General features: G+C 39.1%; 1 long non-coding RNA gene across 2 annotated transcripts; it reads right to left on the reverse strand.

Annotated features, from left to right (window-relative positions):
• Positions 1-25,167: 25,167 nt before the first annotated feature.
• LOC128118218 (uncharacterized) lies at positions 25,168-57,460 on the reverse strand. 2 transcript variants are annotated; one of them, XR_008221049.1, is made up of 5 exons: positions 48,680-57,460; positions 48,439-48,499; positions 38,777-39,196; positions 29,048-29,117; positions 25,168-28,500 (listed from the first exon to the last, which is right to left on the reverse strand). It is a non-coding gene; the product is annotated as an uncharacterized LOC128118218 (long non-coding RNA). The 2 variants fall into 2 exon arrangements; XR_008221050.1 differs by having other exon boundaries at positions 38,777-39,199.
• Positions 57,461-60,948: the final 3,488 nt, after the last annotated feature.

The raw sequence follows: 60,948 nt of genomic DNA on the forward strand, positions 1-60,948 counted from the left end.
CACAAAGACCAATTGTCCTGTTAATTTTCCATGCTTTTTGACTACTAAGAGATCATACAGAAAGCCAAAAATCAGCTTGAATGTTTCACTGCCTGAGGGAGTGCATCAGTCTGTCAAAACTGGAAGGCTCATTGTGCCCCAGGAGCCATGGACTTTAACCTGAAAAATATATGACACATCTCTCAAGGAAGGTAGGCCAGGCTAACTCCATGGTTTCCTGAAGAGCTTCTTGCCCAATAAAATCTTATGACCTTGACCTCCACTGTCTGCCATTACTTTCAGCATTCCCATTTTCCAGGAACTACAAGAACAGCCAAATATCTCTGTGTCTAGCTGTCTATGGCTTTTGACATCTTAAGATGTAACATGAGGGCTGGAGAGATGGCTCAGAGGTTAAGAGCACTGACTGCTCTTCCAGAGGTCCTGAGTTCAACTCCCAGCAACCACATGGTGGCTCACAACCATCTGTAATGAGATCTGGTGCCCTCTTCTGGTCATACGTATACAAAATAAATAAATAAATCTTTAAAAAAAAGGATGTAGCATGAATCTTAAACGTTCTTATTATTAAAATCAAACTTGAGGCTAGGTATTGGGGTGAACACTGGAAGATCAGAGAAGCAGAACAAGCCACAGCCACCTCACCTTGCCAATTCCTCAGCTGATCCTGTTTCCTCAGACTGGAAGCCTCTGAGTCCTTATCCAGAATCAATGTCGGCTGAACTGCTGTGCTCTAAAGCCTAAAAGCTTAACCAGCCAAATGCTTCTAGTTTCTGGTCCTCACATCTTTTATACCTTTCTGCTTTCTGCCATCACTCCCTGGGATTAAAGGCTCACTTTCTGGGATTAAAAGCATGAGTCACCATGCCTGGCTGTTTCCAATGTGGCCTTGAACTCAGAGATCCAGAGGGATTTCTGCCTCTGGAATCCTAGGATTAAAGGCGTGTGCTACCACAGCCTATCCTCTACATTTAATAATGTGGCTGTTCTCTTCTCTGACCCCAGATAAGTTTATTAGCATGCACAATATTTTGGGGAACACAACACCATCACATTAAAACCTGATATCTTCAACATTTTTCCAAAAATCAACATTTCCAGATCCTTTGCAGCAACAAAATCACTTTTGAGGTACCATTTTTGTTACAACTTTCTTCTCTGTTGCTGTGACTTAATTATCTAACCAAAAGTAACTCAGGCAACAAACAGATTCATTTGGTTGATACCCCTAGGTCACAGTCCTTCCTTGTGGGAGCTTAGGATAGAAACTAAATCTAATAACTGAAGGCAAAACATGTGGAAACATTGTTTCCTGGCTTTGTCTCTTGCTTTATCACTGCCTTATGCTCAGCTAGCTCTCTTATCCAGCCCAGGCCCACTTCCTCAGAGATACTGCCAACTCAGTGGAAGAGCCTTCCCACAACAAACAAAATCAGCACAAAGCCGGGCGGTGGTGGCGCACGCCTTTAATCCCAGCACTCGGGAGGCAGAGCCAGGCGGATCTCTGTGAGTTCGAGGCCAGCCTGGGCTACCAAGTGAGTTCCAGGAAAGGCGCAAAGCTTCACAGAGAAACCCTGTCTCGAAAAACCAAAAAAAAAAAAAAAAAAAAAAAAAAAAAAAAAAAATCAGCACAATCTCTCTTTGACACAGTAACTAGATATTTTGTCTAGGCATACCCTCAATTGATGTTCCCTCAGATGACTATAGGCTATGTCATGTTGACAGCTGAAGCTAATTAGGAAAAACAAACAATAATATACAAGAAGGTTTTAAAGATCCAAAGCCAATGTATTAATCCTATCAATCACTTAAGCAGCAAAAACACAAACATGAAGATAGCAACAACTGGAAAACACAGATGTGCCAGAAAATGGGAAGAGGCAAGCGTCTAACATCAAGAAGAGAAAACTAAAATTATCTCTCCACAGAAATTTCCCAAACCAACAAAAACACAAGGAGCTCATAACAAGGAATTTTCTGAATACAAAATTGGTGAAGGTTCATCATTTTCCAGAAAATGAGCAATATAATTATATAATTGATAAAATTAACAACATAGTTGATACCACTAACAAAACAAGACACAAAGACAGACCTATAAATATATATATTGTGGTCCCTTAAACAAGAATAACAAAATTCTAATCAAAATCAAACACCAAGAAATCACTGACCAAAACTCATCCTGCACACTCCGGTTCTCTCCTTTTCCAATAACAGAAAATGGGTTGGGAGAGGAGGACTCTTCCACCAAAATTGAAGAGATTCACTTGAAGCTTTCTGATGTTTTAACTTTGTAGAAAATAGTTTTGACTACTAAAAGGATCTCATTCTCTTATGATAAAGAAAAAGATGTCTGTTAGGATCACTTAGACACCACTTTGTTTCCTATGTTTGATAATTCCCTGTAAGTCTGCATAAGAGTGAGGAAATAAAAACTTTTTAAAACAAAATTCAAGAAAACAGATTTTTAAGGAACACCTAAAGCAACTTGTTTTACTCTAATTGTTTTGTAAATCAAAAGCACTTTTGAAAACAAGTTTGCTGCCACTTTTTAAAATAAATTTGTGCAAGAGAATGTCTTCCACATGTGTACAGGTGACATATAAAAGAGGGTGTCAGAGCCCCTGGATCTGGAATAGCAGAGAGTTATGAGCCTCCCAACTGTAGGTATCTTAACTCAGGCCATCACCAAAAAGAATATGTGCTAAGCCACATGCCAAGACCCATAATACCTTTTATCTAATAAAACAAAAGTCTTTCACAGATTAACAAAAACAATAACAAAATCTAAATAAAGAAAAGAAATGATCCTTGGGAACATGAAGCATCAAAATTAAGATGTTCTGTATGATAAACTTGCACCATAAAATGAATACCATCCAATAACAGTGCTCAACAATTTATAACAGGAAAGCTGATTACAAAGCTACATTCACAGTAGAAACATTCAGAATTCTCAATGGGATTATAAAAAAAAGGTACACAGATTGACATGACTTCTATACTTATCATAAAGATACAACAATCAAGAATGTGTAAAATATCTGTGAAAGAATAAAGGGGAAAGAGAGAAAAAGCCAGAAATGAAGGCAGGAAAATAGTCAACTTTTAATCAAAAGACCAAAGGAAACTTCACCAGGAAAAGTGTGATCTTGACCAATGTCACCCAGCTACCTATGATTCTATGTGAATAGAAATTAAATAAACACAGACTTCACAACTTTCACAAAATTAACTTTAAGTGACCCTTAAACTGTTGTTTCTGACCCTCCAGCTACTGATATTTCTTTCAAAGACAGAAGCCCCATGATCTAGAGCTCTCTTTGCAAATGGAAGTAATCTCTTACTATGGCTCTGCAGCCCCTTATGCCTCTTTGTGGTTTCAGGTAAACCCAGCCCCACTGATGCCCAATCCCAAAACAGAGAAGAATAATTTAAAATCTGCTTTCTGCCACATGGATTATGGCACAAGATGTGAATTCTGCCCTATCTACCTGCCCAACACCATGCACACCTGAGAAATCTTTGCAGATCACTCCTTTTGACACCTGGAACTAAACTTCACCAAATCACACCACTGTGGCTGGTAGTAGCAGAAATTTAAAAACATTCTAATCATGTATTGCTGACAGGTGATCCACATCACCATCTTTCTACCAGTTTCTAAACTATTTGTAACATTTATAAAATAAACCTGAAATTGGAATGCAATATTCAGAACTTCTAGAAACCAGACCTTCAGTTTTTCAATCTGTCTTCCCACTGCACACCAAAAGCAGTGCCTGTGTGTACACACTGGACAGTAACACTACAAGCATCATATCCTCTCATGTTAGGGCTGCAGAGTCTCCCCTTCCCCAGGAAATCCATACACAGGGAGGCTCAAAGGACAAGGGCCACTGTCCAGGTCAACACATGGACCAACAGAACCACAGTCTGCCTCATGGTCCATCCAAATCTCAGCAGAAATGACAGCTCAGCAGACCTGCTCTGAACACCTTACACACACCATGGTATGGCTTGTGGTCTTTTTTACAACTCCCTACAGTAGAAGCAGAGGAGAATTCTGGAAAGAACCCACAAGCTACCTGCCACTATTTCTCCTGATTGCTAAGCCTCCCCAGAATTCCTCATTGGCTAGGGCCATCCAGCTGGACCTCAGAATATTAGCAGCTCCCCTACTGGGTGACCAGAGATCAAATGACTTAGACAGCACAGTCCTTCAAGCTCTGCCCTTCCAACCCAGCAGAAAGTGCCCTAGTCTGGAACATTTATTTGTATTTTAGTAGCATTCTTCCACTCTCTTAAGAGCACATCCTATTCCTCATTCAAAGCACAGGTTCCTTTGTATGTACATTTCATTACACACTCAATGTCCAGTACAAACAACCCATTGCCTCATAGCTGAGAAATCCTGCAGACAAACACACTGAAAGCTTTGCTTGATCAGGCAAGTCCTTAACTGTAACGGCAATGCCCGCATTACTGATACATGTTCATCATGTCCGAGCGAGGGGCTAAGGGACAAGAGACAACGAGTCAGTCGCCACAGCCAAATGCGGAATGCCAGCTGAATGCCATTTATTGAAAGAGGGAGGAAACCTTAAATACAGGCTTAGAGCACAATGGTGGATCCCCTGAGGGCAGAAGTTCGCTACATTTTTGCATCTAAGCTGTTTACACCAAAAGCAGGATACAGGAACAAAGAACCTCCGATTGATCAGTTAGGTGAGAAGGAAACCGGCAGGGAATCTGAATGGGGAGGACATCTGGTCAAGGTCGGCAAGCAAGGTGGCAGCCACTCACAGTGGGGGACCAGGGCCCACAGGTTCCCCCTTTTTTACTAAAAAATGAGCTTCTGACTTAGGTTGCGTGGGATGTCAGCAGGTCACCTTACCTGTCATAGAGACACCTGCCCAGGCCACACAAGTGCTCTGTCTTAGGTTGATGACCACCCCCCAAGCATTACCGGACTCTGCATTACCGGCTCAACCACGTGAGCTGTAGAGTAACTGCTGCCAAAGATCTCAAAGTGGCACTGGGCTTGTGTAGCATGAATGTTAAAGAGTCTTATTAATAAAATCAAACCCAGGGCCAGTTGTTGGAGTGAAATGCTGGATGGTCAGAGAGACAGAACAAGCCACAGCTATCTCACCTTGCCAATTCCTCAGCTGGTCCTGTTTCCTCAGACTGGAGGCCTCTGAGTCCTCATCCAGAATGAATCTCGACTGAACTGTGTTGCTCCAAAGCCTGAAAGCTTAACCAGCCAAAATGCTTAACCAGGCAAATGCTTCTAGTTTCTGGTCCTCAGGCCTTATAAACCTTTCTGCTTTCTACCACCACTCCCTGGGATTAAAGGCTGCTTTTTGGGATTAAAGGTGTGAGTCACCATGCCTGGCTATTTCCAATGCGGCCTTGAACTCACAGAGATCCAGAGGGATTTCTGTCTCTGGAATGCTAGGATTAAAGGCATGTGCTAACATTTTCTCTGACCCCAGATAAGTTTATTAAGGTACACAATATTTTGGGGAACACAATACCACCACTGGCTTGCAATCTGTGCGACACAGAAAAGACAAACAGAAGTCCTAACCCACCCATAGCCAGGAGGCTAAAGGCAACTGAGCCATTCCCTTCTTAAACGAGCTTTACTGCAAATTGGAGTCCTTGTAAGGTGGTATCCCATAAGCAAGTGGAACTTCAGTTTAAATAATTTTTACAACTTTCAAAGCCAATTTAAATGTATAAATGTAGAATTAAATTTATCATGCCCAATAAAATAAAAGATTAACTGTGGTAGCTACTTTTGCTGCCAGGGTCTCCATTGTGCTAGCTGTAGAACCCAATTATGAAATAGCCATCCCAGAAATAGTAGCAGCAGTGGCCACCACCACTATAACAGCCACAACGGCAACAGCAATGTCAGTCTCTTTTGGAGCGTGTGAGAATCATCTGTGTCTAACTGTCACGGTCCACTGGCATGGACGCAGCTCCAGGAACACGAACCACCAAGGCCCATTATTTTTGATCCCAGCACTACTTAGGCTGGCAGGTCTGCAAGAGAACAACTAAGAACCATAAAGAAAACAAAAACAGAAACAAAAACAGCAAACAAGGAACAGAACTAATGGTCTCATTAATGGTTACATTCAGGCTCACAAATTTTAAGGTATCTTCAAGAAGGCTAGATGAATTTCAGGAAGTCAATAAATGTTGCACAGAGCCATTCCTGAAAAGTAGGTACTACACCAGCTTGAAGAGGGTTGCAAAATGTGAAAAGGCTTAGCTGGCATGTTACTGTTAACAAATGAAGGTCATTGACCTTCAGAGTTATCCTTAATCTCCAAGGTGTGACACATTCTCAACATTTTTGAAAAAGGGTTATCATACATTACCTTCTGAAGAATCCAACCACATGGCTACAGCTCCTAGGCTTACAATAATGTTTGCCAAGGCTGGCCGTATTGGGCTCTCAATCCCCATTGGCATCAGAAGGGGAGAGCTTTTTACGAAGGCCCAGTAATAGGTCTCTGCCATGTTGGGATTCAGCAGCAGCCACAGGGCACACACAGCGTTCAGGAATCCAAAGAGGAACTTCATTGTCCTGCGGAAAGACACAAACAGATCCCGGGGACCACACCAACACCGGATCGGGTCCCCTCCAAGTGCCAGTAGAAAGATCCTTCCATCACACCAGAGGATGATTTGCAACAGGAGCCCTCCAGTGCTTATCTGCAGCAGATACTCCAGCAGAATCCACCGATAAAAAAATTTAAAATATATAAAACAAGGGAAAGAATAGAAAATGGAGAGGAGAGATGAGCCCCTAGCTCCTCCCTTTTTACTTTAGAAATATGTTTTTAAGGTATGATGGCAGCATTCTACTATAGCCTGTCCTTGAGGGTTATAGGGAATACTGGTCTTATTAACAATAGAAAAGTCTTGGCAGAATTTTGAAAATCCTGTACTGCTGTAGGCAGGACCATTATCAGTTTTTATGCATTTTGGCACTCCCATGTAAGCAAAAGCATGAAGACAATGATTCTTTACATTCTTAACCTTTTCCCCTGAATGGGCAGAAGCAAAAATTAGAGAAGACTATGTATCAATAGACACATGGACATATTATAATTTTCCAAAGGAAGGCATGTGTGTGACGTCCATCTGCCACACATGATTAGGTAAAAGTCTTCGGGGATTAACTCCCAAATGAGGAACAGATAAAAATTCAACACAAATAGAACATGATTTAACTATCTGGATGGCTTGTTCCCGGGTTATGCCTGTATGATGACGAAGAGATCCAGCATTAAGATGATAACGTTGATGCAACTGAGTAGCCTTATCAAAGGCAGAACAAACTAATGTGACAGCCATATGAGTAATGGCATCAGCCCTCTGATTACCTTCACTTAGAGGTTCAGGCAATTGAGTGTGAGCTCTAATATGGCCCACATAAAGGTTATGTGAGCGGGACCGTATAAGTCCTTGCACTTGCAATAAATATTCATGAATGGGAGAAATGGATGGTATGTAGGATGTGGTCTCCAAAGGCATAATGGCATGTGCCACATATTGACTATCAGTATAAATATTTACATTCTCATCAGAAAACATCTGTAAAGGAAGCAACAGCGTCTGTACCTCTGCCATCTGGGCAGAAGTGCCCTGGACTTTTATTTTCTTTACTATGTTACCAGAAACCACCACAGCAAAACCACGTGAAGTGCCATCAGTAAATACCACACAGGCCTGAGGAATAGGAGTCATCTGTACTATCTTGGGAAATATAACAGGATGCAATTTAAAAAATTGGCACACATCATTGGAGGGGTAGTGAGTATCAAACCAACTCTGCATGGAGCATGTCAATATGGTCCAATCATTATCATTAGCTTGCAACCATGCTATTTGAGACTGGGTGTATGGGGTCACCACAATATCTGACTCCTTACCAAAAGTTTGAACACTGATCTTGATTCCCTTAAATATAATCTGAGCAACAGCCTGTGGATAAGGAGTAATGGTTTTTGCTGGAGAAGCTGGGGAATGTACCCATAGAATAGGACCTGTTTGCCAAAACACTCCAGTAGGTGAATGAGTAAAACAAAATATCAAATACAATAAAGGAGAAGAAAGATCTATATACCGCATGTGAGCCTGTTCCAGGGCCTTTTGCATTCGTTGTAGGGCTATACGTTCTTCAGCTGTTAATTTATGGGGAGATAAAGGGTTAGGGTTGCCCTTTAAGACATCATACAAAGGGTGAAGCTGACCTGTTGGAATTTTTAAAGTGGACCAAAGCCACTGAATATCCCCCAGAAAGGTTTGGAAATCATTAAGTGTGAGTAGCTGATCCATACGCAGAGTAATCTTTTGTGGATGTATGCCCGTGTGTAACAATTCATGACCTAAATAATGATAGGGAAAAGATGCCTGTACCTTTTCTGGGGATATTTGTAAATTAGCCAGGCTAAGAACCTCTTGTAATTTAGAAAAGGCATCAAAAACAAGTATTTTATCTTTAGCAGCCATTAATATATCATCCATGTAGTGCATTATATAAACATCTGGAAAAGCTTTTTGAACTGGAGCTAGGGCCAAAGACACATAAATGACATATAGTAGGGCTATTGGCCATTCCTTGAGGCATTACCACCCACTGATATCTCTGATAAGGTTCTCTAAGATTTTCTGAGGAACACTAAAAGCAAAGGGAGGACTGTCCTCGGAATGCAAAGGAATGGTGAAGAAACAATCCCTCAAGTCAACCACAATTAAATGCCAATGTTTAGGAATTGCCACAGGGGCAGGCAAGGCAGGTTGTGTTGCTCCCATGAGAAGCATGGTTTTATTTACAGCTCTAAGATCCTGTAATAGCCTCCATTTTCCTGACTTTTTTTTTTAATAACAAATATAGGTGAGTTCCAAGCCGGGCGGTGGTGGCGCACACCTTTAATCCCAGCACTCGGGAGGCAGAGCCAGGCGGATCTCTGTGAGTTCGAGGCCAGCCTGGTCTCCAAAGCGAGTTCCAGGAAAGGCGCAAAGCTACACAGAGAAACCCTGTCTCGAAAAACCAAAAAAAAAAAAAAAAAAAAAAAAATATAGGTGAGTTCCAAGGTGAAGTGGAAGGAATGATATATCCAGCATCTAACTGTTCCTTAACTAATGTGTTCGCAGCCTCCAATTTTTATTAAGGGGCCACTGTTCCACCCATACAGGGTCATCACTTTTCCAAGTGATTTTTATTGGTTGTGTAATCAAAGGCTGCTGCATAGTGACCCCTATGGAAAAGACCCTAGTCCTCTAGTATCCCCAGGACCTCTGGTGACACAGTTTTTGTCTGCCACAGGGAGTGGGTCTCCTTGAAACATTTTCCCTAAGCCTCTGCCTGGGCAGTAGCCGTGACTTTTCAGCATCTGATGTACAGGCTGTGTAGTAAGAACTGCTCCCATACCATCTAACACATCCCGTCCCCACAAGTTCACTGGAATGTCAGGTAGCACAAAGCGTTTAAAAGTTCCTGCATGACCTTCCTCATCCTTCCAATTTAAAAGTAGCCTGCTCTGTAATGGCGTCTGAGCTGTGCCGATACCTTGTAGGTTAGAGGTGGAAATTTTAAGGGGCCAATTGGGATCTCAGGATTCTTGTGAAATTATAGATATATCCAGCACCAGAATCCAATAATCTTCCAATCTCAATCCCATATAATTTTGTTTTTAATTTAGGCTGCTTATTATTGATAACTGTTTGTCAAAACACCTTTTTTCCTGTACTTTTAAAGCCTCTAGTTCTACATATAGGCACCATTTTGCATTTAAAATATGAAAGCAATAATAATTGAGCAATTCTATCACCAGCTTCTGTTTCTATGGTCCTTTTTACATATGCCAATTATAAAAGTATTAAATACAATCTCTATAGGATTTGAAGAGGTAACTTTAGGTAATACTCTGGAGTATTTTTATAAAATCTTAAAAAGAGGATCCTTTTTTATAAATTTCAAGTGACACATTAATGCAAATAGCCAATTATTAACAATGTGGACCAAACAATTAACCTGTATTTTATTTACTGGAAAAATAATTTTGTAACCTCTTTATCAGTAAGAGATTATTATTTATGGGTTTATCTTAGCAACATTATTTAATAAGCTAACAACCCAATCCATTTCAGATGTTATATTTCTATAGAATTAAACCAAGAATTTCTAGAAAACAACTTAAATTGCAGAGCCAAATTTTCAGTAATGATCAACAGACAAGAGCACACCTAATATATAGTTCAAAATTATGAATCCTGTTCCTTTAGTTTATCTACCATGAGAATCAAATATTCATCCAAACATTTATTAAGACAATCAAAAGAACAAAACATCCTTTATTCACACAGCATTGACTTAGCATTCTATGTCCTGACCGGAACCATTTTTCACCAGAAGTTGGGCCTGTTTAAACTTTTAGGGTTATTCCCTCTCCCGGACTCAGCTCCCTTGGTCCGTTCCATTGGCCTTGCAGCTCCGCCTCCTGCCTGTGCGTACCTGCCCACCCGCTGCTCGGGGCTATCTCTTTGACCACAGCCATGCTGGACACGCGTCCCACACACATGCATTCCTGTTTAAACTTTTAGCACTAGGGCCTCTGTTCACTTGGAGCGAGCTGAGGCTGTGGCTTAGCTTTGGCTCTGCCCAGTGCTCAGGCTCTAGTGCTGGTGCCTGGGCTCTAATGCTGGTGCCCGCCCGGCCACGCTCCATTGCAGCTCCGCCTCCCACCGGCGCGTACCTGTCTGCCCGCCGCTCCTGGCTATCTTATGCATGCCTTTGTCCGCCGCTGTCACCACTGGGGCGCGCCCCGCACACACAAACTCACGTTTAAACTTCCTACTCCCATGAAGGGACTACCTAATGAGTTATTCCCACCATGAGGGAAAAACAGAAAAACATTTCCCATGAAGGGATCCTAAATATTGAATTATTCCCACTCCGAGGGAAAAATAAAAAACGTTTGAAGCAAAATAAGCAAACAGACAGCAAAACTTCTAACCTCTGGGCTCACTTGCTCTTCAGCCAGCAGCAATGAGGCCTACCTGCCGATTCTTTGTAATTCAGATGCTGCACTGCAGAAAGAGCTCAGAGTTTCAGCTATCCTGAAAATTCTACAATTGGAAAAAGTCTTTTCTTCCTCCATTACCACAGGGAAGAGGCTTCTCTCTTTTGTTCATCCTTTCTCTACAGGGCCCCAATCTTTAGGCCTAGTTTCAAAATTTTTCCCCTTTTTACCGGGAAAATCCTTTTTTCTTGATTAAAATTTTTTTCTCCCTTTTCTAACGGGAAATTTCCTTTCCTTCCCTCTTCTCTTTTGGGAAGATTTCCTTTTTTATTTAAAATCTTTAGCTGTCTTGCCCTTTCTTAACTTCGGTGGTGCCCTATTTGCACCCATGACAATTCACTCATACCTTTTCTTTTTTCTTTAAAATGCTGGCCAGCCTTCTAAGAGTGTCCGTCAGCTCGTTCCTTCTTTCTTGGATCTTGGTAGTGTCTTGGTAGAATCTCAGTAGGACCTCCATTTGTAACGGCAACACCCACATTACTGATACACATTCACCTGGTCCGAGCGAGGGGCTGCTGATTAAAAAATAAGGGACAAGAGACAGCGAGTCATTTGCCACAGCTGAATGCGGAATGCCAGCTGAATGCCATTTATTGAAAGAGGGAGGAAACCTTAAATACAGGCTTACAGCACAATGGCAGATCCCCTGAGGGCAGAAGTTTGCTACATTTTTGCATCTAAGCTGTTTACACCAAAAGCAGGATACAGGAACAAAGAACCTCCGATTGATCAGTTAGGTGAGAAGGAAACCGGCAGGGAATCTGAATGGGGAGGACATCTGGTCAAGGTCGGCAAGCAAGGCGGCAGCCACTCACAGTGGGGAACCAGGGCCCACACTTAACACAACAGTCTTTTACTTATCAAATAGTTGTCACCTGGTTTCATATTGCCCATCTGACAGAACTATGCTTTTCTCAAGAAATCTGGAACTTTATGGCACAGCAGGCCTTCAGGTTGGTTGTGACTCTGAATGCCGCCTTTAGCAGCCTGTTCTTTGATATGGGGGTGGGTCTAGTGGCTAGTTGTAAATCAGGGGTGGCTTCTTTGTAATGGTTTGAAGCCAAATGTTTGGACAATCCTGGTGAACAAATGTGTATCCTAGCATTCTAATCTCTAACAGGGCTGGTTAGCATATACTTACCTTTTGGGTGTTTTAGACGTAGTCTTCCCTCAGCTGAATTCTACTTTGTGAGACTTACAATCTCCTAAGCATTGGTAAATTTTTTAAATCACCAATTCTACTCTTCTACATGGTGGTATATTAGTGGAATGCTACACAACACTTGAGATGCCCTTTACAACCTCCACAAAATTAACTATAAATGGATCTTACACATAAAGATTAAATGCAAAGTGCTGAACATCTAGAAGATACTGGAGAAACTAGGCCTCTCCAAGTTTCACAACCTGATTTCCATGGATGCACCAAAAGCATGTTTAAGTTGACTACAAAAACGTTTCTACACAGAGCTCCCTGCTCCCAATGCTCTGAGCAGATTCAGCCCACACAGGAAAATTACTCAGAGGCCTGCCCCTGGGTCCAGGGAGTTGCAAAGACCACATGAGACCTCACAGGACAGGGAATCTGGCTGCAAGTTCCCACCCAGATCTGGGGAGGACCCACCACATTGGCTGCTGCACCTTACCATCTGCTCCTACCCATCTGGGGACAGCAGTCCCTCACTTACAATGTTGTGGTTTCCCAGCTCATCCAAGCTCCTTGCAGCAGCAATGGCAGAACGGCACACAAAACCACTGGTACCAGCTCCTCTTCAAAGCCAAGCCTGAATTCGGGCGCCCAGAAGAGCCCTGCACCACTTCTGACTGGCAGGTCGCCTAGAGGACCTGATTGGCTAGTGAGGCCTGAGTGACAAGAGCACCTCCTATAGGGTTACAGTGTGCTTAAAGACACAGCACAATGGTTCTTGACCCTGCCTTCCACCACAGAGACATTTTCTAGATCAGCAGAGATATGCATTTCAATAGCACTTGTCCCTGCCTCCAACAGCAGACCCTGCTATCTTCCTGCACTCCATAGACACTTCCCCTTTTTCCTCCAGGATACAATGTGGCTAGTTAGCTTGCACAGCCCACTATACTATACTATGATACCCTGTCGCATAGGTGGAAGGGTACCCAGAATACTAACAATTAAAACGAGATTTAAGGACACAAAAGGAGATCTTTGTTCTGTGGTTTCATACTGAGATCAGATGAACTGGAGGGACTTCAGACAACCAGGAATGAAAAGCAGGAACCAGATCTCAAACAAGATAATAGGTCTTTCTCCAATCAGAAGGCTAGATGATGGCTCCATTGCTTTAGGAGTTTTATTCATGAAATTCAGAGCAAATTCTTGGCAAATGAATAATAACAAAAAGAGTAGGCTTCACAGAAAGTTGAATACTTAGAGAATAATGAAGCTAGGAAAATGTCTTTATGAGCACTACTGTTAGCCAGCACATCTTCCTCGGTGGACAGGTGGAGAAAAATAAATAAATAAAAAATAAAATAGCTGCATTATTTAAGGTTCTCTACATGAATAGGACTGGTAGAATAAATCTCTCCATGTATGTAGAAAGTGGATTTATTAGAATGTCTCACAAACTGTGGTGCAGGTAATCCAACAATGGCTGCCTACCAATGGAATGTGAAGAATCCAATAGTTGTTCATTCCATGAGACTGGATGTCTCAGCTGGTCTTCAGGATACACCAGAATTCCAAAGAAGTGGGTTCTAATGCTAGCAAAGGAATGAACTTGATAATCAGAGTTAGGACAAGCAGGCAAAAATAGAGAACTTCCTTCTTCAATATCCTTTATATATGTCAGCTACTACCAGAAGGTACAATCCAGATTAAAGGTGGATCTTATTCTTTGCTTGATTGTTTGTTTGTTTATTTTGGTGTTTTGGAGACAGGATTTATCTGTGTAGCCCTGGAACTCATTTTGCAGACCAGATTGGCCTCAAACTCAGAAATTATGACTGCCTCTGCTTCCTAAAAACTGGGATTAGGGGCTGGAGAGATGGCTCAGTGGTTAAGAGCACCGACTGCTTTCCCAGAGGTCCTGAGTTCAATTCCCAGCAACCACATGGTGGCTCACAACCATCTGTAATGAGATCTGGCACCCTCTTCTGTATACATGATAAATAAATAAATCTTTAAAAAAAAAAAAAAAAAAAAAAAACTGGGATTAACGGTGTGCACTGCCACCAAGCAACTAAAGTTGGATCATACCATCTAAAATGATCCAGATTAAAGATGGGTCTTTAACTTCAAAACCTTTAAGAAAGATCATTCACAGGTGTATCTAACTCTTTGGGTTTTAGTTAAGTCCAGATGTAGTCAGTTTGATTACCAAGAATAGCCATCACAACAGCCAAGATGGAAGAAATGAAAAAGATTTCTTACCTGCAGGAGGCAAGGAGAGCATGAGAATTATTTCCAAAACAATGCTTTTCCTAAACAAAGGAAGCATATGGATTTTACTTAGGGAGTTTAGACATGTTTACATAGAGTTCTGCCTATTCCCAAGCATGCTCAGTTAACAAATACACTTCTGAACATGATTACAATGTAAAAGTAGAGACATTTAGGGACTTTCTTACCTCAAAGTCATGCAAGAACATATATAAATTATAAAAATGATGGTAAAAAATGCCTCTGGTGTATTTATCTTGCACCACAAGGTCTTAGCTGAAAACCAAGTAAATGACACAGTAAAAATAAATTGCTTTGGAGCCTATGTGACCTGTCAATCGTGATGTTTAATCTAAAAGATAACTGTACAAATGCCACAATTCTCATAGATATAAAATATAGAGGACACAAATACAGAAAGCTTCAAGGAAAAGTCACCTAAAGCACTGTATACTCTGCTCCTAGATTAATGGTTACAATAATCTCTATTAATCTCAGAACAAAGGTGCTTTTGCCTCTGAGCAGACTGGTTCAGCAGAAGGCCACAGCTGCTTTAATGCAAGACCAGAGGAACTCATTTTAACTAGCCCTGGCTTGCTGTCTGTCTCAGGGCTATGACATCATTGTAGAGAATTTCATTCTTTCATTTTTCTAACTTTTAAAAAATAACTTTAGTTATATGATGTTTTGCTTGTATGTGTCTCTGCACAGTACCTACAGAGGCCAGAAGATGGGAGATGCCTGAGATTGGAGTTATATCAAATGGTTAGCTACCATGCAGGTTCTGGGAATGGAACCTGGATCTTCTGTAAAATCACCCAGTGCTCTTAATTGCTAAGTCATCTATCTAGTCCTTTTTTATTTAAAATTTATTTCCATAAATTGTTAATTAAAAGACATTACATCACTTTCCACTTTTATCTCTTCATTCCATCCCTTCCCAAATCCCTTCCAACCTCTTCCTTGTTAAATATGGGTGAATAAGAACACTGAAATACATGAATACAACCTTCTGCACCCATTTTGGTTGGTTGTATATATATATATATATATATATATATATATATATATATATATATATATATATATATATATGGATAATGGGCTGACCACATTGTATTGGATAAACAACTAGGGAGCTCATCCCTGCTTGAGGCTAACTCTCTCAAATGGAGGCAAATTCCACTTTTTAATGAGCATCAGCTGTCTGACCCTGACTAGGCTGCCATGGACAGGAAACATAATCAAGAATAGAAAACTTAGGGTGGAAAATACCTTAGCAGTTAAGAGCACTGAAAATTCTTTCAAATTATCCAACTTCTATTCCCAGTACATATAGAAGCTCACTACTATCTATAACTCCAGTATCAGGGGTTCTAACACCATATCCTGGCCTTCCTGGCCACAATAAGAAGAGGAGATTTGGACAATAAAAATTATTTTTCAAGCTGTGTGTGGTAGTGCATCCTTTTAGCACAAGCAATCTGAACACAGAGGCAGGAAGATCATTGTAAGTTTTAAACCCTCTGCTACATAGTCCACACACACACCTAGAAAAGAAAACTTAAAACATACAAGAAAAGGAGCAATGGAGAATTGGGACAATATAATACCTCTTAAAGTCATTTCAAGTGTCTGCCACTGGTGCCCATTAGAATCATTTTCAAAAATAAACATGGCCAAGCATGTGAGCACATGCCATTAATTCCAGCCACTGGGAGAAACTGAACATTTGACAGTGGGCCACCATTTTACCATGCAACCTGAACTGCCCATCATGAACTGTGTGTTATCAGATCCACCAAGTCATAAAGTAGGACATGCACAGCAGCAATCTATTATCAAATGGAAGTGGTATATAAGAGGTCAGGCCCAAGCAGGTCCTGAAGGCACAAGCAAGATACATGAAGAAGATGCCCAAATGTCTATGGTTTCTACTTCTGTTACAATGCTTTCTGCTGCCAAGCATACACCTGTAGCCTCATGGGGTGTTCCCTATGATTGGTTGACTGAGGAAGATAAAGACTAAGGCCTGGTTTACTAATGGTTCTGTACATCATGCAGGCACCACCCAGAAGTAGACACCTGCAGCATTAAAACCCAATTCTGGGACAACCCTGAAAGATGCTGGTGAAGGGAAGTGAAGGGAGAGATACTGAAGAAGTTCAGGCAATACACATAGTCATACAGCTTGTTTGGAAGGAGAAATGGCTTACTGTGCAACTATTCACTGATTGATGGGCTGCTGCAAATGGATTGGCTGGATGGTCAGGGACTTGGAAAGAGCATGATTGGAAAATTGGTGAGAAAAGACATCTGGGGAAGAGAAGTATGTGGATAGTTTTCTCCAAATGGGCTAAGGGTATGAAGATATTTGTATCCCATGGAAATGCTAACCAAAACGTGACTTCAGCTAAGGAGGAGTTCAGTAATCAAGCAGATAGGCTGACTCTGTAGACAGTCAGTCTCCTTTCCCAGCCATTTATGTCATTGCCCAATGGGCCCATGAGCAATATGGCCATGATGGCAGAGATGGGGTCTGTGCATGGGCTCAACAACATGAACTTCCACTCACCATAGCTGACCTGGCTACTGCTGCTGCTGAGTGCCAGATCAGCCAAAAGCAGAGATCAACACTTAGCCCTAGATATGACACCATTATTCAGGGTGACAAGTCAGCAATCTAGTGGCAGGTTGACTACATTGGACCATTTCCTTCAAGGTAAGGACAACTCTTTTTCCTTACTAGAGTAGATACTTACTCTGATTATGAATTTGCCTTTCCTACATATAATGCTTCTTCCAAAACCATCATCAATGGACTTATAGAATGTCTTATCCACCAATGTGATATTCCACACAGCATTGTTTCTGACCAGAGAACTCAATTCACAGCCAGAGAAGTACAACAGTGGCCCACAATCATGGAAGCTACTGGTCTTTCCATGTTCCCCAGCATCTTGAAGAAGCTGGCCTGATAGAGAGATGTAATGGACTTTGGTCTTTTGAAGACACAGTTACAGTATCAATTAGGTGGCAGCATCTTTAGGGCTGGGGCAAGGTTCTCCAGAAGGCAGTATATGCCCTGGGTCACCATCTGATATATGGTATGGTTTCTCCTATAGCCAGGATCACCATGGGTCCAGGAATCAAGGGATGGTAAAGGAAATAGTTCCAGTCACTATCACCCTAGTAACCGACTAGGAAAGTTTTTGCTTCTTGTATTCACAACTCTAAGTTCTGCTGGCCTAGAAATTTTGGTTTCAGAGTAGAGAGTGCTTCTGCCAGGAGCCCAGCCACAACAAACATTCCATTGAACTGGAAAGTCAGACTTCCCCCTGGTCATTTTGGGCTTCAAATGCCCTTAAACCAACAGACTAAAAAAGGAATAACACCATTAGAAAGGATGATATATTCAGATTACCATGGGGAAATTGGATTGCCTCTCTACAATGGAGGTAAGCAAGATAATATCTGGAGTGCAGGAGATCCTTTAGGGCATCTCTTAGTGCTATTGTGCCCTGTGATTAAAGTTAATGGGAAACTACAACAATCTAATCCAGGAAGGATGACAAAGGGCACAGATGCATCAGGAATGAAGGTATGGGTCACTTCTCCAGGAAAAGACCCAAGGCTTCTGAAGTGTTTACAGAAGGTGGAAGATATACAGAATGCATAGCAGAGGAATGTAGTTCTAAATATCACCTAAGGCCACGTCACCAGTTACAGAAGTGAGGATTATAACTGACATGAGTGCTTCTATTGCATTTTCTTAATAATGTATTTGTACAGATATTTGTATGTTCTTTCCATTTTCTTATCATATGTTATAGTATCAGTTAAGAGAATATCAGTGGTTATCAGATGTAAGTTTGAAATACCAGAAAGATATCCCCCAAGAAACATTAACACTATTCTAAATATATAATGCATTTGCAATTGTAGGATAGTTACATTGTGTTTAGGAATAATTATGACATGGTTATTATTTTTCATTTGGAAATTAATCATGACATAAGGTGATATAATTCTGTGCCAAGTTGACAAGGGGTGGATCATGATGGCTATTCTTGGTTGTCAACTTGACTATATCTGGAATGTACTATAATTCAGAAATGGAGGGCACAGTTGCCACCTGGATTTTAAGGCAAGAAGACAACATGCCTTTGATCCAGATCCTGAGGCTGAATGACATGCACCTTTAATCCAGACTTTCAGGCTGGAAGCCACACCTTTAATTTGGGTCACACCTTCTGCTAGCAGGACAATGGAAAAAGGCTGCTTTCCCTCATCTTGTCAGCACATTCATTCCTGAACTGGCATTGAAGCCTACTTCTTTGGGATTCTAGCATATACAAAAAGACCAGCTGAGACACCCAGCATCATGGGACTTTTCATTCACAGCTAGCCATTTTTGGATTGCAGTCTGTAAGTCATTCCAATAAATTCACACACACACACACACACACACACACACACACACAGAGAGAGAGAGAGAGAGAGAGAGAGAGAGAGAGAGAGAGAGAGAGAGAGAGAGAGATTTATTCCATAAGTTTTGTGACTCTAGAGAACCCTGACTAATACACTGGGATTTCCAGTCAATTAAATTTCTATATTTTTAGGTCTTAATTTTTGATTTATACTCCAACTACACATCTCAAACACTTTTATCAAATACCTCCGTACCACATTGTATACATCTACAGAAAATAACCTTTCCTATTGTATAAAGCTAAAGAATATGGGAAACAGTGAAGCATAGGGTTGGGTGTTATTTCTGATAAAAAATTTAAAAAACAGTATGAAACATTAGACACATAGCAAGATTTGGTTATTTGTTTTGATCAGGTTGATAGGTACTTGCTACTTGGTGGATAGCTACTTATTTATTAATTTAATCTTGTAGGCATTCGTTCTTTAAACCTATTAAAGTTCAAAAGTTAAGTAAAGTGATGCTTAAAAGGGAAACACCATCATCAAAGCTCCAATCACCAAGGAAGGAGAAAGTAAACTGTCTCCAATTCTAAAGCTACCATTTAGAATTGCAGTTAAAGGACTGAATGATGGGAGAGATGGCTTGGTGGTTAAGAGCACTGATTGCTCTTCCAGAAGACCGAGGTTCAATTCTCAGTACCCGTGTGATAGCTCACATCTGTCTGTAGCTCCAGTCCTAGGGACCTGACACCTTTACAAGGACATACATGCAGGCAAAACAACAATGCACATAAAATAAAAATAAACAAATTTAAAGTACTGAATGAAATTTAGCATCACTTTCTAAATGGAGGTATCTTATTCTAGTATCATCCTGACTTAACAGATTTCCTAGTTGTTAAACCTGAAGAAATAAAATTGGAACATTAAAGCTTTAAATGTATGGGTTAATAATGAACTGCAAGTGTTACAGTTCTGGAGGGAAAGGTATACTGACCTGTCAGGAAGTCAGGCTATACCTGAAGCTGGGATGAAGTGGGGAATGGTCTCCCCACAGGATGTGGCAATCCTGTTCCTCTCGTAGAGACAGCCATTAGAGCTGAGCTCTGCTCTGTTCTCCTATGGGAACAGCCTAGCTGAGCTATTGGTTTCTTCTTCTGTTCCGGCCCAAGATGGTATTTCTGCTTCACTCTGCTAAAGGGGAAACCCCTGCAGAAATGTAGCAATCTGCTCTGGCTCTGGCAACAAGTTGTTACTTTTTTCTGCTCAATCCCCCTAATGGAACATCTCAGCAAAGATGTTCTGCTCCATGCTGGCAAAAGAATATCTTCACCCAAAACTCTTTTAAGGGAGAGATTTATTTGGGAAGGAGGAGTCAAGGAGAGTGGCTGCCTTGGCCAAGGTGGGAAAGGACAGCTGATAACCTAAACAGGCAGAGGGGCTTATATAGTGCTTCTTAGGGATGGAGTTTTTTTCCAGGGAGATTTTCTGTTCAGTGATTGGTTAGTTTTCTTGCTCAGGGATTAGTTGGTTTAGTTGGTCAGGGGCGGAGTTGGCTCTGGTTTAAGGGCCAAAGTGTTTCTTTCATTGGCTCTTTCAGCCTTTTGGCTCTAGTTTCAGGGCTGGGGTGTATTTCTTTCACTGTCTCTGGTTCTAGGGCCAAAGTGTGTTTCTGCTAGCTTCTTGCTGCTTCTTGGGTGGCAGGCTGGTGTCTCCCCTGACTCTGCCCTTCTTCTCTCTTGTATCTCTACTTGGATTTCCCTCCTGGCTGAAAGCTTTCTTGCCATAGGCCAAAACAGCTTTATTTACTAACCAATGGGAACAGCATATATTCACAGTATACAGAAAGACATAGCACAGCACTTCCCCACTCTGGTATCCCCAAATCAAAACATGCTTCCCACTTGAGAAATGGGTGTCCTAGGTCCTCAGCCACCTTGTAATAATCCCGATCTGTGTATTACCTAGACTGGTGTCCTTAATGTTTGTCTGTCCTATTTTTCTAACTAGCTATTGTGTAGAGTGGGCATATAAGCTGCAAGTCCCAGTCCAAGGGGTTCCAGTCCAAGGACCCCTTCAGCTGCTAGTAGAGGTGTGTAGCTACTGTGAACAGAAATTCCTGTGCTCCATGCAAGCAAAATCTGCCCACCCACATTCATGAATGACTTTGTGTATTATTTCCTCTTTTCATTTATTTTTATTTTGTTTATGAGACAGCTTTCCTCCTACAGGACAGAACTAGATGCCTTAGCAAAGACCATTGAGAAAGCTGAGATACTGACACCCCTGAGCTCTTATTGAAATAGTTTTCCCACCCCTGGTTTGAACATTGTCTGGCAGGAACCCAGGAGTACACCACTCACTTGCCTGCCACAGTCTTTACTAGTGTGTTTGCAAAGTAAAGTGTAGGGCCTTCAGTTTTCTGCTTCAGAGAATTTGTTTCACAGAATTTTATTTCATTCACAAAAGTCCCATGGCCTGAGCCTAGCCAGCAGCAACACTATAGATCTGATCTTCTATCTGCCTGGAGGTACTGCCACAGGCTGCATTGTCTGGTCTAAGGGTATCAGAGGTCTGGTATCCTCCCACAGCATCTTGGAGGATCCACAGAAGCTAAAAGTGCTGAACACCTCCCATGAGAATCTGGAGGTCTATATCTGCCAGCAGCAGCTTGCTTAGGGTGTTCTGTGGCATTTTACTGTGGGTGTGACAGGCTAAGTGTTTGGTGGCTAGGGCTGCCAAGTGTGTTGAGCAGCTATATAGCCAGGGAGGTCAGGGCAGTCCTAGGCAGGGTGGCTGCAAGATCACTGGTTCAAGAATGTTGCTAGCTGTAGTACCCCCAAGTATGTGCTATCTCAGTGAGTAGACTTGCAACGGCAGTATTGAAAAGGCAGAGTTCAGTGGGCCCTGAAGGTAGAGAGCAGTGGACCCCAAAATGGGAGCAGCAGGTCTCTGGATGTGCTGGAAATTGGAAAATCACATAGTTCACTCTACATAACAGTTTGAATACAGCTCTGTTTTTAAGCTGTCGGCTCCCAGGAATCCCCCACAAATCAATGAATCTGAAGTGGGTGTAATCTCTGTGTTGTTTATTCTTTAACATCAAAGTTGCATGTTCTGCAAGGTCAACTCAACATCAATAAGTAGGGGAGTCCACTTGGACTCTGATCCTCATACATCCATCAGACAAGTTCTGAAATTACAGACATGCATCACAACTATACATCCTTTTCATTTTAATGCAGGTCTTATCTAATGGAAAATGATATAAACACATCAAAGCAAGTATGTTGGGTCTTGTTGATTCTCACTGAAGTAAATAGTCAGAAGTCAAGTTTCCAATATTATGCTTATCATATGAAACTGAGCAGGTATATAGGAACTGACATGATGAAAGATACTGTTCATTCTCATGGAAGTCCATTTAAGTAGAATATAATTGAAAAAGTAACAGTTTTGGTGAGTATTACCTCTAAAATTGTGATAAAAGAGTATGTATCATTAATATTTTGAGGCATTATACACTCATGTGTCTAGTGGTTGACTAGATGTTCCTGTTTGGATTTTTATTTTTGTTGAGTGATAATATGAATATAAGTTCAAAACTATTTCAGGTGGAAGTTCCTTTTTAATTTTGTGAATTTATAATTAGCTATTTGTGAGTGTATAATATGATTACATCATATCCCTCTATGGTGATATTTTATTTTGTACTAAAATGTTATTTGTATGTTAATAAATAAAAGTTGCCTGGGAGTCAAAGCTATTACCAAGTCATAGAAAAGCCAGGCGGTGGTGGTGCATGCCTTTAATCTCAGCACTTGGTAGGCAGAGCTAGGTAGATCTCTGTGTGTTCAGGGATACAGCCAGCATTGGAGACACACACCTTTAATCTTAATACCAACCGTAGAAGACCTGAAGGTCTGTACAGACAGGCAGTGACGAGGCGGTCATGTGGTTGGGTTTACAACCAATGAGAAGGCAGAACAGAAAGTCTTTATAAAGACTTTAACACAGGAATTTGCTCTCTTTTGGAGAGGTAGGACCACCACAGGAGGAAGGGTAAGGTTTTAGCTCTTAGCTCTGACCTCTTGGCTTTCTTCTTTGCATTGGTTCTATGTTTCTTATTTAATAAGACGGTTGGTTACATCTACATCCCTCTCACTTTCCTCCTGAGAAACAGACAAGCCACCCATGGAAGCTCTCTATCTAAGGCATGACCTATTTTTCATTTATTTTTGGTATATACAAATATATGTATATATACATATATATATATATTCATAAACATATAAATACACTATGGTTGGTTGTTTTTCTAATATTGAATATTAATAAGCCTGAATCTGAGTAATACATTAGAGATATTAGCATGAGATTCAAATCATTGATTCAAGTATGGCAAAAATAAATGGTACTTTGTTTTTAGATACAAAGACTGTGCCATATCAGTTTATAACACTGTGGAACATAATTGAATCTTCTTTTTTCACAGTCAAAGGCGATTTTGGGGAATGAGTGTATTTTATAATAGTGAGAAGGTTATATGTTTAACATAGAATGGCTGAGATATTGAGATGGTATACATCCCATAAACAGAGTTTCAATTCTCACCATAATGTATGTACCTGCCTTTCTAAACCCTGCTGTAGATATGTACAAATTGTCTGTATTAAATAAGTATTAACATCTGAAAGTCTAGATTACTGAGGAGCTGTATTACCAGGTATCCTACAGTGAAAACCTAATATACACACATATATGTGTGTGTACTGCACTTATAAATATATATATATACATATATATTCACAAATATATATATATATATGTATATGTATTTCAAGATGTCTTATGCTTGTAATTTCATCACAAGAGAAATGTATGAAGAGTATTCCTGAGCATATCAGTAGAGTCATCCATTTGTTATAGTGTATGAAACACAAGATATATTATTCATGTGTTTAAGCCAAAGGATGTAGATGCAATATTAAATGACAAAAACCAAATGATTCTTACTTTGTGTCTAGGCAAAACTATGGATGCTAACTGTATACAGTTCTGGTTCAAAAGTCAGATAGTTTTACTCTCAACTCATTATGTGAGTATCTTATCTTTTCTGGTGACTATAAAAACAATGTATACAATGTATTAAATTCACACTCATATTACGTATTCTAGTTGTAGCTTTACCAAAACATTTTGAGACAGTAAACTAATTCAGAAGTGATTTATTTTTGTATCATTGTTTCAGAGGATCCCACATCATCATGGAGCAAAGGTCAGGGTGGAGATACTTATATTAAAGGATTGTGGATTTTTTGCAATAAATTTTCTACTCTCCCAGAAAGCTGGGTTCATACACAGAAAGATTTCTATATCATTTTGGTTCCTCATCTAAAACTTCCATGAACCCCACAATCATGAAACAAGTGGGAATGTTTACATATTCTTTCCATCTAAGTGGATAAGTGGCTTCTAGAACACGTTTTTACAACTGTTAGAAAATGAAACAATGAAAAATGTTATGAAGCTTAGAGAAATTACAGTTAGTAAATCTTAAAAATATTTTTGTAATATAGGTTAATATCTCTTTTCTGTTGATAAAGCAGAAAAAATGTTTTGCCTGATGACATGATAAGAAAGTGAGGGTTGCCGGGCGGTGGTGGCGCATGCCTTTAATCCTAGCACTCGGGAGGCAAAGCCAGGCAGATCTCTGTGAGTTCGAGGCCAGCCTGGTCTCCAAAGCGAGTTCCAGGAAAGGTGCAAAGCTACACAGAGAAACCCTGTCTCGAAAAACAAAACAAAACAAAACAAAACAAAAAAAAAAAAAAAAAAAAGAAAGTGAGGGTTTGAAGTTCATGTCAGTCTGAAGATTTAGCATGTGGTTAAAGAAAACTACGAAGAAAATTATCAATTAATATTTAGTTGGACTTTTTAAAAATATCAGCATTATATCTCATTAAATATTGGTTTTAAAAAGTCATACGTACAAAGTTTAAATAACTCCTGTTGGGAATCACTCTTTCAGAGGAAATGTAAAACAATACGTGAACTTTTATTTTAGGATTACACATTCAATCAAATCATTTACTGTTCCTTTTGTTAATGGCTTAAAATGCACATTTAAAGCAGAATGTGAGGCACACGTACACACACACACACAAATATACATACATACACATATATATATGATTTCAATCATCATAGTAACAATTGTTCTTTATTAGCAAATTTCCAATGAACTAAAATGTTAAATTCAATGTCTTTAACTTACTTCTTGTAAGTGTATTCTTATTTCCAGGATAGTAATGACTGCCATTTACAATTAATTCTGAAAATATGGTAAAAACTATTTATTTATTTTTTTATTTGGGCAATCTCTACTTTACACATACATAAACACTATAACTAAATTAAAGTAAATGACAAAATACATTCACACTATCTAATGCAGTTCAATTATTTCTTCTCAGTCTCAGGTATCCTTCCATTTGTGTTATATTTTCTATAAGTAGTACCAACTTCATACATTTGAGATTTTTTGAAAAAAATGAAAAATTAGAAAACTGAGTGTAACATTCTGTAAGTATATCTAATTTTAGGTGGCTACAAACATGCTTATTCAGCTTTTTTATATAAGAAAATATTTAACATTTGTTTTGAATCATCAGCATTACTTGACAATAAGTCTCTTTTCAGGTATGTACAAACCATACTTTGGGGTACATATAATTTTTAAATAAATTTTCATATTATTTTAAATCAGAAAGGTTCATGAGACCATTGGCAAGCATCACATCTGTGTCATTGGATTTAACCACCAAAGTGCTGTGTGTCACTGTCACTGAGGAGGAATGAAGAAATACCTATTCATTCCAAATCCTAACCCAAGGGCTTTATTATGCCATCATGTTTATTGGAAAAGCAACTATACTTAGATATCTCATAAGGAATATGAACTGTCTATCAGATATAATTCTATCAATTGTGAAGTACCTTGGTGTACCCAGAATGACCTAGACCCATATATAATTATGTGAAGTAAAATACCATCATTATTCTTACAATCTGAAAAAAGGTATAACATTGTACATATTAAATATCAAACTAAAGCTAGACTATTGTGTTTTGCAATCACAGTCTAGAAGGGAATGATTAATGATGCACCTAGCATGTTGACCATCCTGAAGTCAAAGGCCACACATCCATCAATATATGGGCAAAACAAATTGGACATTATAGGTTAAACAAAAAGGAAAGTGTGTGTGTGTGTGTGTGTGTGTGTGTGTGTGTGTGTGTGTGTGTGTGTGTTGTCTTGTTTGAGTAGAGAAGGGATTTGTTTGTGTGTGGATGTTTTGCCTGCCTGCCTGTCTACAAACCATGTAATTGCCTGGTGCCTTTGGAAGCCAGAAGAAAGGGGTGGATCAGCTGAAACTAGAGTTATGGATGGCTGTCACCTGCTGATTGGCTGCCATGTGGGTAGTGGGGCATGACATGTGGTTAGTAGACAGAGACATGAAAGACAGGAGGGAATGGAAACAGGCTAGTCCATTTCAGTATTTCAGAGGTATGTCTGAGGAGCAGCCTAGTTACATGAAACAAAAATAAATCCTTTCAAATATCCATATGTCCTCTGATGAGTGGGAAAAAAAGGGGGAACAGTGTTTTAGGTGTTCCTAAATCCTCTAAGACACTCAGACAAAATTTACCCTTAGATAGGTGTGGAGAACAGCAGGAGTTCACTGGGTACCTATCTCCTCTGAATTGCTTCAAGTTTTCCTCAATTTAGGATGGTGTTGGCTATAAGATTCTCATTTTTAATGATGATTTAAGACTCTAGCTTTTGTTTGATAGACACATGTTCTCTCTAGTCCTATTGGCTGTATGATTTTGATCATGAAGGCAGTCATGATGAGGGATTTCATCAAAAAATTTCTCTGTATTTTATATTTCATCTTTGATTGTTATTACTTGCCTTCTAGTGGGTTCCTGTTAGATTTGTTTGCATTTTTCCTAATTCTTGAATGAATGGTGTAGATGTAACCAACCGTCTTATTAAATAAGAAACACAGAACCAATGCAAAGAAGAAACCAAGAGATCAGAGCTAAGAGCCTTACCCGCATGCTGCAGCTAGTCTCTTCAGCCAAGAGACCTCTCTGAAAGAGACCTACTTCCTGTCTGTTTGTCTTTATATAGACTTTCTGTTCTGCCTTCTCATTGGTTGTAAACCCAACCACATGACTGCCTCGTCACTGTCTGTTGACTGTATCCTTGAACACACGGAGATCTACCTAGCTCTGCCTACCAAGTGCTGGGATTAAAGGCTTGCACCACCAACACCCAGCTTTTGCTATGGCTCTAATAGCTCTGATCCCCAGACAATTTTATTTATTAACATACAATTAAAATCACATTTCAGTACAAATAAAATACCACCATATTTCCCCTTTTCTATTTTAATAAAAAGAAAAAAGGAAAAAGGTTATAACTAACATAAGAAAAACTATATATAAAAGTACAATAACTACATACAATATATACAAGTAATAAATACCTAAAAAATGTCTAGTCCATTTGTATTTCACAAATTCAGAGAAAATAATTCCATTATCTATCCTATTTTGGTAAGTCCAAAATGTATCTAATTCACTTTCTATCCTAACTAGTCTTCAATTATAACTAACTAATCTTCAACTATAACTAACTAATCTTCAACTCCCTCAGGAACCAAGAAGGAAATAATATTAGCTAACAAAAATAAAAACAGGAAGTGCATGCAAGCAACTTCCAAAAAATTTGTGAGTTGACAGAAACAGCCAGTTGCCTGGACAGTCACCTGAGGTTTCTCCACAGTGTTGGGGTATCATCTTCAGCCTATAGGCTTAGCATATCTGACAGACTCATTTGTGAAGTAGGATGTACACAAGGTCAACAGTTCAACCTCACATTGGGTGAGGGCAGTCCATATACCAGAAACACCTGAATTCCACTAGTGTCATGTCATGATTCAGGATTTTAAATTCTGGAAATTGTTGATGGTTTTTGAGTTCAGCTGTCCATTCTTTTTGGCTGTGTATATATGTGGCTTTATCTCAGCATCCCATTCTTCTCCACATCCCTCTACTAAATGCCAGTCTACTATTGAGAGGCGTGAGCTTAGTTACTCTTCAAGAATAACTGTTTTAGCTGCTGTTCCATTGCACATCAGAAGCCATTGGCCCACTGACTGTTCAGCTGCCTTAGAAGAAAAGGGCACTGTACCTTTTCTGGATTGTGAAGGCCACTTCAGGGATGGTGCCATATTATACTGGCCTCAGAAGATGCCTTTTGATAAAGCCATAACCACACTTGTTTCAGCAAGAATCGGTAGTCCTTTGTTTCATGTCCTGTCTGTCCATTTTGTCCTCTTGATTCGAGGATACTTTGTTGTCCAGTGGCTAACTTTTACCACAATGAAAGTTAACTCCATATGCAGTTTCTTCAATGACCATATTTTCTCTGAAGTAGATTGGTACTGCCAGGAGTCGACATGTCTCATAGTCATAAATAAAAAGAAAAATTTTCTAAGTTATTAAAACATTTTAAATGCCATATTCTGTAGATCTCTGAAAGCTTTGAAGATGACCTGTCTATTCAAAATATATCTGCTCAATTTTTAAAACATATCTAATATGACTACAAGTTCTATTGTAACGTCTAACTAATAACTTTCATTTCTTTGTATCCTAATAGTTGGTAATAATAACATTCAAGGATCAGAAAATTGCATTACATTGTTAAATGAATGGTATAAGTACAATTAGAAATATACATATAGCATTTTCTAACAATATTAATTTCAATATATATAATTTGTATACAATATAAAACAATCCAATCCAATGTAAAGTATTTAAAACTAGTAATTGTCTTTTTCTTTTCATTTTTTTTTAAAAAAACAAGAACTTTAAATCTAATCTCCTTTGCTTAGCCTTTTTCATAACCCTTGACAACAACTTGTAACCAAACTCCTAAACAATGAAAATTATCCCAGACCCAAAACCCATTAAAAAGACCAAAAAACCAACCGCCCCACACTACCTCTTTGGGAATGTGGGCGTCGTATTCTTCAAATTGCTTCCTGCTGGGTATGGGTGAAGGTATCTTTATCCTGAAAGAAAAATTTTAGGATAATTGTCAAATTCTAGGAAAGGTAACTAAATCCTTCATTATCCAGTCTGTGTATAATGCCAAAGTTCAGGGTTTATCTCAAGTCCTTATTCAAGTAGCCTTTGAGACTGGATCATCTCAGCTAGCCCTCTCAAAATTGCTCTGAGCACTTTGTAGTTCAAAGCTGATCTGTAGATGATGTTTGTCAGCTTAGTGATATTATTATTGTCCACGTGGAATTGTTATTGTTGTGGGGCCCCATCTTCTTCCTGGAGACTTCAGTTGATGTTAGGCCTAGCTGTGATTTCCTGCAGAAAACTGATAAGAGACTCGAACACAAAGACATATATATGCAGCTAATTGAAGCTTTTTTTCTAGAATTAGTTAGTACTCTATATGACGATTCATATCCTAACAAAGTTTAAAACATGTATATATATATATATATATATATATATATATATATCTTGTAAATTTTGATATAAAATTTATACTTTAAGAAAAGTTTAAAGAATCAGAATAGAATCAAAGAGTTGAGATTAGTAATAGAATAGTCCCTTAATTAAGTTGGCTTTTCTCCTGTCCCATAGCAGAAGATGGCTCTTTTATTCTGGCATGATACAGGGAGTTTGCATTTTCCTTTTAACAACATGCTTGAGTTTAAAGAAGGAGAGAGCCATTCTCCAACTCCAAAGTCAGCTTTAAATTTTAATTGAACTGGGACTATTAGAAGACCAATAGTGTTAAATCTTTAGAGAAAAGCAGAAACAAACATTTAGGAAGACATAAAATTTTTTAGAGGATATACCCATACGCCATTTCACTCTGATTCCTGGGATAGATGATTTGTCCCTTTTCTTCAGTTGTCTCATTTGTCCAGTGTTCTTCAGATTCCTTAACCTTCATTCTCCTAAAAGACAAAAACAAAACCCTTTCCAAAAAGACTAATTTGGGGGATGTTCCTTTTTGGCAAGTTATTATCTGATTAAATGAAAAGGCATGTGTTACTGGTATAAGTTAGTTTAAATTGGATGTTCATGCTGGTTGATGAACTATCACCTCCTCTAATTAAGAGGTCTCTATTGTTCAAATTGAACTTTTATCAATTTTGATGGTACCAACAGTTTATTTTCTCCTGTAGAAACAAAAGCAAAACCTCATCCCCAACATAACATATATCCTGGTTTCCATTCTGAGGTCAACACATCCTTAAAGTATATATACTGATTTAATTCTGTAGTTTTTTTCTATTATCCAATGTCTCTCTGCAGCTGTTGTTCCTTTCTCATTGGAACTGAGAAAATTCAAACTTAATAGAGCATTATGCAGTCTCTTTCTGGGGGGTTTTGTTACCCCTTTCTGTTTATTTAGCATATCCTTTAGAGTTCTGTTTGATCTTTCTATAACTGCTTGACCTATAGGATTATGTGGTATGCTTGTAATATGCTTTATATTGTAATAAGCAAAAAACTGTTTCATTTTAACAGAGACATATGATGGACCATTGTCAGTTTTAATTTGTGCAGGTATACCCATGATGGCCATAACTTCTAGCAAATGAGTGGTTACTGTGGTGGTATTTTACTTGCACTGAAATGTGATTTTAATTGTATGTTAATAAATAAAGCTGTCTGGGGGTCAGAGCTATTAGAGAAATAGCAAGTGCATGGCGGCGGTGGCGCATGCCTTTAAGGACCTGGAGGGCAGTACATTCAGGCAGTGATGAGACAGTCACGTGTTTGGGTTTACAACCAATGAGAAGGCAGAACAGCTAGACTATATAAAGACATACACACAGGAAGTAGGCCCCCTTTTCAGAGAGCTCTCTTGACTGAAGAGGATTGCTGAAGCAGGAAGGGTGAGGCTCTTAGCTCTGACCTCTTGGCTTTCTTCTCTGAATCGACTCTGTGTTTCTTATTTGATAAGACGGTTGGTTACATCTACATTTGGCGCCCAACTTGACAAGAATCCATTAAAAACCGCTTAACTTGGCTTGGCGGAAGGTCCGGTTTCCCACCAGGGCGGCCGGCTCCCTAGCCCAGGCCCAGGTCGGCTTGGCCTCAGGCCGGACTAACTTTGAGCTACTTGCTCAAAGCCGGTGCTACAGATAATTCAGTCCTGCCCTGCTGAACAGAGCCCCTGCCTGTAAAGCCAACACACGTGGTTGGAGCTTAAGGTAGACAGAGCCAAGGCTTGACTAGGCTCAAGCGGGAACACATGGCTGGATTCAAGCTCTTAGGCAGAACTTGCGGCTACGGTTCTTGCGTGTTTTCTCTCTCTCTCTCTCTCTCTCTCTCTCTCTCTCTCTCTCTCTCTCTCTCTCTCTCTCTGGATTCACACCTCGGACACTAGGTGGCTGTTTTGAAATTCCCTCGGATTGGTACTGTTCTATGAGGACTTGGTAAGTCACTTAACATATCAGATATTTTAAGGAAACTATTTAAAAGAGAAACTTTTTTCCACATTTAAAAAAAAATGGGTTTTCTGTGTTCATTGGAAGAAAATTGGGCTTTGTTTGCAATTTTAGGCAGTCTGACAATGGAACAGCTATATGAGAAGATTAATGTTGATCGAATTATGCATTTTATTACTATGCTTATCCTCATTTTACTATTTAAAAAGATAGTCAATTTAAGTGCCAGGGTGACAGCTTTAGAAAAACTTGTTAAACCTGTAAAAACTCAGACAGAAGAAACTAACAGTGAAGTTGCTTCAAGATTGGATCATAGGGTTACAGAAAGAAAGCCTGTTTTCACACAGTCACCCTTAGTTTGTCCAGTAACTGTACAGCAGTTGCCTGATCAAATGACTACACAAAACATTTGGGCTCCAATTGAAATGTTAGATTTACGAAGGTTTAAGGAGGCAATAGTATCTTATGGCATGCATTCCCCATATGTAAAGCAAATGTTAAACTCTTGGTCAACATATAATAGGATTGTACCACAGGATTGGCGGGAGCTGGCACAAACTGTTCTTGAACCCAGTCAAAGGCTTCAGTGGCTAACTTGGTTCAAGGATGAAGCTAAAAACATAGAAAAACAGTGGAGGGATAAAGGAATACAAGTCTGCCAGGATCAGCTTATTGGAGAAGGTCAATATGCTTCAGCACCAGCACAATGTTTATATGATGTCCAAACCTTAATTTTATGTTGAACAGCAGCCTTGAATGCATGGGACAGAGTTGAGGAAGCAGGAAAAAAAAACTGAGTCATTTACAAAGGTTGTACAAGGCCCAAAAGAATCTTTCACAGATTCTTTACAAAGACTGGCATCAGCAGTAAAGAGAATGGTCCTGGATTCAGAACCTAGTAAGATAATAATTGAATCTTTGGCCTTTGAGAATGCGAATGCAGCATGCAAAACAATAATCAGGCCGTTAAAGGCAAGATCTGCACCTTTGGAAGATTGGATTAGAGACACGGTTAATGTTGAAGCTCATGAGCATGATGATACATGGGTAGGAGAAGCAATTTCAAAAAGTTTGAGGAATATTAGATGTTTTGGATGTGGAAAGCAAGGATATTTGAAAAGGGACTGTAAACAGGTCATTCCTAGAAACAATGTTTCTTCAAGGAACAATGGCAACAGAAGGCCCCTTCCTTCTGGAGTATGCAGAAGGTGTGGTAAGGGAAAACACTGGACCAATGAATGTAGATCAACAAGGGACAGACAGGGTAATCCTTTGCCTCAGTCTTCGGGAAACTCCCAGAGGGGCCTCATGCAGGCCCCAATAGCAAATCCAGTTCAAACCTTTCCTGCAGTCATAAAGGAAACCCCTACTCAGAGCAATTAAATAACCAAATGCCTATTGGAATAAGGCATGCTGGTCAGGATGATGAAGCAGAGAGAATAGAAAATTCAGGAGAAAGCATAAAGAAAATTTTTTGGCAAACTTCTATTAATCAACAAAGACCAAAATTATTGATAAAAATAAATGGTGTTTTGTTGTCTGGTCTGGTAGACACAGGTGCAGACGTTACCATAATTGCACCAGAATTTTGGCATCCAACTTGGCCTCTTCAGGAGGTAAACATTCAACTGTTAGGAATTGGGACATTATCTCAGGTGAAACAGAGTGCAAGATGGTTTGAATGTATAGGTCCAGAAGGACAGAGAGGAAAATTGAAACCATATGTAGCTAACATAACTATGAACCTGTGGGGTCGAGACTTGTTGCAACAATGGAATACTCAGATTAACATCCCTCCAATCTCAGAAACAAATCATAAACTAGCACATGTTTCTGAGAGAAATATTAGAAGGCATTATTCTGAATGTTCACCAGCCATCCGTATTATACAAGAACAGGGCACAACAACTGATGATCTTCCAAAGACATCAACAGCTCTACCTTTAAAATGGTTAACAGACAAGCCTGTATGGGTCCAGCAATGGCCTTTAACAACAGATAAACTCCAGGCTTTAGAAGAGCTGGTAGAAGAACAGTTAAATGCTCAGCATATTGAAGAATCAACCAGCCCATGGAATTCTCCTGCATTTGTTATTAAAAAGAAATCTGGTAAATGGAGAATGGTAACAGACCTTAGAGCAATTAACAAAGTAATTCAGCCAATGGGCTCTCTACAATCTGGAATTCCTTTGCCTACTCTGTTACCAAAAGGATGGCCTCTCATAGTTATTGATTTAAAAGACTGTTTCTTTTCAATACCCTTACAAGAAAAAGACAGAAAGATTTGCTTTCACAGTACCTACTTATAATAATTCTCAACTGGTTAAAAGATTTCAGTGGAGGGTCCTCCCACAAGGAATGTTGAATAGCCCAACTCTGTGCCAATATTTTGTACAACAGCCATTGGAAGTGATACGTAAAAAATTTCCTAAATCTATAATTTATCATTATATGGATGATATTTTACTAGCTGACTCAAATGCAGATACTTTAGAAAGAATGTTTGATGAAGTAAAGAAAATTTTGCCTTGCTGGGGATTACAAATTGCTCCTGAAAAGATACAAAGAGGAGATTTTATTAATTATTTAGGATATAAAATAGAGCTACAAAAAATTAGACCCCAAAAGGTGAAAATTAGGAGAGATAGACTACAGACTCTTAATGACTTTCAAAGATTATTTGGAGATGTTTCTCATCTATGAACTATTGTTGGGGTAAAAAATGATGAACTGCATAATTTGTTCAAAACCTTAGAAGGTGACAAGGACTTAAATAGTCCAAGAGAATTATCACCTGAAGGTGAGAAAGAATTGGCCTTGGTAGAAAAGAAAGTACATGAAGGGCACGTGGATCGTATTGATCCAAAGCTGGATTGCATTTTGGTTATTTTACCTTATAGGCATTCTCCTACAGGAATATTAATGCAGAGGGAAGATATTATATTAGAATGGATATTTTTACCAAATAAACCAAATAAAAAATTAAAAACTTATGTGGAAAAAATCTCTGACTTGATTTGGAAAGGAAAATTGAGACTTCGTCAATTAGCAGGAATAGATCCAGCAGAAATTGTCATACCTTTAACTAAGGAGGACATTGAAAAATTATGGACAGAAAGTGAACCTTGGCAAGGAGCTTGCAGTAATTTTTTTGGGAGAAATTAACAGCAAATATCCCAAAAGCGATAGAATTGATCTTATAAAGAGAGCTGATTGGATCTTGCCTCGAATTGTACGGGAAAAAACCCATATCTGGAGTTCGTACATTTTATACAGATGCCAATAAACAAGGAAAGGCAGGTTACAAATCAGAAAATTTAAGTAAAGTGGTTCAAAGTCCTTATAATTCAGTTCAAAAATCAGAATTGTATGCTATTCTGTTGGTATTAATGGATTTTTCAGAACCTCTCAACATAGTAACTGACTCTCAGTATGCTGAAAGAGTAGTATTACATAGTGAGACTGCAGAATTTATCCCTGATGCTTCAGAATTAACTTCACTATTTATTCAATTACAAGATACAATCAGGAAAAGGAGTCATCCTTTATATATAACTCACATTCAATCCCATACTGGTCTGCCAGGCCCTTTAGCACAAGGCAATGATGAGATTGATAAATTATTAATAGGAAATGTGCTGGAGGCCTCAGAATTTCATAAAAAACATCATGTCAATAGTAAAGGTTTAAAAAAGGTTTCCATAACCTGGCAACAAGCAATAAAATAGTAAAAAAATGTCCTACTTGTTCCTTCTACAATCAAACACCATTACCACCAGGATGTAACCCAAAGGGTGCTCAAAGGAATGAAATCTGGCAGATGGACATGTTTCAGTTTGCAGAATTTGGAAAACTGAAATATGTACACCACACTATCGATACTTATTCAGGATTTCAGTGGGCAACTGCTTTGAGTTCTGAAAAAGCTGATTCTGTAATCACTCATTTGCTAGAAGTTATGGCCATCATGGGTATACCTGCACAAATCAAAACTGATAATGCTCCATCATATGTCTCTGTTAAAATGAAACAGTTTTTTGCTTATTACAATATAAAGCATATTACAGGCATACCACATAATCCTACAGGTCAAGCAATTGTAGAAAGATCAAACAGAACTCTAAAGGATATGCTAAATAAACAGAAAAGGGTAACAAAAACCCCCAGAAACAGACTGCATAATGCTCTATTAACTTTGAATTTTCTTAATGCCAATGAGAAAGGAACAACAGCTGCAGAGAGACGTTGGATAATAGAAAAAACTACAGAATTAAATAAGCCTATATACTTTAAGGATGTGCTGACCTCAGAATGGAAACCAGGGTATGTGTTACGTTGTGGATGAGGTTTTGCTTTTGTTTCTACAGGAGAAGATAAGTTGTGGGTACCATCAAAATTGATAAAGGTTCGATTTGAACAAGAGAAACCTCTTAATTAGAGGAGGTGATAGTTCATCAACCAGCATGAACATCCAATTTAAACTAACTTATACCAGTAACACATGTCTTTTCATTTAATCAGATAATAACTTGCCAAAAAGGAACATCCCCCAAATTAGTCTTTTTGGAAAGGGTTTTGTTTTTGTCTTTTAGGAGAATGAAGGTTAAGGAATCTGAAGAACACTGGACAAATGAGACAACTGAAGAAAAGGGACAAATCATCTATCCCAGGAAACAGAGTAAAACAGTGTATGGGTATTTATTATCTAAAAAACTCTCCACCATTTTCAGCCACTGTCTTTCCTGCCATTTGTTCAGATAAGGAGTAAATGTTTCTTCAGTAGAGAAATTTTCATCCTGAAGACTCAGTCTTTTCCCACAATGTGATTCCCAGGAAAATTAGAATATCATGTGTTCCACTGCTTTGCTAGTTGTTAGCCAAAGCAAGTGGTATAAATGTCTCTTTATAATATGCTTATTTCTGCCATGCAGGAAGGTTACAGGAATGTCAGTTTGGGAACTGAAGAGCTTTAACATCCAAGTGGAGGCTGAAAAGTGGGGGCTTCAAGGTATTGTCACTGACAGGTACATGTAGTTGCCAAAAACAGGAAAGAGTGGAAGACCTGGATATGGCTAACCCATACCTGGCATCAGGTTTGATTTTTATTAATAAGACCCTATAGTATTCATGCTACACCCGACCCTGACCCTGACTCTGACCCTGACCCTATACCCGACCCTAACCCTAACTTTTCCAACCCTGAACATGACCCTAATGCTTCTAACCCTGACCCTGACCCTAAGTCTTCTGACCCCAACTTTAACCCTGACCCTAATCCCTGACCTTGACACAAACAGTGGAATAGAACAGAACAGAATGAAATGGAACGGAAATGGAAAGGAACGGAATGGAGGCCTAAACCTAACCCTAACCCCTAACCCTAAACCCTAAACCCTAACCCCTAACTCCTAAACCCAACCCTAACCCTGACCACCCTGACCCTGACCCTGATCATCACCCTGACCCTTATCCTCTAACTCTGATCCTAACCCGGACCCTGACCCCACACCCTGACCCTAACCCTAACCCCCTAAGGCTGCTTGGGTAGGTCATGTGTGTACAGGTCATGGGAGTGGGATTGTGTAGATGCATACCCAGGGGTGGGATTTTGTAGAGAGGATAATAGTGGAATATTTATTTTTGTTTTTGTTTTGTTTTTTTTTGAAGGGCATAATTTTATTTTAATTTTTCTTTATTAAGAAATTTTCTACTCACTCTACATAAATATCCCATCTCCTCCCTCCTCCCACCCACAGCCCTCCCTCCCAACCGCTAACCCTAACCCCTCTAACTCTAACCCTAACCCTAACCCTAACCCTAACCCTAAACCCTAACCCTGATAGTTGTCAAGCTTCTTTCTTGTGCAAACTAAGTATTAATTCCTTCCCAGCCGGGTGGCTATTCCTAGATTTTCTCCTCAAAAAGTACTCTGATTGCTTTTACTAACCAAATGTTACATGCTCTGACATAGGTTGCTTAGCCACCTAGCATATCAGAAAGCAGCTGCATCCTGGACAAGTAGGAAGGGTGGCGCCAAAGACAGTTTACTTTCTTGTCATTTACTGACCCCTAACCTAACTAATTCTAGATTATAGTTTGAGCACATAAATTCTGTAACTGATCTTAGCCTTTAGTTGACCCTAACAGAGGACTCACCTTTAACCACTCCCCCTTTTGTTTTGTAATTAGAAGCTGACAATTATTGCTTTAAGTGTGCATCTTTATCACCTCTCTCAATGACCCTGAAAATTTCAAGCCTCGTATTGTTTTGCCAAAGAATTACTGCATATGTATATATACTGGCATTCTGAGAGCACAGGAGAGAACTGAATGAGAACAGAGATGAGGACAGAGGTAGAAAGAAGTAGGTAGAATGATGAGAGAACAGCAGAAGGGACTGAGAGCATGAGGCACTAAGAGGAGTTAAGTAAGGGAACAGGAAAGAAACTGTGTAGATAGAATTGGCTTAGAAGAATAAAGTGAATAGACTAACAAACTCAGTGTGCTAAGATTCATTGAATATCCCTCAGATTAGTAACCTTAGCCCCTTGCAGCATCTGTTCTTGACCCTGATAAAAATCTCTTCAAGGCAGGCACTTGGGGGAATTTGTTACCTAACCTTCTAACCCTAACCCTAACCCTAGACTCTAACCTCTTACCTGACTCTAAACTTAACCCTAATCCTCTAACCCTAACCCTCACCCTACCCTGTCTATTCTGAACCCTATCCCTAACCTTAACCTCAACCTTGAGTTATTCTGACCCTGATAGTAGCCTTCTATCCTTGACCCTCTCACCCCTTGACCCTCTGACCTTGTCCATGACCCTAACCCTCTAACCCTTTACCATTAATCATAACCTACCCCTAATCCCTAACACATAAACCCTAACCTAAGTCTAACCCTAACCCTAAACCCGGAGTTACAGGACCCGACCCGGACCCCGACCATGTTGATCAGTACCCTGACCAGGATACTGACCTCAACCCCGACAGGAACACCTATCCCAACCCCAATCCTCTAACTCTCCCACCCTCTAACCCCCTAACCCTTGACTCTAATGCTGACCTAAGCCTACACCCAGACCTTAACCCTGACCCTCTAACCATGACCCTGACCTTGAGTTACCCTGTCCCTGAACTATCTACAGCTCTGTAGATAGCTATAGCTCAGGAGAGAAAGGTACCCTGACTGTCAGAATTCAGGCTATAGCTACAGTTGTGAAGGGAAGGTATCCTGAATACTTACAGCAGTGAGGAGAAAGGAATCACAACTGTCAGGAAGTCAGACTATACCCAAAGCTGTGTTCCACCTGAGGATGATCTCACAGCAGGATGAAGGAATCTTGCTCCTCTTTGAGAGAAAGCCATTACAGCCGGGCTCTGCTCCACTCCCCTATGGGAGTTTCCCAGCAGAGGTGTTCATTGTTTTTCTGCTCTGCTCTGCTGTACTATGGAGTTTCCCAGCACAGATGTCCATTTCTCCTCAGATCCATCCCAAATTGTTACTTCTCTGCCTCACTCAACTGAGAGGGAAAGCACTGTAGAAATGTAGCAGTCTGTTCCAGTTCCATGCAAAAAGTTGTTACTTCTGCACTGCTTCAAAAAGGCAGTTTCTCATCAGAGGTGCCCATTGTTTCTCTGCTCCACTCCATGAGGAAGTTTTGATCTGCTAAAGCAAAAGAAGTTCTTCACCCAAAACTGATTCAAAATACATACATTTAGGCTGGGCGGTGGTGGCACATGCCTTTAATCCCAGCACATGGGAGGCAGAGGCAGGCGGATCTCTGAGTTCGAGGCCAACCTGGGCTACAGAGTGAGTTCAAGGAAAGGTGCCAAAGCTACACAGAGAAACCCTGTCTTGAAAAACAAAAAACAAAAAACAAAAAAAAAAACAAAAAAGATACATGCATTCATTTGGGAGGGAGGAATCCAGGTGAGTGGCTCTGCCAGGGTGGAAAAGGGCAGCTGCCAACTGATCAAGCACAGGATTTATATTGATCTTCTTAGGGGTGTTTTTCCAGCGAGAATATTTTCAAGTTGGGAATTAAACTTGAGCTTAAACAAGCTAAGAGATTGGCTGGATTTCATGGTTATGTATTAGTTGGTTTCAAGCTTAGGGATTGGTTGGTTTTGTGTTCAGTTGGTGAAGGCAGAATGTTTCTTTGCCTCTGATTTCAAAGTCAAAGTGTGTTTCTTCCACTGGCCCCTTTTAACCTTTTGACTCTGATTTCAGGGCTAGGGTGTTTATTTCATGGGCTCTGGTTTCAAAGCCAATGTGTTTCTTTGGCCCTGGTTTCAGGGTCAGGGTGTGTTTCTTTGGCTGGCCCTTTTACCCTACACAAAGGGCTTCATAAATTCATAAATTGATTTTTCCCATGGTTTAGCTGGTACAAACAATATAAAAATGGACATGTTTGAACAGATTATTGACACTATCAGCTTTTTTATCTACAGTTGTGCAAATGACTGTAAGTGTGTTGTCTAAAGATCTTACCAAATAATCTATAAGAAGAAGCCCTTAGTATCTTTTTCAGGTACTCAAAGATTATTGAAGTATGCAAAGACTTTAACAGATTGATTGCACAGAAAACGTTTTACTCCTCTATAAAGTGCAAAACTTTACCATACTGACTACATTTATAGGGTGTCACTGCAGTACGTTTTTTTTTCTCATGATTTCGAAGACTACGGACATATGCAAATGGTTTACCACATTCACTACATTCATAGGGTTTCTCTCCAGTATGTGTTCTTTTATGCCTTTGAAGAGTACTCTGCTGTGCAAAGGCTTTACCACATTGAGTACATTCATAGGGTTTCTCTCCAGTATGTGTTCTTTTATGTATTTGAAGAGTACTATTACATGCAAAGGCTTTTTCACACTGAGTACATTCATGCGGTTTCTCTCCAGTATGTGTTCTTTTATGTACTTGAAGAGTATTATTACATGCAAAGACTTTTTCACACTGAGTACATTCATAGGGTTTCTCTCCAGTATGTCTTCTTTTATGTACTTGAAGAGTGCAGTGCTGTGCAAAGGCTTTACTACATTTACTACATTTGTAGAGTTTCTCTCCAGTATGTGTTCTTTTATGTCTTTGAAGATCACTGTATTGTGCAAAGGCTTTACCACATCAAGAACATTCATATGGTATCTCTCCAGTATGTGTTCTTTTATGTCTTTGAAGATCACTGTATTGTGCAAAGGCTTTACCACATCGAGAACATTCATATGGTATCTCTCCAGTATGTGTTTTTTTATGCCTTTGAAGACAATTATTACAAGCAAGGACTTTATCACACTGATTACATTCATATAGTTTCTCTCTAGTATGTTTTCTTTTATGCATTTGAAGTTGACTTTGACATTCTAAAGCTTTTTCACTGATTACATTCATAGTGTTTCTCTGCAGTATGTGTTCTTTTATGCATTTGAAGATCATTGTGATGAGAAAAGGTTCTACCACATTGATTACATTCATAGGGTTTCTCTCTACTATGTGTTCTCTCATGTCTTTGAAGAGTACTATTACATGCAAAAACTTTATCACATTGATTACATTCATAGGGTTTCTATCCAGTATGTTTTACTTTTATGCATTTGAAGATGACTTTGATATACAAAGGCTTTTTCACACTGATTACATTCATAGGGCCTCTCTCCAGTATGTTTTCTTTTATGCATTTGAAGATTATTGTGATGTGCAAAGGCTTTACCACATTGAGTCCATTCATAGGGTTTCCCTCTAGTATGTATTCTCTCATGCCTTTGAAGCTGACGCCCATATGCAAAGGCTTTAACACATTGAATATATTCAGGTTTCTCTCCACTTTGAATTCTTTCATACCTCCAAAAATAATTGGCACATGTAAAAGCTTTACCACATTCAATGTCACTGTGTTTACACTCATATTCTTCCCCTTAATTAAGGATTGCTTTGCATTATTTTGAAGAGACCTGTGATGGTAAGATCCTTTATTACATGATTCACATTTACCGAATCTTTTTCTGTAAGAGATTTTTCACATATCTGAAGAGAACTGGAAAAACTCAGAACTTTATCACCCTTACTGCATTCACAAATTTTCCTATATTGTGAGCTACCACAGCTATATCTGATGAGAATGGCAAAAGTCATAAAGCCAGCTGCTTGACAAAGATACAGCAAATCTGAGCCACATGATGGCTTCTGTGCCACCTTTGGTTTTAATCTCCACCTGTTGCATACTTAGGAGATTTTTAATATTTGTACAAAATGGGGATACTGGACTGATGGAAAATTTCATATGAAACATTTATGCCTTCTCCCAGGAATGCTACTTCTAAGCTTCCTCATGACAGTACTGAACATACTACATCCCCCTGCTTCTATGGAGATATCCTTAGCTACTTGAAGGTCTTTCTTATGCCTTGGAGATTGTGATGTACATAAAAAAGCCAAAAGTCTCTTTATGAGGTGATGAGACATTCTTGAAACATCTGTTCCTTTACTTTTGCAGGAACAACACATTCCAAACAAACTCAAAAAGGTCAACATGATTTGGTGGGCTAAAGGAGTTGACCACAGTTGAAATTGCAAGACTCTTCTCACTATACACTCAGGCAATTATGGGGCACATACAGCAACAAAGTTAGATTAGCTGAATTTACCTCTGTCCTACACAGAGACTTATATTGATGAACCAAAAATGGAATGGAGAGGTAATATAATAATATGTCAGGACCTCCCTTTCTCAGAAAAGTTAGCACATGTATAGCCATTGTGGTGTCATATGACCAAGGAACAACAGATTAGACATATAGACAAATTCTGTAAAGATATAAAATATAAACATTGTATAATGCCAGAATTTGAATAATAACTGCAGCAGGTTTGGGCTGAGGGTATTTGTCATTCACACTGACTGTTAAGAGTTAATAATAACATGCATGGGACAGGACAAAATGCCTGGGATGGCATACAAATTTTGTTTTCATCTAGCATCCTTCAAGTAGCCATTAGAGCGACCAGCCTGAGAACAGGCTGTCATATACCTCTACATTCTTAAGAATTGGGTTATGGGGTTAATGAGTAAAAATGATTAACTCTGTTTATCAATGATGTCAAAACTTGAAGGAAATGATTGGAAAAGATAACTTTGTTTATCAATGATGATTAAAAGATGCTCAAGTGAAAATGATTTTGTGTATAAATGAAGCCTGTAAGAGATAAGAGGTTGTCAGAGTAGGACAAGCCATGTCAAGATATGCTTCTTCTCTGTCCATCTGTCCTAAAACAAAACTAAGAAGTGTCCTGTGTCTGATTCCTATGATCTTCATACCCTGCCCACATCCAAGAAGTGGACTCCAGCAGTGAGTCATACCACATTTTCTAAGTTAACTAGCACAAACAGAAGTATTTACACAATTGTAGAGTCACAAACTGCTGTGGGATGTTCTGTATGGCAAATGTATTGCTCTGATTGGTTGGGAAATAAATCACTGATTGGCCCATAACCAGGCAGGAAGTATAGGCAGGACAAGGAGGAGAATAAAGCTGGCAAGTGGAAGGCTGAGTAGGAGAGACACTGCCAGCCGCCATGATGACAAACAGCATGAAAAGATGCCGGTAAGCCACGAGCCATGTGGCAAGGTATAGACTAATAGAAATGGATTAATTCAAGCTATAAGAACAGTTAGCAAGAAGCCTGCCACGGCCATACAGTTTATATCCAATATAAGTCTCTGTGTTTACTTGATTGGGTCTGAGATGCTGTGGGACTGGTGGGTGAGAGAGATTTGTCCTGACTGTGGGCCAGGCAGGAAAACTTTAGCTACAAATGGCGTCCAACGTGGTGGCAAGACTTTCCACCTAAAAACTGAGAAAAAAAATTCTAAAACTGAGCTAAAAACAGTTCCGAATTATCTCTCTCAAATGAGTGGCAGCTGCCGGTTTGAGCTACTGGTGGGTTCCTAGCATACGCCCTATGGCGGGAATGAGACCTTTGCAAGTGTCACATTAAGCTGTGTGGTGGATTTAGCCTTTGCTAGTAGAAAACAAAAAAAGAGTATTATGGGCTACATGCTGCTTGAATAAAAGCATAGACCCACGATAGCTCCCAGAACTGGTGGTAAACGTAGCCATGTTGGGAAGCTGAGGTGGGCGGAGCCAGTAGCCACAGATGCTGCAGTTTAAAGCAATAGATTCACAATAAGACAGATTCAGATGTAATAGTTTAAAATGTGTGTAAAATATACGTAGGCTTGAAAGAGACAAAAAAGATGATATATAGAGTTATAGAAACAAATACATAGTTTTAAAAAAATAAAGTCTTTAAAGAGACAGTAAAGGTAGTATAAAAAATAAGCCACGTAAAAATGGATATTACACAGAGAATCTGCATTGTGTTGTCTTTGGGATTTTTAACTGCAGAAAAACATTTGATTGTAAAAGCTGTTGAGTTAAACCAATATGTATATTTTAAAGATACCATGACTTCAAAATTTGGATATAAGGATATGTTGCTTTGGAAAGGAGACTCTGCTTTTGTTCCCACAAAAAGCCAGAGGCTATGGATTTGTTGCAGATTAAGATACATCAGGTTTGACCAGCCAAGACACCCTGAAGGGTCTCAGATGACACCATGGCCCAGATGATCCAACGGCCAGAATGGTTTCAAGGCAACTGGCTCAGACGGTACAGCCTCATGGACTACTCCATAATCCTAAAATTTTCTTTGTGTCCCCATAAGATACAGCGCCCCCCTCCAGCAGGAAGTAGTTAGAGAAGCTACGCCCAAATTCTCAAATTATATGTCATTTTACTTTGTTAAGGTTAAAACCTTCCTTTTTGAAAAAAAAGGGGGAAGTGCTGTGGGATGTTCTGTATGGCAAATGTATTGCTCTGATTGGTTGGTAAATAAATCACTGATTGGGCCGTGACCAGGCAGGAAGTATAGGCAGGACAAGGAGGAAAATAAAGCTGGCAAGTGGAAGGCTGAGTAGGAGAGACACTGCCAGCCGCCATGATGAGAAACAGCATGTGAAGATGCCGGTAAGCCACGAGCCATGTGGCAAGGTATAGATTAATAGAAATGGATTAATTTAAGCTATAAGAACAGTTAGCAAGAAGCCTGCCACGGCCATACAGTTTGTAACCAATATAAGTCTCTGTGTTTACTTGGTCAGGTCTGAGCTGCTGTGGGACTGGTGGGTGAGAGTGATTTGTCCTGACTGTGGACCAGGCAGGAAAACTTTAGCTACAACAAACCATTACATAAATACAACAGATGGCAATTAATAATTAAGGTCAACCCACCAGATGAATAATTATCTGATGGGGAGTTCCACTTAGAAAAAACCATTGGGGTACAGTCTGTGAATGACTGATTGCCTCTGTCTTTATTTTTTCTCATGTGTCACTACATTTCTTTCATAAAACAGCTATAGATATTTTCTCCACTGCTTGTGTGTTTATCTCATGTATATATTCCATCTACTAGGTACACATATATCTGTGGATGGTCAGGAAGATGATGTCTTCTTAAGCTGTACAGTTTTGATGAATAGAAATAATCCTGGGATATTTTTCATAACTCAGACTGACATAGGAAAATAAAAGTATTCTCAGCTACAAACAAAGACATATTTTTATACATTTAGCTAATTGTAGATCTCATAGCAAATCCACAATGGACTAGTTGCCCCTGGAGATGAACTGCACAAGGACGAGTTCTCAGGTGTCTATTGCTGTACCAAGGTGAGGCGTGAAACAACTTTTGTGCCAGTTTTTCCACTTACAAAAACCTGGCAGATAGCATGAAAACACAATTCCCTGTACAAATCCTCTCAGCAATTGACTTTCTGCATATACTCCCAACCTTACTTTATGATACAAGACTCAAGGTTCAGCCAACTACCTATTCATTGTTTAGGTCCTGAATTTCAATGTCACTCTCTGTTGGGGCATGCTGATCACTTAAACCTGCAGGCTTGCTTAATCACTGGCCAGTCAGCATGAACCCCTAGCCTGAGAGAAACTATCATTTTCTCATGTGTTATCAAAATGGCTCAGACAACGAATTATAACTTACATATTGTCCAGTGCTGTGGGATGGTCTGTATGTCAAATGTGTTGCTGATTGGTCAATGAATAAATCACTGATTGGTCAATGGCCAGGCAGGAAGTATAGGCGGGACTAACAGAGAGGAGAATTGAGAGAACAGGAAGCTGGGGGAGGGAGACACTGCCAGCTGCCATCAGGACAAGGAAGATGTAAAGTACTGGTAAGCCACAAGCCACGTGGCAAGGTATAGATTAATAGAAATGGATTAATTTAAGCTATAAGAACAGTTAGCAAGAAGCCTGCCATGGCCATACAGTTTGTAACCAATATAAGTCTCTGTGTTTATTTGGTTGGGTCTGAATGGCTGTGGGACTGGCGGGTGTCATAGATTTGTCCTGACTGTGGGCCAGGCAGGAAAACTCTAGCTACAAATGGCGTCCAACGTGGTGGCAAGAGTTTCCACCTAAAACCTAAGAAAAAAGATTCTAAAACGGAGCTAAAAACAGCTTCCTAATTGTCTCTCTCAAATGAGCGGCAGCTGCCAGTTTGAGCTACTGGCGGGTTCCTAGCATGCGTGCATGCTCGACCTGCAGTATGGTGGGAATGAGGCCTCTGCAAGTGGCACATTAAGCTATGTGGTGGATTTAGCCTTTGCTAGTACAAAAAAAAAAAGAGGTTTCTGGGCTACACGCTGCTTTGATAGAAGCATAGACCCACTATTTCTGAGAGTTGATGGCTCCCAGAGCTGGCAGAAAACGTATCACCGCCATGTTTGGGAAGCTGAAGTGGGCAGAGCCAGCAGCCACAGCGCCAGTGCCGTTTCAGGCTTAGAAGGCTACAGTTTAAAGCAATAGGCTCAAGCTAATATAAAAAAATAAGCCATGTAAAGATGGCTACCACACAGAGAATCTGGATTATGTTCTCTTTGATATTCGTAACTGAAGAAAAACATTTGATTACAAAAGCTGTTGAGTTATGCCAAAATGTATATTTTAAAGGTACCTTGACTTCAAAATTTGGATATAAGGATATGTTGGTTTGGAAAGGAGATTCTGCTTTTGTTCCCACAGAAAGCCAGAGGCTATGGATTTGTTCCAGATTAAGATACATCAGGTTTGACCAGCCAAGACCACCTGAAAGGTCTCAGATGACACCATGGCCCAGATGATCCAACATCCAGAACCGTTTCAAGGCAACTGGCTCAGACGATATACCCTCATGGACTACTCCATAATCCTAAAATATTCTTTGTGTCCCCATAAGATACAGCGCCCCCCTCTAGCAGGAAGTAGTAAGAGAAGCTACATCCAAATTCCCAAATATACCAAGCTGACTTTGGAGATGTGTAAAGGTTAAAACCTTCCTTTTTAAGAAAAGAAAAGGGGAAGTGCTCTGGGATGGTCTGTATGTCAAATGTGTTGCTGATTGGTCAATGAATAAATCACTGATTGGTCAGTGGCCAGGCAGGAAGTATAGGTGGGACTAACAGAGAGGAGAATTGAGAGAACAGGAAGCTGGGGGAGGGAGACACTGCCAGCCACCATCAGGACAAGGAAGATGTAAAGTACCGGTAAGCCACAAGCCACATGGCAAGGTATAGATTAATAGAAATGGATTAATTTAAGCTGTAAGAACAGTTAGCAAGAAGCCTGCCATGGCCATACAGTTTGTAACCAATATAAGTCTCTGTGTTTATTTGGTTGGGTCTGAATGGCTGTGGGACTGGCGGGTGTCATAGATTTGTCCTGACTGTGGGCCAGGCAGGAAAACTCTAGCTACAGTCCAGAGTTTTCTTGTTGAAGGAGATGTGTGCAGAAAGAGCTGTGTAGAGAGATGAGTAGCTATGTAGAAGAGAGAGCTGTGCAGAGAGATGGAGTAGTAGGTAGCTATGTAAAGATGTATGTAGGAAGAGATATATAGAAAAGAGATGTAACTGTGTGTAGAGATATATGGCTGTATAGTAGAGAGATGTAGCTGTAGAGATGTGTGGCTGTATAGAAGAGAGATGTAGCTGTAGGAGAAAGACATAACTGTGTAGAGACAGATTTTTTTCAAGCTGCAGTAATACAGAAAGTTACCATCAGAATATATGTGCTTTCTTCCTTGCACCCTCCAGATAGAAAAAGTCTAGACCTTGACACATTTTTGGATTTCTTTTGCATACCTTGGTGCTGACTGGAGGTTGGCACACCAGGCAGCAATATCCTAATACTCATAGGGCTTTTCTGCAGTGTGAGTTTGTTGATGTATTAACAGTAAAGCTGGAAAACCAATTACTTGTATGCTTGAATCAAATTCAACAAGTATACTTAATGTGGGGACTCCTACATATCTTCTAATTGCTCTGAGAGAGATGTATGTTATGTCTTTCCATATCACTATGCTCACATGGCTTGTATCCAGAGTAATATATGATCTACCTAGTAAAGAAAGAATAACAAATAAAAGGTTTCCACATTTAATTCACTGTATGACTTTCTATTCCTCATAGACTTATGGTATAAGGATTAAAGTTTCTCCACAAAAACTGTCCCTTGACTTTTGACTCTAATTTCCCCTCTCACTCAACTGAGCACAGTCACAACAAATATGCCTTTTGTAAGACAGCATAGCTCTCATGGTGCTATGATTCAAATGGCAATATCTGTTAAGGCGTTGTTTTCTTGTTTTCTTTCTTAAAATAATGCATGGCAAATGCAATTCACCTACCTGAAATAGAGGTATATGGTTTTGTGAGAATTTAATAATCATCAATGCACTATAAGCTGTGCTTATTTACACTGTTGCTTTTGTTTAAAACTTCCAGGGCATATAACAATTTTTTCAGAGGCACAGTTGTATCACCTAGCACATGAAAATTACCTTTCATATCTCCTAGAACTGTGATGATGTTCTTTGATATTATAGTCTTCCAAACTGTATCCTAAAATATAGTACCAGAAAATGTATGTTATATTATTGAAAATTGTCTTCAGTGAACCTTAGTACTATGATTGATTCATTCACATCATTCATCTTCTTTCTCAATCATATTAGAGGAGCAACAATAACCAAAGAACAGTTGCCCCCTTATTTTAAAATGTAAAGAAAAATTCTGTCTTACCTATAGTAGTGAGGTTCCTGGAAGTCTCCAACATCACATCTTTGTAGAGATTCTTCTGGGAAGGATCCAGCAAAGTCCACTCTTCCCAAGTGAAGTCAATATGCACATCATCATAGGTCACTGCATTCTAAAACATCCCATACATGTGTACAACAGAAGGCATGATACTGACAACATAGCATAGTCATATAATTCTTGTGCTCCCCACACTTATTCCATGACATATACATTATAATGTAACCACTAAGTCATTTTGAAGAAAACTTGATAGGAGGGTCATCTCTGTCATTTCTGTACCGTTTGAGTGGAATATCACCTTACAAGAGAAATGCCTATTAACAAACACAGAGAGACAAATAAACAGATCAACAGTACAGAGTACACATGAGAGAAATTGTATGAGCAGTTACTAACTACAGAGAAGAAAAATAAGATAGATAAACTGGCTCACACCTTTAACCCCAGCACTCAGAAGGAAGAGGCAAGTATATCTGCCTCTGAGTGGAATGCCAACCTAGTCTATGCAATCAAGTCCAGGACAGCCAGAAGTACATATTGACACCCTGTCTCCCATGTAAAAAAATTAGTCAATCTTGCCAGGTGGTGGTGGTGCATGCCTTTAATCCCAGGACTCGGGAGGCAGAAGCAGGCAGATCTCTGTGAGTTCGAAGCCATCCTGGTCTACAAAGTGAGTTCCTGGAAAGACGCAAAGCTACACAGAGAAACCCTGTCTCAAAAAAAAATCAGTCAAACTAACAAAAATGATAGAAAGAACTCAGAGGTTTTTACTGAAGTGCCTACAAAGAGTTATGCATTCATTCCAGTTCTGTATTCACCTTCCAGAAACCTGAAGTGCCCTAATTTATACTATAACATCAATAAGATTTTACTAAAAGATTATTTACTAAAATATTATTACTAAAAGATTTTACATTTTTAAACAGTTACAAATGGACAGATGAAAACATAAACGATATAAATGTTGATCATATATAATCAACACAGGGCAGGAGAGATGGCTCAGTAGTAAAGAGCTCTTGCTGGTCTTGCATATAGGTAGGCTCAATTGCCAGTACTTACATGGGCATCAGAACTATTCATTATTCCAAGTTCAGGGTTTCTGAGACCATCTTTTGAACACTATGAGGTGATCACCCACATGGTGCATACCCATGCATACAAGTAAAATACTGATATTCATTTAAAAAATTCAAAACAAACACAACAGGCAGGAAGAAGGTCATGCACCTACAATCCAATGACTCAGAAGGCTCAGGCAGTATTAATGTCGTGAATACATGCCATCCTGGGAAGTAGAATGATAACCTCTGCCAAATTTTTAAATTCAAGATATGAGTAAAGCTTAGTACACCAGCATATGCTTGATGTGTACAAAAACCTACACCACAGGCCCATCACCCAATAATATAAAATCAAAAAAAGCCAAGAATGTTGGCCCACCTTTAATCCCAGGATTTAGGAGCCAGAGTCAGGGGGATCTCTGAGTACAAGCCCAGCCTGGTGCACAGAGCTACTTTCACGACAGCCAGGGCTATAAAGACAAACCTTGTCTTCAAAAACAAACAAACAAACAAACAAACAAAAACAGCAGGCTACCAAACTGCCTTAGCCTGCAATAGTAATTGCTTCTACTGTATTTTATGTGATTTAGAGATAGAGTCTATAATGGTAGTAAAGGCATAACAGTACAAGGAAGCTGGCTGATTAGTTTCAACCACAACACAGTAGATACAAACTACAGTAAATGGGTTGAGACTATCCTATTCCCAATGAGGAATTTCATCCAGAAAGGCCCCTCCTACTACAGGTTTCACAAGCAATTTAAAGAAAGTCACCAAGGAGATACACATGTTCAAATATATCATTCTATCTGGGAGGTTTTCATTCATTCTGACACAGGTCACTATAGGCTCATGGTCATCCACAAAGAAAATGCATTTAGTCACTTCAATGATCCTCATAATCTGCAACAGCCCCTGAGCTGTTCAAATGTCCAAAGTCTCTTCTGATACTCAAGACCATCTCTTGACAGTGCCATCTTGTAAACTCATAAATCAAGTTACATCTTTCCAACATACAATAGATATTGGAATACCATTACCATTCCAAATGAGAGAAATGGAGACATAGTGAGGGAAGATTGGACCAAGGCAAGACTGAAGCACAGCAGGACAAACATCAAATTCTTTATCTCTGTCTCAGACACATAGGGCTTCAGTTTCAAAGGGCTTAGATGGCCCTATTCCTGCAACTTCTCATACATCTCTCTTTTTGGTTACTTTCACTCCCTATATGCAGTTCAGTCTCCATGTAAAATGTCTCATATCTTAGATATCTCAACATCTTGTGGTCTCAAAATGCTACCCAGGCTGTTGTGGAATATTATTTTAAAATGTGTTATATCTGTTTATGTTGAACATTTGTTTTAACGATGCAAAGATGTGTTGCATTCTGTTGTGTTGCACTTGTTTAACTCTGTAAGACTGTGATACTTTGCCTGTTTAAAATATCTGATTGATCTAATAAAGACTTGAATGGGCAATAGCTTTGCAAGAAAGGAAAGGCAGGGCTGGCAGACAGAATAAATGTGAAGAAAAATCTGGAAAGAAAAAAAAGGAAGGAGGAGCAAGAAAATGAGAGGACACCAGGGGCTAGCCACCTAGCTACATAGCAAGCCATGGAGTAAGAAGTAAAGAAAGGTATAATCAGAATAGAGAAAGATAAAAGACCAGAGGCATATAGAATAGAGAAAGATAAAAGCCCAGAGGCATAAGGTAGATGGGATAATTTAAGAAAATCTGGCTAGAAACAACCCAAACTAAGGCTGGGCATTTGTAAGAAAGAATAAGCCTCTGTGTGTGTGAGTGTTGAAAGCTGAGTAGCAGGACACCAAGAGTAAAGAGTTAAAAAAAAAAAAAAACCAATAACACCAAGCATCATGCAATGAACTCTTACAGTCTTCTCACTGGGTTTCTGACTCTGCCAAACACAGATGCTTGCAACAATCCTGAACTGCAACCACAGAGTAAAAATCTTGACCTTAAAATTTGATTTTCTTGTTTCCAGGACTAGCCCATGAAGGGTGATCCTGCAAAGTTTGATTTCTTAATTGGGATGGACATTAACATACTTGGACCACAGGAGCAGCAGATTTTGTATGAAGTTGCTTCCTGGGACTTGAAATCACTTTGCTTACTCCTTCCATAAATTGGGGCACCTTGTAATGCTTCCATTCTATAGCAAGGGCCTTCTTTATAATGATGATAAATTCCTTGAAAATCCCTGCCTGTTTCAGCAATTGACTGCCACCTGAAACTCACAGCTGTCCAGATGGATCTCTGCCTCCTGAGTTTTAGAATTAAAAGTGTGTACCACCATTGCCTGACCTCTAATTTAATCTGTGTCTAATCTAGTGGCTTGCTCTGTCCTCTGATACTCAGGCAAGCTTTATTAGGGTACACACTATTATCATTATAGCCCTCCACCTGGGGGAGAGGGGAATCATTCTATTCCACATTGTGTAATGGGCTGTGCAAGAGGAAGAATGGAAAGTGCCTATGGAGTGCAGGAAGATAGCAGGGTCAGCCATCTTCCATGGAGCCAAGGCAAGTACTATTGAAATGCTTACCTGTGTAAATTTGGAAAAGTCTGGGTCTGGAGTGGGAGGCAGGGCCAAGGAATCACTGTGCTATTGTCTTTAAGCACAGGGTAGCCCTAAGGGACTTTCTCTTGTCACTCAGTCTTCAGGAGCCAACCAGGGCCTCCAGTCTGTCAGTCAGAAGTGGTGCAGGGCTCTTGCTGGGGCCAGTTCAACTGAGACCCTTTTGAGTGAGGACTCAAGAAAGACATGGCAGTGGCTTACTTTGCTTCTCTGATCTTTCAGCTTTCACCCCAATATCTGGCTCAGGGATTTTTATTATAAGAACATTTAACATTTGAACAACAGAAGGGTGTCCAAAATATTAGCAATTAAGAGAGATTTTAGGACAAAAAAGGAGATGTTTGCTCTGTGGCTCCATGCTGAGGTCAGGTGAACTCAAGGTACTTTTTATCTGGTTGTCCCAGGGACTTCAGACAACCAGAAGAGAAAAGCAGGAACTAGATCACAAACAAGATGATAGGTCTTTCTCCCATCAGAAGGCTGGATGATGGCTCCATTGCTTTAGGAGTTTTCTTCTGAAATGCATTTCAATCACTTGAAATTTTAATAATAATAAAATAATAATAATAATTATTTTAATAATTATTTAATAATAATAATAATAAAAAGTGTAGTAATCACAATAAGTTGAATACTTAGAGACTGAACAAGGAAAAATGCTTTTATGGTCACTATAGTTAGCTAGCATGTGTTACTCAATGGGCAGCTGAAAAAACAGCAGTATTAATCAAGGTTCTCTGCTTGAATAGAACTGATAAAATAAATCTCTGTATGTATTTAGTAAGTGGATTTATTAGAATATCTCAGAGTGTAGTCCAGCTAGTCCAGCATTGGTTGTTTACCAATGAAAAGTTGAAGAATTCAATAGTTCTTTAATCCATGAGGCTGGATGTCTCAGATGGTCTTCAGTATATACCAGAATTCCTAAGATCTAGGCTCTAAAGATAATAAAGAAATAACCTTCCCAGCCACAGACAAGGCAATCATTCAAAGAGAAAGAGCTTCCGTCTTCAATTTCTTTTATATATGTAGTCTGCCACCAGAAGGTCTGACAAGATTACAGGTAGATTTTATTACCTCAAAAGTTCAAGATTAATGAAGGATTTTCCCATTTTAAAACCTTTAATTAAGTAAAATCCTTCCCAGGTATACCCATTTCTTTGTATATTGGTTAATTTCAGAGGTAGTTACTTTGACTACCAAGAATAGCCATCACAACAGTCAAGATGGAAGAAATGAGAAAAATTTCTTGCCTGCAGGAGGCAAGGAGAGCATAGGAGTTATTTCCAAACCAATGTTTTTCCAAAACAGAGGAAGCATGGGGATTTTACTTAGGGAGTCTGGACATGTTCATGTAGCATTCTCCCACTTCTTAGGCATGCTCAGTTAACAAATCCATGTCTGAACATGATCACAATCTAAAAGGAGTGACATTTAGGGACATTCTCGCCTCAAAGTCATGCAGGAACATATATAAGTTATAAAAATGATGGAAAGAAATCTCTCTGGCATGTTCATCTTATACCACAAGGTCTAAGCTGAAAATCAAGGAAATGGCACAATGAAATTAGATTGCTTTGGAGCCTATGATGCCTGTCAATCATGATGTTTCATCTAATAGATAGATGTATCAATTCTCACAAAACAAAGGACAGAGAATGCAAACACAGAAAACATCAAGGAAAAGTTACCTATCAGCACTATGGCTACTGCTCTTAGTTTGATAGCTCTGCTGAGCTATTTTCAGCTCAGAACAAGGTTGCTTTTACCTCTGTGCAGATGGCTCAGAAGAAGATCACAGCTTCTTCTATGCAGGACAAGGAGTTCATTTTAATTACCCTTGGATGCTGTCTGTCTCAGGCCTGTGATATCACTACAGAAAATTCCATTCTTTCCTTTTTTCTTTTCTTTTTTAAATTGGTTTTAAATTTTAGTTCTGTGGGTATTTTGCCTGAATGTGTATGTTCACAGGACCTACAGAGTCCAGAAGAAGGTAGGAGATGCCTGGGACTGGAGTTACAGCAAATGGTTCGCTACCATGTGGGTTCTGGGAATGGAACCTGGGTCCTCTGTTAAAAACACTCAGAGTTATTAATTGCTGAGCCATCTCTCTAGTCCCTCTTTCTATTTAAAATTTATTTCTATACAGTTTATTTAAAAAATATAACACCACTTTCCCATTTTTTCTATTCACTCCATCCCTTCTCAAATAGTTTGCTTCCAAATTCTTCCTGGTAAAGGATGAATGAATAAGTATGCTAAAATATATGAAGACAAACTGCTGAGTCTGTTTTTCTTGGTTTTATGTATATGGTTGCAGGGCTGATGATGTAATAGAGAGCAATAAAGAATTATACATTAGTGACACAGAAAAGGACTCAAACTTGTATGTTGAAGATCACTATTAAAAGTGTGTTTCAGTAAGAAGTCTTGTAGATGTCAATGAATTAATATCTGGGTTCTTTTTATTTTGAGCAGAAAAAAGGGTAGTGAAGTAGTTTCATTTCTATTAAATAGATAAAATAATCTGAGTCAAAGTAACTTTGGGGATAAAATATTCATTTGACTCATAATTTTATGGTACATCCCTATCAAAAAAGATGTTTTCATCCATGGTCCCCAAAGTCTCATGTTAATCATAACATAAGTGCCGTGGATATCATTCTGTATAAATAAAATGCTGATTGGCCAGTAGCCAGGCAGGAAGTATAGGTGGGACAAGCAGAGAAGAGAATTCCGGGAAGTGGACGACCGAGGCAGAGAGATAGCAGCCACCCAGCCACCACCATGAAAAGTGAGATGTAAGGTACTGGTAAGCCATGAGCCACATGGCAACTTATAGACTAATAGAAATGGGTTAATTTAAGATATAAGAACTAGATAACAAGAAGCCTACTGTGGCCATACAGTTTGTAAGCAATATGTCTCTGTGTGTTTACTTGGTTGGGTCTAAGTGGCTGCGGGACTGGTGGGTGAGAGAGATTTGTCCAGACCATGGGCCAGGCAGGACTGGATAAAACTCTAGCTACAAAATTAACTTCTTAAATCCCATAGTCTTTAAAAATTCCAACATTTAAAAAGGCTACAGTCTCCTAAATGTATACTCTGTGAAAAAAATGAATAACAGCCCACTGTTTTCAAAACTGGAAGAACAGGAGCACAGCAAATAATAAATCACATTTAAGGAAACCAAAACAGAAAGCTATGCTCCTGTTCTTCCCTTTTTGAGCAGCTTCCTGTATCACATTTTGCAAATTCTGAGACTCTTAATGATATTCTGATTTGGGCTCTCATGGACTGGGGAAGTTCCATGTTTCAGGCTTTACCATCCCTAGCACACACACATTTCCTACCATGTCATTTCTCTTCCATGCCTGAAGCTGTCCTTGGTTAGCCTATGGTTCTAGACTCTACCACACCTTCAGGTGCCCACTGTAAGCAGTGTCCTCTCAGGTCCTTTCTGCAGGTGTTTCAAATCTGTAACAGGATCATCAGCTCTCCACGAGACCTTCAATCTTGGATTGACAGTCAAGACACAGACAGAGGAATCTCAGTAAACTCTCAAACAGTCTAGACTCTAGCCAGATAGCAAGCAAGGGTAGTTTCTATTCCTTCAACCTACTGTATATAATCAATATACAGTATTAATATGCTATTAATCTGATCACACTGTATCCACAATCAGGAGGCAGAGAGTGATAAATGTTGGTCCTTATTGCATAATTCAGTACCAAGACCATGGAATGGAATGGTGATATCACTTCTGGAAGGGAGACAAGTCTTCTCATCTCAATGAACTTAATTTATAAGCTAACATATCTAAGCACACCCCAGAGAATAACATGATCTAGATAAGCCCTCACAGGTGTGCCTGGAGAAGTCTCTTTTGACTGATTCCAGATCTTACCAAGTCAAAATGAATATTAACCATAACACAAAATAACAAAATGTTGTAGGCAAAGAAAATCTTTTTTTAGTGATATCTCAAATACCAATGAGCTATGTTTGAGGCCAAAGTATATAAAACCTCTTGAGTATGGACTTACTCCTTTCCCAGATGTAAGAAGTACTCTTCTGAGGATTGCCAGGGTAGAATTATGAACCTCATATAGAGTAAGATATAGTGTAGACTTCTTATGACCCATGCTTTTATCTTATTAAATCAGAATCCCACCCAAGCCTCCTCAGGAACTGACCTATGATCTTGTTACCAAAGAGAAGGAGAGAGAAAGAGACAGAAAAATACAAAAAGGAAATAAAAACCAAGGAACATAACACCCACACAACTTATAAAAATGCAGAAAATCAAGACCTAGACCTTTAATCATCCCAAACCCAGATGCCTAGATGATAGCATAAGAACATAGTCAACAACAGCCAGGGCAATATGTTTCCACCAGAACCCAGCTATCCTAGCACAGCAGGCCCTGAATATTCCAACATAGGCTGAAGCACAAGAAAAAGACCTTAACACCAACTATATGAAGATGATAGAGGTCCTTAAAGATGAAATAAATAAATCTCTTAAAGAAAGTGAAGAAAACACAAGAATTGGAGGAAATGAATAAATCCTTTAAATAAATCAAGAAAAAGGAAAAAAAAAGTTGAAGGAAATGAATAAAACCTGTTGAAAACCTGAAAATGGAAATGGAAGCAATAAAGAAAATACAAACTAAGGGAATTTTGGAAAAGTTTAGGAATACAAACAGGAACTATACAGGCAATTTTACCAACAGAATAGAAGAGATGGAAGAATCTCAGGCATTGAAGTTAACATAGAAGAAATGGATAAATTGGTCAAAGAAAATTTAAAAAAAAAAATTCCTAAAAAAATACAGGAAAACTAGGATATTACAAAGAACAAATATGTGGTGGTATTTTACTTGTACTGAAATGTGATTTTAATCATATGCTAATAAATAAAGTTGCCCAGGGGTCAGAGCTATTAGAGCCATAGCAATTGCGTGGCGGTGGTGGCGCACGCCTTTAATCTCAATACCATAGAGGACCTGAAGGACTGTACATACAGGCAGTGACGAGGCAGTCACGTGTCTGGGTTTACAACCAATGAGAAGGCAGAACAGCTAGACTATATAAAGACATACACACAGGAAGTAGGCCCCTTTTCGGAGAGCTCTCTTGACTGAAGAGGATCGCTGAAGCAGGAAGGGTGAGGCTCTTAACTCTGACCTCTTGGCTTTCTTCTCTGAATCAGCTCTGTGTTTCTTATTTTATAAGACGGTTGGTTACATCTACACAAATACAAGAATAAAGAATAGAGGAAAAAGAAGAAACTCAGGTCAAAGGCACAGAGAATATGTTCACCAAATAATAGAAGAAAATGTCTCTAACCTAAGGAGGAAAGGCCTATCAAAGTAAAAGAAGCATACAGAACACAAAAGAGATTGAACCAAAAATGTCCCCTCACCACATAATAATCTAAACATTAAACATTGAAGAAAGAATATTAAAAGCTATGGTGATATATTGTATACCCTAATAAACTTGCTTGGGGATCTGAGGACAGAGCCAGCCACTAGATTAGACATAGAGGCCAGACAGTGGTGGCACACATCCTTAATCCTATCACTTGGGAGGCAGAGATTTGTCTGGATTTCTGTGAGTTCAAGGCCACACTGGAAACAGAGCCTGGTAGTGATGGCACACACCTTTAATCCCAGTACTGGGAAGCACACATGTCTTTAATCCCAGGAAGTAATGTCTGGGCAGAGAAAGGTATATAAGGCATGAGGAAAAAGGAACTCATACTCTTGAGACTGAGGATTTTGTAGTGGTAAAAACATGGCTGGCTTGTTCTGTTTCTCTGATCTTTCAGCTTTCACTCCTATATGTGTCTATGGGTTTTTTTTTAATTAATAGGATTTTTTAATATTCATGCTACCAAAAACTGAAGAAAAAAACACCAAATAACACATAAATCTATTAGAATTACACTTGATTTCTCAATGAAGGTTCTAAAAGCCAAGGACCTGGACACATGTGCTGCAGACTCTAAGAGACCACAGATGCCAACCCAGACTAGTATACCCAGCAAAACTTTCAATTACCACAGATGGAGAAAATACGATATTCCAAATAAATCAAATTTAAACAATATCTATCTACAAATCCAGCTCTCCAGAAGAAAAACTCTAATCCATGGAGAGTAACTACTACCACGGAAACACAGGAAATAATCTTATACCAGCAAAGCCAAAAGAAGGGAAACTGGGAAACTAATACTCTCTGTCTGTCTGTCTGTCTGTCTCTCATACACACACACACACACACACACACACACACACACACACACACAGAGAGAGAGAGAGAGAGAGAGAGAGAGAGGAACAATAAGAACAAATCAACAATCATTGGTCATTGATATCTCTCAGTATAAATGGTCTCAATTATCCAATAAAAAAATACAAACTAACAGAATGGATATGAAAACAGGGTCCATGCTTCTGATGCATACAAGAAACACACCTCAATATCAAAAATAAACATTACCTCCTGGAAAGGGGAGGAAAAAATATATTTCAATCAAATGGAATTATGAAGCATGCTTGTGTACTCATTTTAATATCTATCAAAATATGCTGCCACCCTTTCAAGTCCTCTATATCCTCTCAAAGGCAAACTAAAATCTTGAGTTGTATTATATTCTTCATTCTGGGAGTGTGTTTCCACAATGATGGTCTAGGCATATACTCAGCTATAAATATGTAAATAGGAGTAAAGGTATATACTTTGATATAAATATCATTATCACTACTTTTTATATTTTGGTTACATTTTATCATAAAATACAGAGTAGCAACAGAATGTACCTCTGAAAAAAAGCTCAAGAGCCTTACAAGTTAAAAATAAAAAAATGCTATTAATATATATGTACTTCTACTCTAATTGTTCTAAGTATGTAATGAGCAAACATTAAAATGCACATTATCCAATACGAGATCTTAGATTTTATGAACAAAGTAGGAAGCAAATGTGGTACATTTACTGTTACTGCATACCAGAAACAAATATTGCTGCTTTTAAGTAACACACAGAAATTGAACTTTCTCTTGAAAAATGCTTAAGTATCTACACAATGACCTATAGAATGTGGTAAGAGGACAATAGCAAAATTATAAGTAATAATTTCAAAACATCTTGATTCTCCTAACATTAAAGATATTTGTAAGTACACATGATCACCAAGACACCTGTATGTGAGTACACAAATAATAAAACCCTGATGCAATCTACATGGTTATATATTGTAGAACTGAATGAAAGTTATGCTGGACTGCATTAAGTCCTAGGATGGCAGGCAAACCTATGTATGATTAATATTTAAAGATAGACAAGCAAGACCATCTGAGTCAGATCCTTAGACACACATGCAAATTAGCCCTGACAAATAAATAAAAGTAATAAAATACAAGAGCTGAGAGTTGCCTCAGACAATAAAGGACATTGCAATCAAGGCTAAAGACTAGTTTGATCCACAAGACACATATGTTAAAAGGAAACAAAATCCCTATAGTTGTCCTCTGCCATCCACAAAAGCACTGTGGAATCTGTGTGTATGCAAACAGTAGAATATTGAACACATGTGTTTTCATTAACAAGACAAGTAGTGTGCTTTTCTTCTTTCATTTCCCTAATGATAAAACACTTTCTGGTACCCTATTGACATCACTCCTATCTCCTAATTTACACTTAATCATTCCTACTAACCCTCTTGACTTAAATGACTCTTCTGAATCTTATTCCCTCCCTAAGACTTCAATCAGCCCACTTAAGTTCCAAAATTCAACTTGTGCTCTAGAAACAAAAGCCAATCATATTAATGATCTAACTCCTAGACATTTTCACTGATCATTATTCCTAAACTTTAATTTTTCTTTTTATTTTGCATATGTATTCAAATGAAGGTGCACATGTGTGTATGGGGTACAATGTTCATGAGAGGGCAAGAAGACAATTTTGGGTGTCATTCCTCGGTGTTATCCTGAGATTTAATTTAGGAGCAAAGATCAAAGTGTATGACACCTGGAGCAGATCCTACCCATATCCAAAGCATCCTTCTCTGTTTTATACCTCTGAACAAAATCATTAGACTTGGTTAAAAGCCAAACTTAAGACAAAAATACTAGATGCTTTCATAATGAAACATTCCAACATCTTGGGATGAGGACCAAATTATTTGAAAAGAGTAATGATAAAAGATAAATGAATTGTGAGGGTTTATTTAGTTAGCTTGTTACTTTATTTGATTTTATTTTCAGATAGGGTTTCACTACATAGCTCATGCTGGCTCTTAACTCATGGTCCTTGTCCTGGTTGGCTTTTCCTCAAGAAGACATAAGCTAGAACTATTGGGGAAGATGACCTTCAATTATAGGGTGTTTTCTTGATTAATGATTTATGAGGGAGGGCCAACCCACTATGGAGCTGTACTATTCTTATGCAGGTGGTACTGCAGTGTATAAGAAAGCAAATAGAATTTTTAGATGCCTGTTTCTTTTCTAATAAGAAAGAAAGAGAGAAGGAGTATATATTTGGATGTTGTATTAAAATCTATTTTCAATTAAAA

The sequence above is a fragment of the Peromyscus californicus genome, unplaced genomic scaffold, assembly GCF_007827085.1.
Source record: "Peromyscus californicus insignis strain IS unplaced genomic scaffold, ASM782708v3 Scaffold_22__1_contigs__length_63687245, whole genome shotgun sequence".
NCBI classification, from domain to species: domain Eukaryota; kingdom Metazoa; phylum Chordata; class Mammalia; order Rodentia; family Cricetidae; genus Peromyscus; species Peromyscus californicus.